At 35.3% G+C, this 70,493-nt stretch overlaps 1 long non-coding RNA gene across 3 annotated transcripts; it reads left to right on the top strand.

Annotated features, from left to right (window-relative positions):
* The first annotated feature begins 14,044 nt into the window (after window positions 1-14,044).
* On the top strand, window positions 14,045-56,962 carry LOC118145761 (uncharacterized). 3 transcript variants are annotated; one of them, XR_013522875.1, is made up of 5 exons: window positions 14,045-14,115; window positions 22,442-23,519; window positions 24,139-40,119; window positions 50,550-50,646; window positions 56,075-56,962. It is a non-coding gene; the product is annotated as an uncharacterized LOC118145761 (long non-coding RNA). The 3 variants fall into 3 exon arrangements; XR_013522874.1 differs by having other exon boundaries at window positions 22,442-24,300; window positions 24,624-40,119; XR_013522873.1 differs by having other exon boundaries at window positions 22,442-40,119.
* Window positions 56,963-70,493: the final 13,531 nt, after the last annotated feature.

Genomic DNA, 70,493 nt, shown 5'->3' with positions numbered 1-70,493 from the left:
TGTGCCATAATTCCTTAAGGTTCAAATAACCACCATGATCCTGGGTGCAAATCCAAAGTTCCCCAGGTTGAATGAGATGATCATTAGATATGTTTCTCCATCCAAATTTATATTTAATAGGTGGGTCAAGGAGAATGTATTTTCCACTTTACTAATGGATTTGTTGAATTAGTTACCACCTCTTCTTATCACTAATAACACAGCCAATATTTGGTGCAATGAAATGCCAACAAAGAGAGACCCTTTTGATGCAAGGTATGTTTCCAGATACAATTGGCCCTCCATATCTATAGGTACTACATCTTTGGATTCAACCCACTGTGGATTAAAAATATTTTTAAGAATTTTGTCTCCGTATGTGCATGAACATATTCAGACTATTTTTGGACATTATTCCCTAAATAATACAGAAGAACTATTGATGTAGCATTTACATTTTATTAAGTATTATAAGCCATCTAGTGTGATTCAGATTCTAAGTATATGATTTAAGGAGGATGAGCATAGCTTCTATGCAAATGCTACACCATTTTATATGAAGGACGTGAACATTCATGGATTTTGGCATCTGTGGGAGGTCTTGAAAGCAATCGTCCATGAATATCAAAGAGCAACTACATAGTCCATCTCTCTGCAAGGTCTTTAATTTGTTCTAAGAACAAGATTGCTGAACCAATAAGCGAAAGATATTCATAATATAGACGCACTTGCCTAACAGGGAATTTTTCAATTATTTGAACTAAAGGAGTGGCCCAGAGAAAAAGTTTACTCAAACATTTGAAGAAGAGGCACTTGTCTCTTCTGGCTGCGAGGTTTCAAGTATCATTAGCACCAGCTCTTTTGCATTTGGACCATATCTGTTTAGTATTTTGACATTTGATATCTCTACCTTACTTGGGTTAGAATAGAATATGGGTTACTTTTTGGTAGATCAGCAGTATACAAGAGAACTCTCTGTGAGAGAAGAACTGTGCTGTTTTATATAATAGTCTCTACACACATGTATTTAGCAGACACTTGAATTTTGGCTTCGATAAGTGCTTGAGGGTCTGAATTTAAAGTTAAATTGAAATAGTTATATGCAGCTACAATATTGGACAACACGGTGCTAGACTCATTTAGTCTCTCTTTGCAGAAGTTTAAGCAAGCAGCTTATTCTTTATATTTGAGATTATATACTGATGAGGTCTGAAACTCCAGGAAGACATTCCAAAACATATTTTTTGATTGAATATGCTTTCCTGACAAGAATGAAAACTCAAAAATAGATACGTATTTCAGTCATTGGTAACTCTTAATCATTAACTCTTGTTTAAAGATCTGTATCGTTTGCCTGTTTCTCATATAGGTAGAAACTAGATATTGTCTACCATTTCCCTCTCAAACAAGAGAGTTTTAAGTAGAACTGTGAATAGAATTCCTGCCAAGTCTAAGTCAGAATTACATAAAAGAAGGCATCTAGGTGACTGAAAAGGCAAGACAGGGGTGAGATCTATGTATGGTCTCATCTCAGCTGAGACCACATGGAAAGCATAGGTGGAGACAATGCCAAAATAAATAATGCAAAGGCCAGGATTGCGATGCATAGAGAGGAACAGGAGTACCACTACTGAGATAAAAATAATGCTAATGGTAGCAAATGTTTATTTGCAGAAATTACAGTGGCAGGGCCCTGTGCTAAGTACTTAACATACATAATTATCGTTCATGTCTCTCTCTCTTTTTCACACACACACACACACACACACACACGCACACACACACTCGAAGCAAATGCCAACAAAATCACCATTCTATGGAGATTAAATGTTCTCTACCAAGGTTCCCCAACCCCTGGTCAGTGTCCTTTTATGAACTGGACCACACAGCAGGAGGTGAACAGGAGGCAAGTGGGCATTACCACTGGAGCTCTACCTCCTGTCAGATCAGCAGTAGCATTAGATTCCCATAGGAGCACAAACACTATTGTGAACTGTGCATGGGAGAGCTCTAGATTGACTCCTCCTTGTGAGAATCTAACTAATACCTGATAATCTTAGGTGGAGCAATTTTATTCTGAAGTGGAACAGTTTTATCCCAAAGCCATCTTCCTTACCCACCTGGCTCCCTGTGCTAAAAAGGTTGGGGACTTCTGTACTACACTATTGAATGAATAGACAAAAAACAGACTGCGAAGAGGTAAGATTAAGGGAGTTAGAGCAATGAATGAACAGTGTGTAAAAATCTACCAGCAAATGAGCACAGAGAGATTTGAAGTAAAAATCAGAGTAGGCGTAGCAAAGGAATGTCTTATCGGGTGAAGTCATAATTTGCAGAGTGTACCAGCAACTCCACCTCAACAAGACATCCAATGAGAAAGACAGTTCTTCTGGTACTGCCCAATCCACAAGGAGGTACTCTGACTGTCAATATATACAACTCTAAAACTTCCTTTTATACAAAGAAGACAGTCTTGACTTACCAAGACTTTATATGAAGTACTACTGTCTGTTTAAACCAGCTACTCAGTTAGTTCAGAAAAATAGTGGAAAAGCTGTCATTTGAATTATTAGAAAGTTGCCTTGAGATGATCTAATATTTAGGTTTTTAAAAACTAATATATGTTCAAAGATTTAATGCCAGTTAAATTAGTTCTCATTCTTTTTCTACTAACTCTGTCCTTAATATATTATATGTTATATAACAATCAGATATTGTATTAACTTCAAATGGGAGAATTGGAAACAAATATTTTAAGAGAAAACTCACCAAAGCAAGTTTTGATTGACAGTTATATAATCTGAAGCAGTGATTATTAAACTGCATTGGGTCTGACAGAGCAAGACAGAGGAGACATTACTTCCCTCCTATCTCCCCAACATACGTGCACAGATTCTGTTACACCTTCCCTTGAGTACCCTGAGTTAAGAATTGCCAGAGAACCACTAACAGGGTTCTTCATACTATTGGAAATTCCAAAGATTTGAATTCCTCCATTCTTCAGTCTACAGGAATGTGTATTCTGTAATATCTCCAATCACTGGTATGTCAAAGAACACTGATTTCAGTGCTTATTTTAAAAATAAAATTTTTTAAAATCCTTCTAGTTCAGATTCAGAACTCTTGAAAACAGGTTATTTTGGAAGAGAATTCCGTGGGTGGCTCAAAGTTCTTATTTTTGCACTCAGAACACATCTGTTACTTGTAACAAAATTAAAGAGAGTGAAGTCCTGCTGTAGTTGGCTATTTAGTTCACAGACAGGAGGCAGCTTTCCACAGTGAATTCCCCAGTTACTTATCTAATCTACTTTAAAATGACTGAAATGATAAAACCAGAGCACTTCTACTAAGAAGCTATTAAATAGCCTAAGATAACTTAACTGTTCCAATAATATCACCAGATTAATCATCTAGTGCAAGGAGTAAAAGAAAATATATTTAGTTCATAAATGTACTCTAAAAAGCATATAGTACCTTGATAATCCCAAGAGTCAACACAGAAATTATCACTGTAGGTGAAATAGAACTAATTTGGGTATTTAGAATTTGAAACTTAAAAAAAATGCTTAAGAAAGAAAATGCTTTGAAAATCATAAGATGCATTTCTTATCAGAGGAAGAATTACTGGTTGTCTAATTCCAGCCTTCATATTTGTTTAATGCCAGTCTTCACAGTCTTCATAAACTAGATATAAATTAGCAAGGCTGACCCCATACAAAATTCCTAAGCAGATGAACGTATTCTCTACAGAACTTCTTTAATTTTCTCTTCTTTATCCTCTTCCTTCCATTGCGCAATGATGTCTTCTACAGCTATGCCACATACAACAACACACTTTTAAACTCTGCCGCACTTCAGAATCCCTTGGATTCTAGAAATTTATTGCTTTCTCTTCTCTAGCTCCTTTCCCTGATTCTTTAAATTTCAGCTCTCCCTTTTGTCACTCCATCAGATATTTGCTCCGTATCAAGTGACTAATGAGTAATCTCAGAAACAAATTAATGTTTTAGATACAATTAGTCTCACATACATATTTCTTCACTTTTATAAGATACCCACAATTTGACAAACTCTTTATGATAAAAAGGAGTGGCTGTACAATGTCAAGTCAGCAGATCGCAACAGGCAAATGTATGATATTACAGTAATTCACTTGAAAATAAAAGGTGTAAAACAAAATACTTTACTCATGACAGGTGACCAGTTTGCCTATATAAGCCTAATTAACCTACATTACTTTTGTGTATCCTTATACTGTATTCCTTTGTTGCCAAGAGAAAACATTTTTACTTTCAAATGAAATTCCATGGCTACTGAAGGGAGCAAGTGAGTCATTTTCTCAGCTTACGCTCTAGTCTTGAGAGGAGAACCTGTCTTATGCAAGCAAAACTTTCATGACCTCTCCACATTTGTGGTTATAATATTAAGAGGAGTAGTAAGTGAATTTTACTCTCAAGTGAGATAAAATGGATCTGGGTAGAAGGTAGTGAAAAGGTATTGTAGTTGAGAGAATGAAGAAATAGAGTTCTAATGAATATAAATAATACAATAATAATCATGAGATTTCTGTTTATATAGTGTTTGAAAATTTCATGGTGTCCATTCTGTCCACCTGAAGAATGGAAATCTAAATTTATCCTCATCTAAAATATTTTCTGCGTGTTTCAACTTCAGATAGTTGCCCAGGTGCTACTTATATATCAAATAGGTTAACAGTTTCCATAGGCACTCTGCTTTTACAAATACCATGAAGACTAAAATATCTTTCTCTCTCCCTCATCCTCTCTCTTTCTACCTTTCTTCTCTCTCTCTCTTTTTCCCCCCACAATCAGCTTTATTTGGCTTATTCTGCACACAAGCCGGCTGATATAATTTGAAGTTATAAAATTTGAAGAATATTTTAAATGAAACATAAATGTTTTAGTAAGTGATAAAATATACTTTATAAAGTTATGATTACAGATTTTTAAACAATCCCATGCTTCCTAAGGACAAATTTCTTTCTCTTATATTTCATTTATATTTTGTCTTTGTTTGTATGTTATAAATGTAGAAAAATGTCAGTTTTGGTTAGCAATATGTGGAATATGCTTTTTTATATGTATTTTCTTTGGATTGGCTTATTGAAACATTAAAATAAAAAATTTGTAGATGAAATGAAGTTGAAAATGGATATTCTAAATAGTTTAGGGTGGTCCTTCAATGCTTATGGTGGTTATTGTCAGTAAAAAGACTCTTCTATTGTTAAAACTTTGTGAATTATTGATGCTTTTATTAATTAAAAAGTTCTAATTGGCTACATACAAAGTAAATAACATTGTCCTAGTGGATGTCTCAGTGTAGAGATAGATTAGCATCTCAGAATGTATCTCAGATCAGCATCTGAGAGATGCTTATCTATAGTAAAAGTTATCAAGAGTGACTTGGGAGCCCTTTATTTAACATGATATAAGGTAACATACATCAAATTAAGATGAAAATTACTTTCTTTAACTAAATGATTAGTCAATAATAATTACAGGCTATGAAACCTATAACAATATTTTCAGTTAGCAACACATTGGTAGAGATTTTGATTTATACAATTCAGAAGTCTCATTTATAGTAGAATCCAATATGCTACACATTCCCTGCTTAGCTTATTTTATATATGGCTTTTCCAACTCATTACAGGCAGACAATATAAAAGAAATAAGGGCATCATTTAATTTTTAAATGATTTCTTCTTAACAGTGCTTTAGCTGTTTCCTAAAGATTCTGGTACATTATATATTTGTTCTCATTAGTTTAAAAGAACTTCTTGATTTTTGCCTTAATTTCATTATTTACCCAAAAGTCATTCAGAAGTAGATTGTTCAGTTTCCATGCAGTTGAATGATTTTGAGTAAATTTCTTAGTCTTGAGTTCTAATTTCACTGTGTAGTGGTCCAAGAGATTGTCATGATTTCATTTCTTTTGCATTTACTGAGGAGTGTTTGACTTCCAATTATGTGATGAATTTTAGAATAAGTGCCATGTGGTAATGAGAAGAATGTATATATTGTTGTTTTGGGTGGAGAGTTCAGTAGATAACTATCAGGTCCACTTGATCCACAGCTGAGTTCAGGTCCTGAATATCTTTGTGAATTTTCTGTCTTGATGATCTGTGTAATATCATTAATGGGGAACATACCTCAAAATAGTAAGAGCCATATTTGACAAACCGACAGCCAATATCATACTGACTGGGCAAAAGCTGGAAGCATTGCTCTTGAAAACCAGCATAAGACAAGGTTGCCCTCAATCACCAAACCTATTCAATATAGTATTAGAAGTTCTGGCAAGGGCAATCAAGCAAGAGAAGAAATAAAAGGTATTCAAATAGGAAGAGAGGTAGTCAAAATATCTTTGCTTGAGGATAACATGATCCTATATCTAGAAAACCCATTGTCTCAGCCTGAAAGCTTCTTAAGCTGATAAGCAACTTCAGTAACACCTCATGATACAAAATCAATCTGCAAAATAAATCATCAGGAGGCAAGCCAAGAAACAAATGAGGAACACAATCCCATTCACAATTGTCACAAAAAGAATGAAATACCTAGGAATACAGCTAACAAGAAATGTGAAAAACCTCTTCAAGGAGAACTACAAACCACAGCTCAAAGAAATGAGAAATGACACACACAAATGGAAAAACATTCCATGCTCATGGATAGGCAGAATCAACTTCATTAAAATTGTCATGCTGTTGAAAGCAATTTATAGATGCAATGCAATCCCCATTTAACTACCATTGAAATTCTTGACAGAATTTTTAAAAACTATTATAAAATTCATTAAGAACCAATAAAAGAGCCCCATTAGCCAAGGAAATCCTAAGCAAAAAGAAGAAATCTGTAGGCATCATGCTACCCAACTTCAAACTATACTGCAAGACTACAGTAACTGAAACAGCAAGGTGCTTGTACAAAACTAGACACATAGACCAATGAAACCGAATAGAAAACCCAGATAAATAAGACCACACAACAACCATTTGATGTTTGACAAATGTGGCAAAAGAACAAGTAATGGGGAAAGTATGCCCTGTTTAATAAATGGTGCTGGGAGAACTGGCTATTCATATGCAGAAAATTGAAAATGTACCCCTTCCTTATACTATATACAAAAATAAACTAAAAATGGATTAAAGACTTAAATGTAAGACCCAAAACTATAAAAACATTAGAAGAAAACTTAGGCAATAACATTCAGGACATAGACACAGGCAAATATTTCATGACAAAGACACCAAAAGCAATTGCAACAAAAGCAGATTGACAAATGGGATCTAATTAAACTAAAGAGCTTCTGCACAGCAAAAGAAACTATCAACAGAATATACAGCCAACCTACAGAATAGGAGAAAATTTTTATAATCTATGCATCTAGCAAAGATATAATATCCATCATCTACAAGGAACTTAAACACATTTACAAGGAAAAAAAGAACAACTTCATTAAAATGTGGGGAAAGGACATGAACAGACACTTCTCAAAAAAGAACATACATGCAGCCAACAAACAGTAAAAATAAACCTCAACATCACTGATTTTTAGAGAGATGCAAATAAAAGCCATATGAGATACTGTCTCACACCAGTCAGAATGGCGATTACTAAAAAGTAAAAAAACAAACAGATACTGGTGAGGTTGGGGAGAAAAAGGAGTAGGTTTATACCATTGGAGGGAGTGTAAATTAGTTTAACCATTGTGGAAGACAGTGTGGTGATTCCTTAAAGACCTAGAAATAGCAATTGACCCAGCAATTCCATTATTGGGTATGTACCCAAAAGAATATAAATTATTCTATTATAAAGACACAAGCATACATATGTTCATTGCAACACTACTCACAATAGCAAAGACATGGAATCAGTCTAAATGCCTATCAATGATAGACTGGATAAAGAAAATATGGTACATATTCAGCATGGAATACTATGCATCCATAACAAGGAATGAGATCATATCCTTTGCAGGGACATGGATAGAGCTGAAGGCCATCATCCTTAGCAAACTAATGCAGGAGCAGAAAACCAAAGACCTCATCCTCTCACTTAAAGTTCCCTCACATAGAGGGAAACAACACACTCTGGGCCCTGTTCGAGGGCAGAGGGAGGGAAGGGAAACAGGAAGAATAGCTAGTGGATGCTGGAGACTTAATACCTAGGTGATGGGATGATCTGTTCAGCAAACCACCATGACACATGTTTACCTATGCGATAAACTTGCACATTCTTCACATGTACCCTGGAATGTAAAATAAAAGTTGAAAAATAAAAACAAAATGATTTATTAAATAGTTATTGTTGCCACTTTAAATGGTCTCTTTGATCTTCCATTTTGTTTACTTATATATTTATTTTGTTAAATAAAGTTCCGGTAGTGAAATGAGTTTGCATACTTTCTCTGCAGCATAAGACAGTAAAAGGTTTTGTCGCTGGCAGTCACTAAGTGAAGACAAGCAGTGAAGGGGCCAGGCAGAGATCTCTACTTCTCTCTTCTTGTATTAGTGCAATGTGCATTTGTAATGAAGTTTTTGCTTCACATTTTAATTTCTAACACTTGCAAAGAAAGCAAAAATGGTAAGTTTCTGAGCGTGTGGAGTTAAGCTGACTCTATTAAAAGGTTCATTTGTCTATAAACACCCAAGGGAAACCCTGTGTTACATAAAATCTTTGCTTTTTTTCTTTTTTCTTTCTTTCTTTTTTTTTTTTTTTGAGACAAAGTCTCACTCTATCACTCAGGCTGGAGTGCAGTGGCATGTTCTTGGCTCACTGTAACCTCGACCTCCTGGGTTTAAGCAATTCTCGTGCCTCAGCCTCCTGGAGTACAGGCACCTACCACCATGCCTTGCTAATTTTTGTATATTCAATCAAGACTGGGTTTCACCATGTTGGCAAGGCTGGTGTCAAACTCCTGATCTCACGTGATCCACCCACCCTGGACTCCCAAAGTGCTGGGATTACAGGCTTGAGTCACTGCGCCTGGCCAAAATCTTTGCATTCTAACAAATCTATAAGCAGTTGAATATCTTTCAGCAGCATTTTCTTTTATACCTCAGGCAATGTTACCTATGAAGGTATTATCTAGCAGCCATAAATTTAGATGAACAAAAATAAAATGTAAAACAGGAAAAATAGAAAAGGAAGAAACTAATATAAAGATTACTAAAATTTAAGAAAACTGATTTTCTAGTACTTGCTCTGCTCCTAAATGTGTGACAATGGGCAAGTTAGGAAACTCCATTATTTTAACATGATGAACTAAATTATGAGATGTAGTGAAATAATATATGAAATTCTTTAAGCATAATATAAAAATGCTGAATAGGTTTATTGAGGGCAGAGCAAAGTAACATAGGTAAATTGTTCCCTTGATAATAGCCAAATATTTTTAACCAGCATATTATGCACCTTCTTTAAAAGTTAAAAACTTAAATATTTAGAAATACTCCTCATCAGTTAATTTCTTTTCAAAGCTCTAATGACTCCCATATGATTCAAGACACTTTGCTAAAGCCTCTAAGTCCCACATTGTCTGACTCCTGAAGTCTTGGACACCTGTGTGCTAGCCACATTTCCATGATTTCGTGTATTCCCTTCAGATTTCTGATCAAGTATCTTGTCACAGGGAGAACTTTTCAAATCACTTTATATAAAAGAGCACACCCTCCATCTCTCTAAATCCCCCTTAACCTCTCTTTATTCGTCATTAAAATCTAGAACCAGTATCCTTGGACTGGAAGATTTGCCACTTAATAGCTGCCACTAAGTGGATTTGCCACTTAATAGTTACCAACTTGATCAAGTTACTTAATCTTTCAGTGCCTCATTTTTGTTATCTCTAAAATGAAAATACTAACAGTACCTTTCTTAAAGATGAATTAAAAATAATAGTGTTTTTAAAAACATTAACTATATTTGGCATATAGTACTATATGAATACATGAGTGTTTATTACTATTACTATCATTTTTATTACTATAATTGTTGATCATAGCATTTACTATAAACTGACATATATATGAGTATATATATATATATATATATATATATATATATATATATATAGTTGCTTGTATATTTCACCCATTAGAAATATAAATCCATGGGAATACTTGGATATGCTCGCTGAACAGCTCCCTGTGTCTCTAATAGGATCTGGCATTTAGTGGGCACTCAATATCTCTTGGATAAAAGGGCAAATGAAGGTGACTGTATTGGGATAAACTGCTTCATTTATAGGTTAGTCCCAGAACTAGTCTTATACTTGATAAAAGTAAGTTTTCTGCTTGAGTATAACAAGGACCACAAAAAGTTATGCTTTTAGAACTTTTACTATTCACCAGGAAAATTCTATAAAGTACACTGGAAGCAAATACACAAAAACTGTGAATGCAGCAAGTCTTTCTGACTTCTCACGCTTTCAAAAAACTGTACAGAAGGTTCTGATGTGAAATGTAGCATTTTGAATGGTTGACTGTAAATAATCTTCTCCAAGATTCAATGTTACCCTCAAAGTTCCAGGGCAGAGGTGACTTTGAGCTTTCTATCTATAGGGATTCCCTGAGTTACAGGCCAACCTGGAAGTACAGAAGGATTCCCATCATAAAAATAAGCTTGCTAGTGTTCAATGGATTTCTTATGATATTTTTCTGAATCTGTTATGGACTAAAGGAAGTGAAGGAATGTCGAAGCTAGCAAGGTCCAGGCTACAGCAGCAAATAATTGATTATATAGCTCTATTCTTCCTTCATTCAACTTCTTCTTCCCTGAGGTAGATATATGACACAGCCTAGTCCATCACTCCTGGTGTTCGCACACAGTAGTCACTTTGTTTTTCTATGTCAAGACAGGCAAAGGGGTATTTTAGTTCATTTGTCTTTATTATCGCCAGACTACAAAGTTATATAAGTTTTCTGAATATGTTAAGTCACTGTCCTGCTGTCATTATCACAATCTCCCTCTGCCTCAAAGGCGTTTATAACTATACTGTATCTTCCCAGCCCTTTTCCTGTGACCTATTTTCTTGTTCACTGTTCACACTAGCTGATAGTTTTAAATAATAATTTTAACCTCCTGCCAATTTGAGCACAATATTAGTACTGATGAAGGTGAAGTCAACTGCACATATTAGGATGTCTGCATCCCAGGAGGACCAGGGACTCAAAACCATCTATGCACCCTTGTGTAACTAGGCACAGATTCCAGTAGATAATGCCCCAGTGTGAGAAACTCTCATTTTATCTGGGTTTCTCCATCTTACTGAATTTGTTTTCTCACCATAATCATTGGAAAAAGAGGAGAAGTAATTAAATTTCAGTTGGATTCTCTCTTATGCAAGCTTCTGCACCCGTCTCAAAAGTCAAAGAACTGATTTTCATGTACTATTTCTAGTTTTGAATACAGAATAATCATGCCCTATGGAATGGTACCATCCTGTAAAATGCAATGGCATCGAAGACCCCATGAATTAATGAAGACAAGCTAGAAATAAAATTACTGTTTATTGTGTTTTCCCTTTCCCAAAGGGAACTTTAATGATTTCCACCTGTATCTCTGAAAAGGCTTAACATTTAATTTGTAGCTCTGCAAATTACAATTAAAGTTATATGGATATCTTTTATTTTCTAAAATGATATTGGATATTTAGAAAAGTATGTGAGTCTCAGGGGCCTGTAGTCTCCACGAAGGTAACCCACAATTTACCTTCTTTCTACTAGGAAGTAGGTTTTACTTGATCTCTGAAGAAGCTGAACGTTACCAGAAAAAAATAAAGAACTTTCTCTGTAAATCAGAAGCATTCAAAAATGGTAGAAAATAAACACAGAGAATCCTGTTACCTTCAGAATATTTGTAGAAATCTACCCCAAACATGTCACCTATCATGAAGTCAAAAGTCACTTTCTAAATGCCCTAAATCATTTGGTCTTCTTATTATAAAAAAAAGGTAAATTAGGAAAGAATCTTTTGGAGTACTTTGAAAACCTTTATTAATGAAGCTTACAAAAATTTAAAATTTGGGCTATGTAGGCAGGGATTGGTACATATAGCTTTTCATTCATTTTTTTACAATAATAATTCAAACACTATATTCTTAAGTTTCACCTGATATAAACACAGATGTGGCATATTTTTAACAAAAATAGCACTGCTATTTACTAATGTAACCATGAGCAAACACTTTAAGGCATCCTGTCCTTATCCTCAATTTATAGGTGAGAAAACTGAGACTCATAAAGTTTAAATAATTTGTACAAGGTTAAATAAACTAGATAGCAAAGGCTGAGGCTGGCTTTAAAGACAGTGTGGTAATTCCTTAAAGACCTAAAGAGAGAACTACCATTTGACCCAGAAATCTGATTACTGGGTATACATCCAAAGGAATATAAATTGTTCTATTATAAAGACACATGCATCCATATGTTCTCTGAAGCACTATTCACAATAGGAAAGACATGGCATCACCCTAAATGCCCATCAATGATAGACTGGATAAAGAAAATATGGGTACATATAAACAACGAAATACTATGCAGTCATAAAAATGGATGAGATCATGTCTTGTGCAGGGAGATGGATGGAACTGGACACCATTATTCTTAGCAAACTAATACAGGAATAGAAAACCAAATAATGCATGCTCTCACTTGTAAATATGAGCCTAATGATGGACAAATGGACATGTAGAAAGGAATAACACACATTGGAGCCTTTTGGAAAGTGGAAGTTGGGAGGAGGGAGAGGATCAGGAAAAATAATAAGTACTACATTTAATACTGGGGTGATAAAATAATCTGTACAACAAACTCCTATGACACAATTAACTATGAAAGAAACCTGCACAAACACCTCTAAACTTCAAAGTTAAAAAAGTCATACAATTTCGGAACTTAGTTCTCCCATAAATTACAGTACTTCTCTCTATAAAATACAATTATGAAAATATACATGTAGAGATAATTTTTTTCATTAAAACAGGACAGTATCAATTTATTACATTGGACTCATTGTTTGGAAAATGTTTTAACATCAAGACTGTGATTGACATAATGCTGTGATTCATATTAAGTCACAAGCTTAAGAAAATGATTTCTAAGAAAAGATAAATTAGGCACAATATAAATAAAAGTCTAAAGTTAAATATATTTCAAATTATTAAGGAATATAAAATATACATATATAAATAAATATATGTGTATATACACATATTTATACACATGTATAAATATATATACATACATGTACATAGGTTAATTTAATAGTTAAATGTGTTTAACATTTAAATATATGTATATACATGTATACATAGGTTAGTTTACTTATGTGACAAACCTGCACAAATATATATACATCTTTATTGACATACATGTATCTTTATATTATGTATACATATATTTATATGCTTTATATGTGCATACATACATATATTTATACATATATGTAAGTAAATGTATATGTATATTTTTATTATATATTCCCTAATATATATTTTAAACATGTATTTATATATTATGTATTTTATCTAAATAATTGTATATTTTATATATAATAATTACATACTTTTAACATTTATTCTTAAGCAACTATAGATTCACATGTAGTTATAAGAATAATACAGTGAAATCTTATTCACTCTTTACCTAGTTTTCCCCAACAGTACATCTTCCAGCACTTCCAAAACAGTCAAGATACGGAATATTCCCATCCCTCCCAGGATCCTTCTATAATTCTGTTCTATAGCTGCTTTAAAAAAATTACCACAACTTAATGGCTTAAAATACAAATTACTATCCGACGGTTCTAGTAGTCCGTTATCTGAGATGGGTCTCATTGGGCTAAAATAAAAGTGTTAGTGAGGTTGTGTATTATTCTGGCACCTCTAGAGAAGAATCCATATTCTTAATTTTTCTAGCTTCTCCAAGCTGCCTGCATTCCTTAGCTCTTGGGCACCTCCCATATTCAAAGCCAGCCGTGTCCTGTAGAATCTTTCTCACACTCTATCGCTGTGACGCTGCTTGTTCAGCATTCGTCTTCCACACTCTTTAAAAGCCCCTCGTGACTACATTGGACCCACTCAGACGATACCAGATCATCTGTTTCATTTAAGGTCAGTTAATTAGCAACTTTAATTTTATTTGCAATATTAATTATTCCTTACGAAGTAACATAATATATTCACAATTTTAGAAGATTAGAACGTGGATATCTTGGTGGAGAGTTGGGGGAGGCATTACTCTGCCTTCACGCCTATTGCCCTATGATAGCCGCACCCCTTCCTTATATCCTCTATACTCACTTGTTCTCATTTCTAACCTTTGGAAAACAGTAATCTTGTATTTAATTCTATAACTTTGTCATTTCAAGAATGTAATATAAATGGAATGGTACAGTAGGTAAACTTTGGGATTGGCTTTTTCACCCAGTGTAATTCTCAAGATATTCATTCAAGTTGTTTGGTATACAAATAATTCATGTCTTTATATTGTAAGTAGTATTTTGTGACACAAGTGTACCACAGTGTTTTAACCATTCACTTCAGAAAGGAAATCTAGTTGTTTCTCATTTTTGACTATTTCAAATAAAGCTGCAGTGAACATGAATATATAGGTTTTTATGTGAACAAAAATGTTAATTTCTCTGAGATAAATGCCTAGTAGAACAATTACTGGGCTGTATGTTAGATCTATGTTTTAGTTAGCATAAGAAAAACTCAAACCATTTATCCAGAGTTTTAATCCCAGCAGCACCTAATGAGTGATGTGTATTGTTGCCAACATTTGGTGTTGTCACTATTTTTAACTCAGCCATTTTGATATGTACGTGATGATATCTCACTGTCATTTTCATTTGTACTCTCTGGCTCAGGGTACTAAACATCTGTTTATGTGCTTATTTGTTATGTGTATATCATCTTTGGTGAAATAACTGTCCACAACTTTGAACATTTTCTAACTGGATTTATTATTATAACTAATATTATTAATGTTTACTCTTGAGATTTGAGAGTCCTTTATAAATTCTATAAAATAGTTCATTGTAAGACGTAGTGTGCAAATATTTTCTCCCAATCTGTGGCTTTTTGAATCCTCTTTACAAGGTCTTTTTTCAGTATCCAAGTCTTTCTGTTTTATTTGATCAGTCTAGTGTATTTGATTCTTTTTCTTTGATTGATCATACATTTGGTGTCAAGTTTAGAACTCTTCGCCTAGTTCTAGATTCTGAAGAGTTTTGTCTATATTTTTTAAAATTATAGCTTTTCAATTTACATGTAAATCTGAGTTTCAGTGAGAGTTAATTTTTGTATGAGATGGGAAACTTAGGTTGAGTTCTTCTCCCCGCTCCCTGCCCACACCTCCAAAGGATATCTAATTGCTTCAACACTACTGGCTGAAAAGGCTATTCTTTCTCCATTGAATTGCTTCTGCAGCTTTATCCAAGACTAGTTTTGGGCAATTTTTGTGGTTCCTTTTCTAGGTTCGTTATTTTGTTCCATTGATTACTGTTTCTGTTCTTCCACCAATAACATACAGTCTTAATTCATCAAATTTATATCGGTATAGTTGTGCATAGTATTTATTATTCTTTCAAATTCTTCAGCATTTGTAGTGATAGCCCCTGTTTCATGTCTGATATCAGTAGTTTGTATCTTCTATCTTCTTTTCTTTGTCAGTCTTAGTGGAATTTTGTAAATTTTATTGATTTTTTTTCAAAAAAACAATCTCTGTGTTTCATTGATTTTCTATTAAAATTTTCTCTGTTTTTAATTTCATTGGTTTCTGCCTTTACACTTATTATTTTCTTATTTCTGCTGCTTTGTGTTTTTTCTCTTCTCTTTTTCTAGATTCTAGGTAAATATCATAATTAGAAAATTAATAATATCCTAAAATTAAACACCCATATTATCAGCCTCTTTAAGTTGCAATGAACGTAAGTTTATTCCTCTTACAAGATAGCCTTGTTCCACTGACGGATGGTACAAATTTGGACATCACAACTCAACTTATGAAAACTCAAAAGGGCTTTGCTAGTTCCAGAGCTCCCCATGGGGTTAGCCAAGGCTGTCATTGCCCCTGAATTGAAACTAACTCTTTGTTGTGTCCAGTCCTGTTTCTTCTTTCCCTTCTAGTATTCTTGTCCCCAAGGACTGCCCATAATAAAAATCCTTCATGACAAACTCAATATCAGTGTTTCTTCTTGGTGAAACTTACCTTCCATGGATTTTGATCATTGATACCTTTTAACTAGAGTGGCTAGTTTGATTTTTACTTTTTAATACTGACATATGTTGAATTCTTTTTACTACTTTAGTTTTAACTTCTAATTTATTCATTTTTTCCATTTTTGTTTTGTCTTATTTTGCCATCTTTTGTATGATAAATTTTTTTTCTTATTCTTGGGCAGACAGGCAGCCTTTTTATAATTTTTTACCTATTTACAATGTTAAATTTATATAATCACATTATTTTTCTATTTAATTGTTAGTTATACTAGATGTTTCATTTTGTATAATTAAAAATTCTAAAGGTATTTAAATTTCTTTACTTTTATGCAATTTGTTATATGGAAATGAGTACATTTTTACTCTGATCTCTACATTACTAAAAATTATCCAGTATTTTAACTTTCTCATTAAATCTTAAAAAATTATTATTATTATTATTTTATTCAGGCAGTATTTATTTATATTTACTCATACATTTATCAGTTTTTGTTGTTGTTTCTTAGCAATAATTTAGCTTCTAAGAATGTCTGACTTTGGTCCTCATCCTTTTGGATGAATACGTTTATTAGACAATTTCCTTAGTGACAATTGGTTGATTATAAACACTCAGCTCTTTACTACTTGAAGATGTCTTTATTTTATGCAACTTCCTAAAAGTTAGCTTTGCTGTTATACAATTTTAAGTTTTTATTTATTTTTAAGTTAATTATTATTTAAAATAATAATTTTAAATGTTATACATTTACTTTTAGTACCATGAAAATATTATTTCTCTCTTTTTAGTTTTCATTGTTACCTTTGAGAATTTAGCTAGTTAAATTATCTTTTTTATGTTTTTAAGTCCTTAACTGTTTTTTTTTTGTTATGCTACAGTTTAATGCACAAACATAAAAACACATACACACACACATACATACACTCTATCAATTATAGACTTGAATTTGTTAGGTTATTTGATTTTCATTATTAATGCTTTATGATTTCCAGCAAACTATCACCCTTTACTTTTTAAATTATCGTGTATCTTCCTCTCTCTTTTATTCCAGTTGGATCTCTAATTGAATATATATAGAGCCTTTGTACTCTTTTCCCCATGTCTCCTACTTCTACTTTTATTTTGGAACAATTTTAAACACTTCATTTTTCTGTGATATATCCTAAGAAATTTATTATGCTACATTTTGTAGATAAATATTTCATCCTTCACAGAAATCAAATTGGTTTTTAAACTGTCCAAATCATTTTAAATTTTATTTGTTTACTTTATTTTACTTTGGAAATTATTTTTGAATCTTCTCAGTCATTTTAGTACTTTCTTGGGTCATATTTATGTCTTTTATTACTTTTACATTTATCTAGACATGTTAAACTGTATTAGTCAAGGTTCTCTAGAGGGACAGAACTAATAGGATATATGTATATATAGAGGGGAGTTTATTAAGGAGTATTGACTCACATGATCACAGGGTGAGGTCCCACAATGGGCCATTTGCAAGCTGAGGAGCAAGGGAGCCAGTCTGAGTTCCAAAGGTGAAGATCTTGGTGTCCAACGTTTGAGGGCAGGAATCATCCAGCACAGAAGGAAGATGTAAGCTGAGAGGTTAAGTCAGTCTTGTCTTTTCAGGTTCTTCTGCCTACTTTTATTCTGTCAGTGCTAGCAGCTGATTGGATTGTGGTCATCCAGGTTGAGGGTGAGTCTACCATTCTCAGTCCACTGACTCAAACGTTAATCTGCTTTGGCAACTCCCTCACAGACACACCCAGGAATAATACTTTACATCTGCAATCTAATCAAGTTGACACTTAACGTTAACAATCACAAGTTCACCCCTTGTCAATTTGGAACCATATACATCTCCTGTAATCATACATAATATTCAAATAAAGATAATAATGTCATAATTACACTTAACTGAATACAACTATCCTTTGTACAACCAGAAGCACACCAATCCCCAACCCAAATGCTATTACATAAAGTTAATGGCACTTAAATGCTGATATGAAGTCAATAAATCTATGTCACATGATAAAGGTAAAAGGAAATAAAGTGACCTTTGGTTTTTAGTATAAGTATATACATGCTCAAATATGTTCTTCACTAAATGAGAAAACACTCATGAAAATAACAATCCTTATTTTTACAACTGGTCATGAGCTGCAACATTAAACTCAGAATCTTTTTTTGAGTCTAAATCAATAAATTCAGCCTGATCCAACTCTATGTTCCTTCCTTCTACCATTATCTCACACCCTTAGTATTCATCCCGCCCCTGTTCTCCACATTTCTGCTTATATAAATTAGAAAACACAAGCAGTTCTTTTGAAGTGTAGCATACCTTCTTGTGGGTCAGACTCTGAACCTTACCTCTAGTGGCCTGCCAGGACTTTATTTTAGTTATAGGTCTATAAGCAAACAGGGGGTGGATCTTGAAGAGAATCAAGATCATCTTGCCTGGCAACTGACTCAGGGGAGCCCATCACAGTTGTCTCAGGCAGTGCAGGGTTTATCTCCTCAGACAAATGTGGAAAGGCTGATGGCAGCATGTGTCAGGGAGGGGATGTTGCCATCACTGGGGTTGGGGAAGCTGTTTCTTCTGGCAAAAAAAAAAAAGTTTCATCAGAGTTTATAAGCTCAGTGTCTCCAGCTTTATCAGGGTCATCCCATTCACCCTTATGCTAACTTGCAGAGTCCTATTCTTTTCCAATCAATGCCCTCACTTTAACAGTAGATGCTTGGCAAGGCTGTGCATGCACCTTTCATTGAAGTCAGCCACTTGTGTGAGAAGAGCTTGTGTCTGGTTTTCCACAATTTTAGCTCTTTTTCTATAATATATAAGACTCTCACTCAGGGTAATCTTAGAAAATTTGAGGCTATCTGCAAGCTGAGAAGGAAGAAAGCCTGTCCAAATCCCAAAGCTGAAGAACTTGGAGTTCAATGTTCAAGGGCAGGAAACATCCAGGACAGAAGAAAGATGTAGGCTGAAAGGCTAAGCCAGTCTAGTCATTTCACTTTCTTCTGTCTGCTTTTATTCTGTCAGGGCAGGCAGCTGATTGGATTGTGCCCACTCAGATTGAGGGTGAGTCTGCCTTTCCCATTTTGGAACTCAAATGTTAATTTGCTTTGTTAACATCCTCACAGACACACCCAGGAACAATAATTTTCTTTTTTTTTTTTTTTTTCTTTCTTTTTTTTTTTTTTTTTTTAATTTTTTATTGGATTATAGGTTTTGGGGTACATGAGCAGAGCATGCAAGACAGTTGCGTAGGTACACACATGGCAGTGTGCTTTGCTTTTCTTCTCCCCTTCACCCACATTTTCATCCTTCAATCCAGTCAACACTCAATGTTAACCATCACAAAACATACCTGTTTTTATCTTTTATCTGATCATTTCAGCATCCAAAATATTCATGTCCCATATTCTGTGTCTGCTGATTCTATTTTTTACTTGTGGTACTCTTCTTCTTCATGTTTTGGATTGTGAGCTCATATTACTTTGAGGTATCTATGTCATTTTTGATAGATTGTTTTTTTACTTATTATTATTATTGCTTTGCTAGTCTATTAGAACAGTCATTTTAAAATAATTTGTCTTTTTAGGTGTTCTTTTACTCTTATAGGTATTGCAAATTTCAGGTAAGAACTTAAATGAGGACTAGTTTCATATCATAGCTTCCAATTGGAGCTTACTGCTTCTCATTATATCCAGCACCAAGGTTGAGAGAGCTTCAGCAGCTTGATGTGGGAGTATCTTACTGAATATCTGTTTGATATATAGTTTGAAAATATGTAACAAATTATAGTCAGAAGAGACAGAGAATGCTACAGAATTGTGGCAATCAACAACAATAATAACAACAAAAAGTTCTTATTCCAGTGAGTTGAAATTCTGCTGACACAATTAGATAGTGGAAGTTAGAAAAGCTAAGATTACTAAGGAAAGCTAAATGTTTGACCCTTGCTAAATGTTTGACCCTTGCAAGAAGGCTATCAATGCTTGAAAGATACTCAGAAAAAGGAATCTATAAATAACTTCTATCTGATAAATGTACAACTTTCCTCTGGTGAGGAAACATAGTTTCTGTGGTTCACCCAAGGAGATAGAACAATTTTCTATTTCAAAGAAATCTTTCTCTGATTCCTCTAAATTTCAAAATGTTTTATATAGGTCACATAGGTTTTAAAGAATTTAACTTTTGTACTTTACAAAGACATTCAAAGACATCAAAGCAATTGCATACCTAATTTGTAACACTTTACTTCAAATGTATGGACATGGATTTAGAAAGGAAGAAAAGAGGAAAATAATCATTTTATGTCTGAAATGTGTATATGAAGGGGAATTTATTAAGAAGTATTGACTCACATGATCACAAGGTAAGGTTTTCACAATAGTTCTTTTTGTAAGTAAAAAGAACTCTAACACTTGACATTATTGGTAATGACTTGATATATAATATCATAATTATAAATGTCTCCATGATCTTTTATCATCTGATTTTTACTGTAATGAGCCTTATAATGAGCTTCATTGACTTGCATGAGAAATAACTGTTTTCCCCAAATTTATAAAAGTACAGGGAAGCTTAATAAAACTTTAGGGTTATAAAGAGCTTTCAATATATTCAAAATTTTGTTAAAGTTCCATACACGTCATTTGCCTTATATCTTACTGAGCTGTTATATGCTTGGACTTTGAAAGATGTATCCACCTAACAAATTAGGTTAGCAGAATAAATAATTTTAAAATTATATTTTACATAAAAGCAAAACAAAAGAAACAAAAAACAGTGATTATTCCTTCCCAGTATCATACAAAGATAAATCTGTTAATGAAATGGTAGCCTCTTAACCTGCTGAGAGCTATTTTTCTCTGTGTTAAACTTCCTTTGATAAATTAAAAGATTTTCAATAAAATTAAAAACAAAGATGACCTTGTTTTTCAGCTAATTTTAGAGAAATTTTATCCTTGAATGATCTTTCATGCTCCAATTTAATGAGTAAAATATTTGGAGTTTATATGATAAGTTTAAATTTATAAATGTATGCAGAAATATCTACTACTATAAAAAGCTGAAAATCAAGAAAGGTTATTGCCAACCGGTTCTGGGTCTTTAAGAAATAAAATTCCTTTTAAGTATTTTCTATAAAAATATCCAGTCACCTCTGGGGCTTCTCAAAAATCTAGTTTGAGAAATACTAACTAAGATTTGTAAGCTTATTTAGTGCTAAAATGGGACTTTAAAATCACTTATTCAAGTCCTCTAGTATCAAGATATTCTAATATAGCCCATGTAAAGCAGTTATGCTATTCTGAGTTATTAAAATTAAAATTAAAACCAAGGCAATATAAGTACATGTATTACATTCCCACAAGAAGACTCCAATTGAGGTCAGAGTTTTTACTCTAACTGTGTCTACTCTGAATATTGATACAACTGTGTAAATGATTTCATAGTCATTATGAAACTGCATGTTCAGTTTGATTTCCATACTGTAGGACCATAGGAACAAGTAGGAGGAAGAAACAGAAGTCTGATGCATCTCTTCTTCATTGATATGGTTTGGTTGATCTCAGATAGAAAGTTACTTACCAACTTGCTATTGTTACATATGCATATTACAGACATTCAAATTCTCTGTCCCTCATTCAATATATTGTCCACAAAACTTTACAGCTGCTAGTTGGAACTTCATCACTTAATCTTTGAGAAGGTAAATCCTTTTTTTTTATTTTTAAGGCCCAAATTGTTTTATTTGTTTCCCTGCCAGCTTTCATGAGGCCATCAGTCATTCCCCACACAGATAACATTTCTTATGTACATTGACAGAATAAATTACATGGTTCTCATCCGGCAAATCAACATTACAGGGGAACATTATCTTTTGCAAAACGCTGCCTGGGCACATCATAAATCCTAACCAGGTTTATTACATCTGTCTTGTCATAGGTTCATTTTATTGAGAAGTCGGTTTTTTTTTCCAGATTAATAATCACATTAATAGATGAGATTCTTTTTAGAGGATTCTTTTCTTGGAGAAACCAAAGGAAGAATTTACAGCTGCAGAGCATGGCCACACTGGTGCCTGGTGCTGTGAGACTGTCCTTGTCATGCTGACAGTCTCCTCCAGGACTGGAAACTGGGAGCCCCTCACTTACTGGGGACTTTGGGCCAGCTCATGATCCCTTCTTTGCCTCTTATTTCAGAGCCTTTTCCCAAGAATATATCCAGAAGCTTCCAAGATGGTATGAAAGATGTATTGTGATATTAAACCAATCAAATGAATATTTAATGAGTAACTAGCACGTGTGCAACTGACAGACCAATGGAGGAAAAAACATGAAACCCATTTGGGACAAGAAGAGAATAATTCAGGACAGAATCCTCAGAGTTGGGCTCCCTTCCTGTCTGCCTACTCAAACACCCAAGGTGGGTGACCTGCTAGCTCTGAGATTCTTTCTCCTCTTTTTGTTGAGTGAGAAGATTGGTCTAGATTAGGGGCTGGAAAACTATGGCCCATGGGCCAAAACAAGCCCATCACCTGTTTAAGTAAACGAGGCTTTACTGGAACATAGCCTCTCCCATTTGTATATTGTCTATGGCTGATTTTGCATAAAGGCAGAGCTGAGTAGCTGCAACAGAGACCTTCTAGCCTATACAGCCTGAAATATTTACTCTCTGGCTCCCTACAGAAGAAGTTTGCTGGCCTTTGGTCTAAATAAACTTCAGGTGGACAATTTGCAGCCAAGTGGTGGGATCTGTGCCGAAGTGCTCATAACATTGATTTGAGTCCATTGTGCTAAATGCTTTCTTTCATTATCTTATTTAATTCTGGTTCTATTCTACATATGAGAAAACTGAAGCTTCAAGTGATCCAGGGACTCTTCTAAAATCACCAAGAGGCAGAGGAAGGTGGAGTCAAGCTAGGAACTCAGGCCTGTCCGGCCAAAATCTTTCTTACCTTTCCAGGAAATGGCCTGGTATCATGAAGAGGTTAACTAGTGGGGTGGGGAGACTTGTGGAAACTTCTCAGGGGACCTCAAATTTGGCACTTAAGATATAGAAGGGTGGAGAGAAAAGGGGAGGAACTCCCGGCAGTGAGAGCTCAGGAGAAGAGGAGGGGACTGCTATGCATTACAGGGCTGGGCCCTGGTGTATCGGTGAGAGAATGACTTCCACCTACAGCTGCCATAATGGGCATGGCCTCATTTAAGCCTTACAGATGAACTCCAAGGCGGGTACTTCTATAGTCTCCACTCAACAGATGGAGGAAAGCCCAGAGAGGTAGGTGCCAGCCCAAAGTCACACAGCAGGTGAGTAGTATTTCCTCTTCACTCATGTGGTTTTGGTAAACCCTTTTTAAAAGTGTAAGTGAGGGCGACTATGGAGAAATAGTCACAAATGAAATAAATCAAGATTAAATATATAAAGAAGTCTTTTAATATCTTCCTTTACCCTTATATAGCAAATATTTCTTTTTCACAGATGTTAAATTATTTGAATTTTGCTGCTATCTCTGCATTTGCCCTGCATTACTATTAGCTATTTGGTGTTTCTCTTTCCTGAAAGATAGTAAATTTTTTAAAAACGATGATTTTGTCTTATTAAGTGTTATATCCTCACCTTTTCTACAGTACAGATCATAAAAATATATACAAATAATTAATTTTACAGAAGCTCTTGTAAACATTAGTAGAGAAAAGATAATTTGCAAGATAATTTTCTACACATATAGGTCATAAAAGTTAAGACAAAAAAGATGCTACTTGTCCTCAAGATATTTAAAGTACATTAGCTTTCTCTTCTTTCACTAAGGTATGCTTTTGTCTCTACTAATAACATGTTTCATATGCAACTTTTAATTTATATATTTACATATCTGTTGCCATGTTTTATTCACAAGCCACAGAAATCCATATACTATGGCAAAAGAAGGCAGCATTGACTGTGAAGAACTTAAGAGACATCTCAAATTACTCAAGAAGAGAAGAGGGAAAATGCTAGGCTGTGTAAGAATCGAAGCTAAAGTGAGGTTCTGTATTCAAGACCACTCTATGATCTTTAGGTAAAATAGTTTCCAGAATTTAACTCCTATGTTCTGGAATTAATGTAGTTTAGTTTCAACTCTCATGTCTCATTTCCTTCTGTTATGCTACCAAATCACTTCTTTCCTCACAGATTCTATACCTCTAAAAATTTGTATTTCATGTCATTGGAATATTATAGGCTTTTCATATAACCATAGTCGATTCCTATATTATTTTAAGTTTTAGATGGACAGAAGTTGTCTTTTATCTAATAAATTATCTAAGTTAGAGCAAGAAAATAGATATGATTAGCCAAAAGTGTGCTTCAGAACCCACTTCGAGCATCTCCTTCTCTCTGAAGGTTTCTTCAATGCTGACTTCTTGTCCTTTGGCCTATGGAAAAGAAGAACTGCTCTGAGTTTCCACTTTGTATGCGTTCACCTATACACTACACTGAAGTGATTTTTTTATGTGACCATTTCTCCATTAAACAATAAGCTTCTTAATGACATTTACTTCTTTTTAATTTTTATGTTAAATATCAAGAAGTTTATAAAAGTAAGTGCTTAGTAAGTGTTTGTAAAGGAGGAGATGGATACCACAACTAAAGGCGTGGAGGTGGAGAATAGTAGAAATCAAACACCCCTTCAGGGATAAAGGAGTGTTTCAGATAAACTTTGGGAGCTAAACAAGTAGGAGGAGATGAAATTGAAGATGACCCCTCTAATGAGCAGAAAACATATAAAGGAAGGCATATTCTTGGGCATGCCTAAAACCTGATTCTTATGGCAAGCATATGGTTCTGAATTTTTCATTTATAGAGGTAGCCATTTTTGAAAAGATAAAACTCAATTAGGTAGAAATAGAAGACCTTTCATTTTTTTCCCACAATTAATTTCATAAACAGTCCTTTGAATAGCCCTTCCTTACTGTTGAATAGTCCTTCCCTACACTGACTATAGCTCACGTAGTGCTCATTGCTTTCTTGTCTCTTTTAATCGTAACAACAGTCTCATTTTCCTTATGGAAAGCCATTTATAGATATTAAAACTCTATTTCAACTCAAATCAAAACTTCAGTTTTAAGTCAATAGTGCCCACCCTCTTATGTAGGTAGTATCAAGGTGGTGTAAACCTAGTCATTGTTTTTTTAAATTTCTTCCTAAAACACACACACACACACACACACACACACGATACATGTGCAGAAAATGCAGATTTGTAACATAGGTATATATGTGCCATTGCGGTTTGCTGTACCTATTGACCTCTGAGTTTTCTACTCTCAACTCCCAGCCCCACAGGCCCTAGTATGTGTTGTTCTCCTCTCTGTGCCCATGTATTCTCAATGTTCAACTCCTACTTGTGAGTGACAACATGCAGTGTTTGGTTTTCTGTCCCTGAGTTAGTTTGCTGAGGATGATGGCTTCCAGCTTCATCCATGTCCCTGAAAAGGACATGATCTCCTTTCTTTTTAAGGCTGCATAGTATTCTGCCGTGTATATGCACCACATTTTCTTTATCCTTGATGAGCATTTGTGTTGGCTCTATGTCTTTGCTATTGTAAATTCTGCTGTAATAAATATATGTGTGCATGTGTCTTTGTAGTAGAATTAATATATTCTTTTGGGTACATACTCAGTAATGGGATTGCTGAATCAAATGGTATTTCTGATTTTAGATCCTTAAGGATTCCTCTAGATACATTTTCTTCTATATCCTTGAGGGATTGGCATACTATCTTCCACAACGATTGAACTAATTTACATTCCTACCAACAGTGTAAAAGCATTCCTATTTCTCCACAGCCTTTCCAACATCTATTGTTTTCTGACTTTTTAATAATTGCCATTCTGACAGGCATGAGGTGGGATCTCATTGTTGTTTTGATTTGCATTTCTTTGACGATCAGTGATGTTGAACTTTCTTTTGTATGTTTTTCTTGGCCATGTAAATGTCTTCTTTTGAGAAGTGTCTAGTATCCACATAGTAAAAATTCATGTGCCATTGTCAGGACAAATACTAGAATTTCCCACCAGCTTCTTCTTTCAAAATCCTTTAGGAAGAAAATAGATTCCAGCTTTTATGTTAATGTATGCCCCTCAGACTGCAGAGGACACATGTTGCGCTCACTTGGAAAAGCACTAAGTTCTGCTCTAGACACTTAATGAGGAACATTGTAAAAATTGGGTAAGTAGGCATCTAGGAAGGGAGTGTATTGCCTAACTCTTCTTTTTTTAAAGTAATTATGACCTCTCTTATGGATTTTCACTTGCTTTGAAGAGTCTTTCTCTACTTAGGAGATGGTGAAGAAAACTTACAAAGCACATTCCCCTAGGCTAACAATTCATTACTTCAATCAATAATTGTGCATTTCTAGTCTTTTGGTTTTGTAAGAAGGAAGAGACTGTCAAAGGACCATTAGCCACATCTCTGTGAGTTATGTGAGGATACGTGTTTCATTCCCTTTGTAGGAGTCCTTAGAGACAAATGTCTTCAGTAGAAATTCTAACAAGGTAACAATGCTATGCCACTGTTTGTTTCAAGAGACTTTTCTTTTGTAGCTAAATCAGAACTCAAATATCATCCTTTCTGCAACAGCTTCACATAATATCTATTTCAGGAAATAAACTGCCACAAAAATAAGAGTGCTTACAAGACATTGTGAAACCAAGTAGTGATCTGTATGAACCATGGAGTCAGAATTGATGTTAAGAGATGGAATGGTCAGTATGAGAAGGGGTAATGAGAGAACACTTCTGGAGGAGGCAGGGTTTGAACACTTGGTATCCATCTTTCCCTTCTTCCTCACTAACAAACTTTCACTTTTGTGGAAGAGAGCAATGAGCTGTGTTTTAAGCACAATGATAACAACAATAAAAAGTTACATTTCCTAGTTTCTCTGTCATGTGAGTGTGACCATTATGGCTCAGTAGGCCAAATTCAGTAATATTAATAATTATTATTATATCAATTTGTCATTGAAAGGCTCTTTGACATTATTAAATGTAAATAGCATTTTATTATTTGGATAATTAATTTTCAATTTATCAAATACAAGTAAGGTGCCAAAAAGTTCAATAAATATTAATTATAAGTGTTCATTTCTATGTACTTCTATCATTTCTATGAATATAAATTACCTATGGCATTGATTGTGCCTTATTAATTTATATAACATGTTAGGACTCAGTCATTATCAATTTTGCTATCAAAGCAATATTGATTGAGTAGCTACTTAATTTTGCATCTGGCACAATTTCTTGCTCTAGAGATAGCAATATAGTAGACAACTCATTAAAAACTTTCTACTTTCAGTAAGCCTATTGTAAGATGATAGATGCAATGATTAAGCAAAATATATAGCATATTAGATAATCTTATATTTATTGATTAATAAGGTAAAGGAGCTACAATCCTGATAAAGAATAGTTTTTTTAACATTGAATATATATTTTATTTTGGTATTGAATACCAAATGTCTAGTTTCCCAAATAATTAAGTAAATAAAATAAATGGACTTGAAATAATTAGAGAGGATGAGGCATTTTGAAAACTGGAAGCAAAATGTGTCCTATCACATAAAGTTAAAATATTTAAATTAGATATTAGAAGTAATATATTGAATTTCAGCCAAAAAAATGGAATATGTCAAGAAGGGGAGTCAGAGAAACATCAGAACACAAACATTGATAGTCCCAATGGATAAGACAGTCAGGCCTTACTATTCTGCGAAATAAACTGGATGACTCAAATTGTTCTTATGTTTATGATATTTACTTTCTTATGCACTTGGTGAAATTGTGGTCACCACAGAAACACTTTTGAATGATCAACCTAAAAGGTAAAATCAGAATTGTTGAGATCAGGAGAAAGGTGCAACTGTTTCACTTTTTCACAGGAATACCTCTGTAAAAAAATGTATTGCCATAAAAAATGAGAGAAAATGTATGGAGTAAAATATGTCTTTAATTTTATCTGAATTGGTTATGGACTTCACATCTTTTAGAAAAGAAGCAAAATCAGCAGTGGTATTAGGTTTGAACAGAAAGATGGTTTCTTCTAGTTTTTAGTAGAACAATGTCAAATAGGAGTAGGCGAAGATTTCTGCCTAATGATTTATTCTTTTCTCTGGGAGGTAGACAACTTTGTTGTCTACCAGAGAAAATATATAAGTTGTGTACCAGAGAAAGTACACAAAGTTGTGTACCAGAGAAAATATATAAGTAGGTCCCCTGGCTGATACAGAGATTTTGCTTTAACTTTGGCTCTTCCTTTTCTATAGGAGGCCAGGAAAATATGTGAAGCTAAAAACCTCTGCAAATGCTCTCATAACTTCCTAATATCCATCAGTTCCTACAATAGAGTCAGATAGTCCAAGGCATCTGATGAATTATCTGTGGCTCTCTTACTCTGTAAAACATTGTCCTGGACTCCTTGATATGACTTCTATTTTCTCAGCATCTCCAAAGATTTCCCATTTATATAGACATGCCTGCTGTCTCTTCCCCATACTCCCATCTCTATCTCTTTTTTCTCTCTCTCTCTCTCTGATACACACACACACACACACACACATACACACACACACACATACACACACAACCCAACATAATGATTTTTTTAATGTATATATATATTTAACTTATAGGCTCAGGGTGCACGTGCAGATTTGTTACATGGGTAAATTGCATGTTGTGGAGATTTGGTGTACAGATTATTTTGTCACCCAGATAATAAGCATAGTGTCCAATAGGTAGTTTTTCTATCCTCACCCTCCTCCCGACGTGTTGTTAGGCCCCAGTGTCTGTTGTTCCATTCTTTGCAGCAACGTGGATGGAATAGGAGGCCATTATCCTAAGAAAAACACAGGAACAGAAAAGCAAATACCACATATTCTTGCTTAGAAGTAGGGGCTGAACATCAAGTACATATGGACAGAAAGAATGATATTTACTTATCATTTCTATGTTGAAGAAATTGAGGGGAAATGGAAAGTGAAAGAGAAGGTTAATAGTTAACAAAAGAATGCCCCTATGCTGTATAGAAACAGATGTTATAGACTAATTAGAGTGGCCACATAGAATAATAACTTAGAGATAAGCATTGACATGATCAAGTTTTGGTCTTCCATTTTACTGGCTATGAGATTCTTTTGTTTTCAACTCTCTAAAGACTTTTCTTAAATTTCCAAAATGTATAAAGGAGTTATATATATATATAACTCTACTTTCTACAGGAGATATATAGATATATATGTGTGTGTGTGTGTGTATATGTGTATGTGTACATATATACATAATTATTTAGGTTTACAATATATTTACAGTATATTTAGTGTGATTAAACCTCTATCTGCAAAATAATAATTATTCTACTTTGTAATTACAGATACAGATAGAGATAGAGTCTAGGAAATGGCACAAAACAATTTTTTTTTGCTGTTCCTGTTTAATAATCTCAGAAATTTATCTGTTTCTTTTTCTTGTCACCCTTTCTTTTCTCCATTTTTTCTATTTTTTTTTCCTGTCTTTTATTACCTTTATTCTCTCCCTGAATCCTGCATCTTGCCTGGAGAAGCAGCATAAGACTTCATAGTTCTGTGTCTCACTCCTACAACTTTTCTGTAAACAGATGCAAATCTTAGAAGCCATTTTAGTTTCTTTAGCACCTTCAGGGAAAAATATCTATAAGACATAACTAAGCAAAAATAACAAAGAAAAAATCATTCCTTTGCAGACTTTGAACAAACCACTGCATTATTTTCTTTGTACTAGTATGCCTTTAAAATGTATTTCTCTTCTTAATGCTTTTTCCCTTGATTTGTTACTTCAGAAGGAAGGTATAAAGAAAGTATGGGGTAAGGGAAAAAGGAAATCCAGTGTTTGCATAATATATATTATTTATGATCAGATGTTAGATAGAATCTTAACACAAAATTCATAATTAAGGTGCAGAAAGCACCACCAGGGACTAGACTGAAGCTCCTGTGGTACTAAGGTGTTTAGGACAATGGATGCAGAAAGAATTGGGAAAAGAGCATCTCTGTTATACCCTCGAAAGCTGGAAAGGATCCTTTGAATATGAGTGCCTCTTCTACTTCTCTGCAGCATAAGGTTGAATAAAAACTGAAAGATGAATTTTTCAGGGGACATGAAGGGCTGAAATACCTGAGGGTAGTTGGCAAAGAGAATGACCTAGCTGTGCAAGGGTGGTGTCCTTGTGAGAGAAGATCCTACTGGCAGGAGTAAAACAAAACAGTTCATTACACTTTATATAATGTGCTCCACTCAAAGAAAGCATTGCTAATCTTGAGGGAGATATTTCTTACAATTATCTTTATGTGATGGTGAACAAATCTATTAACTACAGTTCTCTATTGGGTGAAACACCTTTCTCTACTTCAATTATGTCCATGGTCCTATTCCATGTGAAACGTAATATCAATGCACTTAAGAGGATGGACTTGGATATCAGAAAAATTCGAGCTCGAATCTTCATGACTTCCTAGCTGAACATCAATGGACAACCTGCCTGAGCTTCAATTTTATTACTTGTGAAATGGAGATGCAGACAATTATTTGAAAAATTAATCAGATATATGTAAAAACAATAGGGCAGTGCATAGGAAGACAGGTTTGTATATAACGGTATTTTTAAATTTGTAATATAATGGTGAGTTTTAGTCAAGAGAACTAATATGATTCAGTTGATGAAAAAGAACTTCAGAGTCTTTCCTTCTATAGAAGAGGCTAAACTGTAGGTTTTGGCACTCCGTCTTCCTTTAATTCTCTCTGAAATTACAAATGAATAACCATACTGATGTCTTCAAAACTTCTATGCAGCTTCTGGCACGATTAAAATGTAATGAGAGCTTTTAATGAATGGGCATATCACAGCTTGTTCTTGTTTGGCTGTGAGAAATTAAAAGGTGGGCTGCTGTTTTTCTGTAGATCAAGGCTTTCATGTTTAATGTGTTAAAATATCTAAGCATGGACAGAGGATTGTGGAAAAACTGCTGCTTCCCACTGATCAGCACATTTTCTCTGCAGTTACAGGGCAGTGATTCACATGGACTATTCTGTGTATGGCCCTAATTTTCTTGCACTGATGTGGTGGATGGGATAGGAAGATGTAATAGTTACATAATCTGCTTAAGCCAGAAGAGAGAAGAGCTATAACATTCTAGTCTAATGCAAGATAATGAACCCTGACCTAGTTATCAGGAAGCCCAGGGTGTTCATTCATACTGTTTATGTGGACACAACTAAGTGGCTTAAATTCTAACCCTAATTTTTCTCAACCATAAATTGTGTTTGTGTGCCCTATATGTATCTGTATGGGTGAGGAAGAAGATAAAGAAATTTCCAAGTTTACCTCAAGGAATTATGGTTAGTGTTCAATGAGACATTTGTTAAGCAAAGCTGGTGTAAGTTACCTTACAAATGTGGAAGCTTATTTTAGTATCATTGCCCTACTTCGGACACAGAAAAGCCACATATCCAGCAACATCTGTCCTAAATCCTGTCATTTCACTGTCTCATATTTCTCTTGACAGTAATTGCACATGAAGCTCTGTGAAAATAGAATAATGCTGTATAAATTATTTGTATCAAATAATAATTGGAAGAAGTACTCCTTTTGTTACAATTCAGAGGTTAGCCTCTGAATCAAAGTTAGATTTGAGAACTGTTTGAGGGGGGAAGAGATGTTATAAGGCAAAAAAGGGATGGCTTAAAAGTGGAAAATCTTTTGAAGGAAAAGGGAATGTCAAGAAAACATAATATTCTAGATTATCATATTTACTTCTATTTAACCTTGAAATTAAGAGCTTATTTTTTAAGACAAAGAACATGCTAAATTTGTTTTCATTCATCTATTCTATAAATATGAATTAATCTTCCACTGTGTTCAAGGTACTGTGTTAACTTCTAGAGATACAAGTGTGAGTTAGACAAGTAGACTGCCAGGAAGAAGTTCACAATCTCATTAAAAGACAAATGCTTTGACGAGGATAAGCAGAGGTTGCCAGAAGAACGCATAGAAGACATCTTATATCAGAAAAGGCTTCCTAGAAAATGTTGACATGCAGGTTGAGGCCTGAGAATGGGACAAATATTAACTTGTTGAAGAAGTACCATTGAAGAGGTAGTACCACTGAATACAGAGAACGTGGCATGTAAAGGGTAATGAAAGTTCTTCATTTAGCTTCCTCTTCCTTCATATTATTGCTAAAATTTTACTAATTGCATGCTGAAATTCATAGCATGAAAATTATTCTTTACTAGACCAACCACCTTTGCTAGACAGTCTGGTTAATTTCTGAAAGTACCTGTTTCATAAGACTAAGAAATGACAGCATTTTCTATAGTTTTTGGGCACCTCCAAAGGGTAGAAAATGGGTGTGCTGGGCATTAACAGTTGATGTGCAGGCATAACAAAATATGCAGTATTTAGAGTAATAAGTGAAATATTAATGTGGAGAAGTAATCAGGGGACATTCCATAAAATGATTTGAATGCTAGGGCAAAGAATTTGAATTTCATCCCCAAAATTGGATAACCATGTAAATGTTTTAAGCAAATAAATGATATAATCATAATGGTGTTTTAGAAATGTCACTCTAGCTCTGGATGTGTTATTTAAATATTTCTGATCACATATCTCTATTAATACATTATTTTGACCACAGTCCCTGCATTTATAGTATGTTTGTATGTAGGTATGATTAAATTACATTTGTTTTACTCTATTTTGTAATCTAGATGATAAAGAGCCCACAAGGAGTAAGAAGGATACTCACATGGATGTTTCCTTGATGTGTTTCTACTTACTTCATTAATCCAACAGTGGCTCTGAGGAAAAACACTTTTTAAGCTATCTGTTCAATTTAGATTAATCTTTTTTGGGAGGATAAAACCAGGTAATGCAATCTTTATAACAACTTAATAGAACACATGTATACTGTATTGTTTGCAATGCAACCAAAGGGACGTAAGAACATGGACACTGGGTTTCACGGTGACCCTCTATGCTGTTGTACATCTAATCCTCTCTGCAGGGTATTTGTTTAATGGGAAACCTGGTAAACAAAGTGAGAGAACCAGGGTCTGTGTCAGTATGGATATAAAATAGTGATAACTAATGTAAATTTTCTTCTGTGTTTATAAAACTTTAAGTCAAATGGGTAATATTTTCATACACTTGTGGATCCTCTTGGGCATTAAACTTGAAGGTACCTATTCATTTAAAGGTCCAGTGGTGTAAAAAATAGATCATATTTGATAAATCAGAAGCAGGAAGATCATTGACGACTGTGCTGGTACAACCCTGGTGAAAGATAGATGATGATATTTAGGACTGCTCTTTGGACATAGGGTTAAAAAAAACATATACAGCTACAGCAGATTTTTTAAAATGCAGACTCTGTTAGGGCTTGTGTTTGTAGATATGGGAACACTTTAGGCAGAAGTTTGAGGGTCAGACCAGGTCAAAACTGAAGACATTGAACCGAATCTGCCATCATCAGCCTGTGACAAAATAGCAAAATAGGGCCCTTGCCTCTGATAGCACTCCATCCACATCCCAGCATTGTGTACTCTTTTTTTTTTTTTCAAAGTAATTGTTGTGCCCTATCCTTTCTGGACCTTTGTAATCAAATAGCCTAGGGCTTCCTCCAGTGGGACCCACTTGGACTTTCCAGCCCAACTAAGATAATTTTTCAAGCAAGTAAAATATCACAAGGCCCAGTCCTTGACACAGAAAACCACTGGAGTTCTTACTCTGAAGCTGTAGGTCACAGACTTGGATTTCTTGAATCATATTCATTTCTTTACTTACACTTTCATGACTCAGAATGTCCACTTTTCTCAGGAAACACGTGTTCATCACAGCAGATACCATATGAAGACAATGCCTTGACTCAGAAGAAGTTATTTCTGAATAGGAAAGTAAGAACAATCAGAGGAAAGGTTAGGAAGCATTAGGTGTGTGTGTGTGGGGGGGGTGGCTTCAGAAGTAGCATTCAAATCTGTGTGTATGAAAAATATTTTAAAAGTTGGTGATATTTTTAAAGTCAAAACTTGAAAGTATCCCCTCTGGATTATTCTTTAACTACTTATTTTTTTTGAAATGAGAGAACCAATAATATGGTAGGGTAAAATCTAAAATTATCAGTCATAAAAAGGCAAATGCATATTTTACTTATGTAATTTGTTATTGAAGATGAAATAACTAGTAATATTGATATTTTATATCTAGGGACAAATTAATCATGCTGAGGTTGTGATACATGAAGCACTAAAAGTGCTTAAGTAAGGCACAATGATTTACAAAGAGAAAATAAAGAAAACTAAAGATGAGTAATTAGCATACGTGTTATATTACCTTATCCTAAAATAGTTACAAAATAGTTGTTACAAGTAAACCAAAAACTCAAAATTGATTCATGGATTAAAATTAATTATACATTAAATATACAGCAACCTAAAATCAATCTAGAGTACCTCATCCCCACAATTGGACAGGAGATTATTTCTAGACCTCATCTGTCACTTATTTATACTCCCATATAGTGAAGTCATCTAACGTGTACATTTCTTTATTTTTTAAAAATAAGTTTACTTGACTAGAAAATTTTCAAAATTGCTTTTAACTCTAACAATTTTGTATTCTTTTGCTCTCTGACCAATTTAGAATCTCTTCAGTGTTCTTATTGCTTAAATAGTGTTAAAATAGTGAAAACATCCCAGCCATGTTAGCTATGTTTTATTATTAAAGTAATTAAAAATGTTCAGTTTTCAAGTGCTGGAATTTCACTTGCCACTAACTCTTCACAGCGTTTTTTATTGACGTAGGCACTCCATCTGGAACTTATTCCAGTCTAGACTCCTCCCTGCCACATCTGCTCATGTGCTTAAATTAAAATTAAAGACCTTGCCCTTAGTTAAAATTTTTGTTTTATTTGTCATCAATTTTTTTAAGTCCCAGTTTAATGGCATGGAATATTTGAACATATTTTGGAGGAACCATGTTTCTAAATCAATTTAGACAGAAAGATGCTTAATGTCATACACTTCATGGTCCCTTTTTCTGAGTTACAGAGTTCAAAAATTTATTAATGTTTTTGCTGTGTGGAGTACAATGCCATTAAAAATATTTTTCAGTTCAGACTATTCAGTTGGGTGAAGTCACTCTTTTCTATCCGTGTTATATTTACAAATAACTAAATCAATTTCATATTAAGTGATAAATAGGCTATGTTCCAATATATTCTATTCTCAAGTGATGCTTACAGATGCTACAGGGAACTACTATGGTGTTAAGAAAATAGGAGATCTATATTTAAATCTGGGCTTAAATCAGGAGGTTGGTTTACTCCCCCCCGAAAAAAACTAAAAAACCCTCTTTTTATATTTGTAAAGGTGATAATTCCAATAACAAATATTAAGGCTAACAAACATTGAACACATAAAAATACAGATTCCAAAAAGTGAGTGTAGCTGGTTGGTGAATTATATTCATAGAACCCTCTGATTAATGAGGCAGAAAACTACAGCTCATAACAAAGAAAAAACCTATTGCTGTTCAGCAAAATAATTCTGATGCTGAGAAGATTGTAGGGGATTCAAGCAACATTGGTCCCGTCAGAATGGGTCCCTTTTTAGACTTCTTAGAGCTTGTTCTTTTAAGCATCCTGGTTCAAGTACCATTAGGAAAAAAAGAACTGAAAACTTTGAAGCTGAATAAAAACACCTAACTGCATAAAATGGCTATGGTAGATGATATATTAAAATACTATGGTATATACAATGCTTTTCTTGTGATTTCCAACAATGTATCTGTGTTGTCTTTAAAAAGTGTTGAATTAAAGAGTGATCTAGGTATGTTACATAAAACATTTGTGAAGAGCTGAGTCTACCCAATTATTAGAATAAAGATTCTTTTTTTACAGTAAGCAAAGTCTGGAAAGCCACCAGCATTCATCCCGACACCTACCTGATATGGTTTGCTCTGTGTCCCCAAACAAATCTCATCTTGTAGCTCCCATAATTCCCATTTGTTATGAGGTATCTGGTGGGGATTACTGAATAATGGGGATGGATCTTTCCCATGCTGTTCTCCTATTAGTGAATAGGTCTTATGAAATCTGATGGTTTTAAAAATGGGAGTTTTCCTGAACCAGCCTTTCTCTCTTTCTACCATATAAGAAACACTTTTGCCTTCCACCATAATTGTGTGGCCTCCCCAGCCAAGTGGAAATCTGAGTCCAATATACTTCTTTTTTTGTGTAAATTGCCCAGCCTTGGGTATGTCTTTATCAGCAGCCTAAAAGCAGATTAATACAATAAATTGGTACCAGGAGAGTGGGGTGTTGCTGGAAGCCTGAAAATGTGGCAGTGACTTTGGAACTAGGTAACAGGCAGAGGTTGGAACAGTTTGGAGGTCTCAGAAGAAGACAGTAAAATATGGGAAAGTTTGGAATTCCTGAAGATTTGTTGAATAGCTTTGCCCAAAATGCTAATAGTGATACGAACAATAAAGTTCAGGCTGAGGTGGTCTTCGATGGAGATGAGGAACTTGTTGGGAACTGGAGCAAAGGTGACTCTTGTTATGTTTCAGTGAAGAAACTGGGTGGCATTTTGCCCCTGCCCTAGAGATTTGTGGAACTTTGAACTTGAGTGAGATGATTTAGGATATCTGGTAGAATAAATTTCTAAGCAGCAAAGAATTCAAGGGGAGACTTGGGTGCTATTAAAAACACTCAGTTTTATAAGGGAAGCAGAGCATAAAAGTTCAAAAAATTTGCAGCCTGACAATGTGATAGAAAAGAAAATACAATGTTCTGAGGAGAAATTCAAGCTGGCTGCAGGGATTTGCATAAGTAATGAGGAGCTGAATGTTAATCGCCAATACAATGGGTAAAATGTCTCCAGGGCCTGTCAGTGGTCTGCACAGCCACCCCTCACATCAAAGGCCTGGAGGCCTAGGAGGAAAAAGTGGTTTCCTGGGCTAGGCCCAGGGACTCTGTGCTGTTTGAAGCCTAGGGACTTGGTGCCCTACATCACAGCCACTCTAACCATCACTGAGAGGGGCCAATGTAGAGCTTGGGCCATGGCTTTAGTGGGTGCAAACCTCAAGTCTTGGCAGCTTCCACATGGTATTGAGTCTGAAAGTGCATAGAAGTTAAGAATTGGGGTTTGGGAACCTTCACATATATTTCAGAGGATGTATGAAAATACCTGGATGTCCAGGCAGAAGTCTGCTGCAGGGGTCAGGGTTTCATAGACAACCTCTGCTAGGGCAGTGCAGAAAGGATATGGGAGGTCAGAGCCCCTGCACAAAGTCCCTACTAGGGCACCACCTAGTGCAGCTGTGAGAAGAGGACCACCATCCTCCAGACCTCAAAATGGTAGATCCACTGACAGCTTACACCATGCACCTGGAAAAGCCACAGACACTAATGCCAGCCTGTGAAAACAGACAGGATGAAGGCTGTACCCTGCAAAGCCACAGAGGCAGAGCTGCTCAAGATAATGAGAACCTACCTTTTGCATCTGGGTGACCTGGATGTGAGACATGGAGTCAAGGGGGATCATTTTAGGGCATTAAGATTTGACTGCCTTGCTGGATTTTAGACTTGCATGGGGCCTGTAACCCCTTTGTTTTGGCCAATTTATCCCATTTGGAATGGCTGTATTTACCCAATGCCTATACCCCCATTGCCTAGGAAGTAACTAACTTACTTTTGATTTTATAGGCTCATGGGAAGAAGTGACTTGCCTTGTCTGGGATGGGAGTTTGAACTGTGGATTTTTGAGTTAATGCTGAAATTAGTTAAGACTTTGGGGTACTGTTGGAAAGGTGTGATTGGTTTTGAAATGTTTAGATATGAGATTGGGATGGGGCAGGGGTGGAATGGTATGGTTTGACTCTGTATCTCCACACAAATCTCATCCCATAATTCCCACATGTGTGTGAAGGACCCAGTGGGAGATGATTGAATTATGGGAGTGGGTCTTTCCCATGCTGTTCTCATGATAGGGATTGGGTCTCAGAAGACATGATGGTTTTAAAAAATTGGAGTTTCTCTGCACCAGCTCCTATCTCTTGCCACCACCATGTAAGAAGTGCATTTTGCCTTCCACTATGATTGTGAAGCCTGGCCAGCCACATGGAACTGTGAGTTCAATAAAATTCTTTTGTAAATTGCCCAGTCTTGCTTGGGTATGTCTTTATCAGCATTGAAAACAGACTAATATACCCCCTACTCATCATTACCACATATATTTGGCTAATATAATTCTGATTGTGATTGTGTTCTACATGTAAATCCTATTTTTGTAACTTGTAAATGCTTCTAATTTATTATGTGTTAACTGTGAAATAGAAGTACTCTTTCCTTGGTTTATATTCAGGTGGTATTGGATGAAAATACCTTGAACTTTATTACTATCAGGAAAGTGTCCAATGCTACTTATTATTTCAACTGTGAAAATACACATTTCTGATATTTGAAATCTATTTAAATGCTAGTATTGACTATGTCATTGGCCAAATGGGCTATCAGTCAAGAAATTCACATTTGGACCACAAGTAGAATCAATTTCAAAGAACTGATGAAATAAGAAATCAGTAATGCTGTCCTCAAAAGTTAATAGGCTAAATTAAAACTGGGAGAAAATGAACCCACAGCAATTCTACATGATGTCTTTTCATTTACAGCTGTTATGAACAAGTTTCTCATTATGAAATATTGCCTACAGCAAATTAAACATATTGGCTTTAAAGTATTTGAAAATAGATAAGAATCAGATGCCCATTCAGTGAATTACACCCTGGATGTCTAACTGGGCATCAAAAGGCCAATAGAATAGGGATAGAAGGCAACAAAGGAAAAGATACATTTTAAAGGCTTGGCAATGACACTTTTCAGAAGGCAACAAACAGATAGGAGGAAGGTTATCAAAGGAGAAATACTAAGCTGTCAATTGAATAGACACCAGTTGCTTAATAAAATTATGAGAAATGGCAATTGATAGTCTTGGAGGATAAAGTGAAAATCAGGTATTCTCTCCATTGTGATTCTAACCTGTACTTCAAGGTTGTGTTGGAAGAAGTTAGAAATTTGTGTTTGGAAAAGGGCAGATCTGGTTTCAAATCCCAACCGTAGTATTAACTGCATAATTTATTCAAATTATCTCTCTGGCTTCCATTTTTTTTAATGCAAAATGAGGATAATCATTTTTACTTCTTATAATTGAGGTAAGGATGTGACATCATATATATGTAAATATTTCTTACAACATATGGAATGTGGTATGCACACATACCTTCTTCCCATGTAAGGAAGAAGCATCTCTCTAGACTGTTTTCTATCTCAGTGATTTACATCGTCATGAATTAAATATCACACTGGAATAAATATCAGAAAACTGAATATCCTATATTAGCTTCACCAGTATCTAGCAAATAACATATCTGGCATGATGTATTTTTTGTTTGTACAGTTGTGTTACAAAAAGAACATGAACAGCTACTGTTTGTAGTCAAGAAACAAAAAAACTTATGGCAAGATAGTAGTATCTGTTGAATTAACTGAATTTGTCAAGTAAAAATGGAAAAACACATAGTTCACAAAAATTAGTAAAAGAATCAATAAATAGCTTGTGGAGGCTACGTTGAGTCAATTCCACAAAGTTCATGTAGCATATACTATGAATAAGATGGTTTACATATGATGCAAAAATGAATTCAATTTTTTTTACCTTCAAGGAACTTAATATCTGCTAAGGAAGAAAAGAATTGCACATAGATGCATGTATTACATGGTCAAGTAGAATACAACGTATATTAAAGGTAGGAAGTGAAGCTCTGGGAAAATGTGTTACTGTGACAGACTGATTAGTATCCATGTCTGTTACTAATCATTACTGATTTATATTCACGTATGTTTAGTTTATCAATAAAGTTTACCAAATGCCTTCTTTGTGCAAATAAAACCACATGTTCTCACTCATAGGCAGGTGTTAAACAATGAGAACACATGGACACAGGGAGGGGAGCACTACACACTGGGGTCTGTTGGGGAGAAAAAGGGTAGCGACAGCATGGGGTGGGGAGTTGCTGAGAGACAGCATGGGGAGAAATGCCAGATATAGGTGAAGAGGAGAAAGGCAGCAAATCACACTGCCACATGTGTATCTATGCAACAATCTTGCATGTTCTTCACATGTACCCCAAAACCTAAAATGCAATAAAAAAAATAATGGTTTAAGGACATTATACTTTTTATCATCAGTGCCGTGGCTAGGCCTGCTTCCCAACACAGAGCTAAACTGCTTATTTGCAATGGAATTTTTCTTAACTAGCACAAGACGGTGCTTTCACCTATTTAGATTTTTCTTTTTTTCTCTGAAGCCTTCACCTAATTCTTCAAAAGCAAATACAAAAGGAAATGATGGGTTAATCATTGGCTCTGAAAGAGACAGGAATTGAGAGTAATTTGAATTATACATGATATTTAATTTGTGCTACCTCAAATTCTAAAATATGATGGAAAACTATTTAAACGATCACTTAAAGTCAGTTGAAGCATGTTATAGTCATATAATTCATAATACATACTGTATGTATCTCAAATAGAAAGTTAAAAATGAATGTTTTTGGTACTAAGGCCATAGAGAGCCTCTTGTCAGTCAGTGCCTAATATTCTACAGTATTTAGAGAAGCCCAGCACCAGTAATAATGCTAATTCGTAATAACACCATGACAGAGGCGAAAGAGGGGACTGATTGTTATTAGGGTACTTAATAATTTCCAGGCACTTATATATGCATTACATTATTTAGTTTTTATAACAACCATGTGAATAAAGCACTTTTATTAATATTTTAAATAATAAAACTGAGGCAAAGAAAACATGATCAGGACCACATTTCTAGTTGTTAACTCAGCCACATTTCCATATTGTCTACACCAATGCTTCCAAAAATTGCCTGATTACAACAAATCCTCTTGGATACAACTTAAAACAAAATTATCAGGATTCTCCTTTTGAAATTTTGATTGAATATTTCTGGAGTGAGGCCAGGAAGCTGAGATTTTAACAACAGTTATTTTAGATCTTTTTATCACTAGGCAAGATTTGGAACAGCATGTCATGATTTGGAGATGGTTCCAGATATTTTTAATGTGGACCTTTTATTTAACATGTGGACCTCTTTTCTCTACTGTTTTTGGCATATTCCTGTAGGTCTCTCATTACATGAAAACCTACTCTTTGGAAAACAATATATATGTTTTAATCACTCATTGATGCCTCAGTATGAATTAATTTTAGTGTTTTCTCTCCTGGGGAGTTTTTATCTTTAGCTTTTGTTTAGGATGTGGGAGAAAAGATTTTACCTTATGGCTAGTTTTATGAATAAAATATTCTGAAAACTGGCAGGTGAGAAATGTGGGAAGAATGAGTAAGAAGCTATTTTTAAGGCTCTTGAAATCACAGACAAGGAAAGGAAGCTTTCTAGCCCTATGTTTTAAAATGTCTTAATTTACCTGAGAATGCAAATAATGATTATAATATTTTTTTTTGAAGTTCAAGAGTTCACTTGCAATTTATATTTTAAAATACTTTAGAATTATGATTAAGAGTATAATGGAATAAGAGGGAAGTTATGATGCTGGTAGGAAAAAGCACAGAGATTTCCCAACATTGCTTACACCTTAGCTGCCAGAAACACACCTATTCTTGGTATTTCTGGTATAGTGCAAAACTACCAGTCGAAATGACAAATGGTTTTGTTGGTTTATGATTGAAGCATTTAAGCAGCTTAAGAGATTTTGTTTTCCCATGTTGTAAGTAACACTATTCCCTGCATTTTGCCAATCAATAAATTGTTACTTTTGTTTCCTGAACCCTATAGAGTAATGCTCAATTCACTTATAAAAACAAAACCCTAATGACATAGATTTATGCAGATGTAGTATTTATGTACATTTGTGCAAATATAGCATACCTGGAATATATTGTGGATTTGGTTCCAGACCACTTCAATGAAGTGAATATTGCAATGAGAGTTACACAATTTTTTGACTTCCCAGTGCATATAAAAGTTATATTTACACTTACTATAGGCTAATAGTGTACAGTAGCATTTTGTCTAAAAATTGTATATACCTTTACTTAAAAATACTTCAGTGCTAATAATCTTTTTTGAGTTTTGCCTTCATGTTGATGACTGCTGATGGATTAGACTGGTGGTTGTTGAAGTTTGGAGTGACTGTGGTAATTTCTTAAAATAAGAGAAGAGGAAAGTTTTCTGCATCCATTTACTTATTTTCAGGAAAGATTTCTCTGCAGCATGAGATGCTGTTTGATACTATTTTACCCAGAGTAAAACTTATTTCAAAATTGGAATCAATTTTCTCAAACCTTGCTTCTGCTTTATCAACCAGATTTATGCGATAATCTAACTCCTTTGTTGTCATTTCAACAATGAAGAAGCAGATTCTCATCCATTGACATTTTATTATGAGATTGTACCAGTTCAGTCATGTTTTTAGGCACCACTTCTAATTCTAGGTCTTTTGCTTTTCCATGACATTTGCAGTCACTTTCTTTGTGAAAGTCTTAAACCCCTCAAAGTCCTCCATGAGGATTGGAATCAAATTCTTCTAAACTCATGTTAATGTTGATATCTTGACCTCATCACCTGAATCACAAATCTTCTTAATAGCATCTAGAATGATGAATCTTTTCCAGAAGGTTTTCAATTCACTTTACTTACATCCATTGGAAGAATCACGATGGCAGCTATATTCATACAAAATGTATTTCTTAAATAATAAGACTGGAAAGTAAAAATTACTACTTCCTCTATGGGCTGCTCAATGAATGTTGCTAGAGTGACAAAAGTAACATTTATCTCCTTGTACATCTCTTAGCTCTTGGGTAACCAAGTGCCTTGCCAATAAGCAGTAATATTTTGAAATAAATCTTTTTTTTTAGCAGTATGGCTAAATGGTGGGTTTAAAATATTCAGTAAACCATATTGCAGACAGATGTGCTGCCATCAAAGCTTTATTGTTCCATATATAGAACATCCAGTCAGTGGAGTAAACACAACACACACAACATTGTAAGTTTGCTATTTTACATGGGTGCAGTTCATGGCACCCAAAACCAATTATAATAATAACATCAAAGATGACATATCACCATAACAGAGGTAATAATAAAGTTCAAAATATTGTGAGAAATATCAAAATGTGGAATAGAAACAAAGTAAGCACTGATTATTGTGAAAATGGTGCCAAGACATTTGCTTGACAAAGAGTCAACACAGATCCCTCAATTTGTAAAAAATGAAGTATCTGTGGAGCACAATAAAGTAAAACACAATAAAATGGGGAATGCTTATATAAGTTGAAGTACTATATTGAGTAGAAAGTTTCCATTGATGCCAAACAATAAATTGTAAGTGCCTTATCAAGCCATAAAAATAGATATTTTATTGCACATATCATAATTTATGTTGAAGTAATTTATGTTAGTAGCTCTTTTCTTTCTTTTCTTTTTTTCCTTCTTTTTGCTATATTATACTACTGGTGGGTAATACGTGGTAAAAAAAAAAAAAAAGCCATAACAGCAAACATGCTGTGTGATTAAAAATAGAGTTATGAGTTGTTGGTGTATGTTGATGCAGCTAATCCTATGATCATAAACAAATACAATTAGTAATTTATTTCTAAAGGTAATAATATGATTGATATATCAATAAGACTTTGGTTTAATAGAATAAAAATTATTTAAGAGGTTAATTAGGCTCTGCAGCGAGACTGCTTGTAATAAAATAGATTTTGCATGTGCTAACTTAGTGCCCTGGAAGTAACTATTCAACCTTTGTGTGTGTCATTTTCTATTTCTGTTAAGTGCAAATTAAGAGGTCTATATTGTGTTGTATATACACATCTGCTTATACACACACATGTACATTGCATGTATGCAAGTGTATATATATAATGTGCCACATAACAATGTTTCCATCAATGACAAAATACATATTTGACAGTGGCACCATAAGTGGTATTACAATACCATATTTTTACTGTACTTTTTATGTGGTTAGATATGTTTATATACACACATACTTACCGTCATGTTACAATTGCCTATGATTTTAATATAGTAAGGTGCTGTACATGTTTATAGCTTAGAATCAATAATCTACACCATATAGTGTAGGGAAGTAGCAGGGTATGCCACTTAGATTTGTATAAGTATACCCGATGGTGTTCACACAATGACAAAACAGCCTAATAACACAGTTTTCAGACTGTATTCAGTTGTTAAGTGAGGTATGACTGTATGACTCTTAGCAGGAGTCCCACACTCAAATTGGAGTAATTCAAGATGAGATTACCATCAAAGAAGTTAACAGCACAGTGGCGGGTAGCATTCAGAGATACTGGAAGGGAGCACAGGACTGTGAACAAATAACAACAGAGCTGCTACCATGCTAAGACCCAAAGGGACAAGAAAAAGAAAAGGTCTCTGGAACCTGAAAATTCAGACAGTTATGTTAGGACAGCCAGAGAGGAGGAGTGGGTTCCTGTCAAAGAGTAGTGAGCCTAAGGACATTTAAATGCTTTTGGAAAGAAAGCTAGTGGCTACTGAGCAACCATTATGTTTCAAAAAGCTAACATTTATTCTAGTTGCTAAGATCAGTGGTTTTCAATCTTTGGGTTTCTAGGGCTGTTATATGGTCTTAAAAATACTGAGAATGCCAAAGAATATATCTGGTTATATCACTTGAAATTTGCCATCTTGGAATTTATATCAGATAATTTTAAAACTTTTCTTGATTTATTTTAAAATAATAATAAATAACTCTGGAAACCACACACTTTTTCTGTGAATGGCCATATAATAAGTACTTTAGGCTTTTTGAGCAATTTTTTTTTGTTATTATTCAATTCTACTGCTGTAGAACAAAAATAATCAAGGACAATTTATAAAACAATGAATGTGACTGTGTTTAAAATATATTTATTAACGAAAATAGGCAAGAAGCTAGATCAGACCTTTAGGCCGGGTTTGTTCTATGAACTGTAGTTTGCTAACTCTTGATAAAACTGTTTATGTAAGCCTGTTAACCTGTTAATGTAAATAACGCATTTTGATAATAAATATTTTCCAATATAGTATGGTGAGAAAAGAGACACACTTTCTCATTTTTGTTAATCACTAATGTCTGGCTTTATAAGAAAGAGGAATACTTGTATCCACTTTGCCATTAAATTTATCAGAATGTAGATTTGATTGACATATGTGAAGACATCTGGTCTCATCCAAGTATACAGTTTGAAATGTGAGATTTTTAAATAGCATTTTGAGATATATATAAATATTATTTTAAATATTATACCAAAACTCAACTAGTGTTTAATTTCAAAGTATAATTGGAAAGCATATCAATATATATTTGATATTTTTTTCATCAAAAAACATTTGTTTTTCTCATGTAAATGATTGTGTAACATGCATAGATAATGTAAATAATATTATTTGGTGTAGTGATGCAGAGCTTCCAAATATTACCCAGTTTATTATACAATGTTTCATAATTAATATTGCTGTTTATCTACCATGAAAAGTCTTTATTGAAAAGATGTCAAGATCATGGTAGCAAGTACAGCTTTTCCAACATTCTAATTTTTGCTTGAAAACGTTAATTTAATGTAGCAAATATTTTAACATAAAATAAAAAATGTATAATGTAAAATACAAAATTTCTAGGAACAAATATGGTTAACTGTTTTTCTTGTGGTAATGGTTTTACTTTGTTGATTTTCGAGACAATATCTATCAAAATTCACAGTTTGAATAACTATAGTTTGTCTGTCTGTTCTTTCAAGTAAAAATTGTGTTCCCTGAATAAAGCAGCTAGTTTAGCTTGCACAGTAGGACGTGCCAATTGCTTCTCCTTAAGAGAGTCCTCAGACTTCGGTGTAAAACAAAAGGGTTTTATGTGTACTTACCATTTCATCATGCAGAATATTAAAATAAATTATGTATGTAAGAGTCCAGATTTAAAAGCTGAGTACTTCTTATTACTTCACCAAGAACATGATGGTGAAAACCACAACTACAAGTATGGTTGGGTGCCATTTCCTTGACTTGTACCAATATCCTTACTCATCATTGTTTCTGCATCATCAGCATAAATGCTAACAAAATTTTTAAAAAGTACCAATATCCTTACTCATCATTGTTTCTGCATCAGTACAAATGCTAACAAAATTTTTAAAGAGCAAATAATATTTTAGTACTATTCTAAAAATGCTTCAAATCTCACATGCCCTTTGAAAGGTTTTGATATCTTCAAGTGTCCACTTGGAGAACCATTACCCTACATTTTATCAATGAGAAAGCGTGAGGGTCTGGGCAAGACAAAAATAATAGTTTGGTGTCAAAATGTCAAATTATAGAACAACCATGACAAGAATATGCCTTTACTAACTTAAAATTGAAAGGTCTCTCCTGAATGCTCTGCTACTTCATTTGTATACTAAAAACATACACATTTGTCTTATTTACCTTGAAAATTATGAAGCCCTACTCATTTTCAAGGTACTAATACTTATACTCACCACTGTATTGGATTCAGAAACACTAGTTTACCACAATGGAAAGCAGATGTACTATGGTTGTATCAAGCATGGCCACAGAAGGACCAAGCAGCAAAACGATTCACTTAATACAAAAAAACAGGTGATTCATTTGATGTAAATGGCCAAGATTATATTTTTGTTTTGTTTGTTTCCTTATGACATAGACACTGCTCTTTCAACTGCGAAACATAATAATGATTTCACATTTTGCATTTCTTTTACTTCTCAAAATTAACTTAAAATTATTGAAAAATAGTAACTAAAGAAAATTGTTTCCATTAAGTGATTAAGTTCAAACATAGGCGTTATTATGTCAATTAAAGCAAGCCTTGTTTCCTTCCTAGATTTAGGTGGGAATTAACATAAAAATAAATATTTCCCCAAGACTTCTATTTAACTAATGGCATTAATTTTGCATTGTAACTACTCATATTGCCAATAAACAGAGTTGAACGTCAATGGTTAATTATATCTACAACTATAAAAAGTTCTTACCTCTAAATATTTTCTGTAACTTTAAATCAACATATAAGTGCTAGTATTTTCATGAACCACCACATGCACATTTCTTTCTTTATTTTATTTTTAAATTAAGATTATCAGATCATTAACTGGAGCACCAATTTAGTGTTAGTGGAGTTAGGTCCTGTAATCTTGAGGTGATTGGACTATTATAATCCTCTTGATCCCTCAATCTGAATTTATGTAGTGATCTGCCTACCATACATGACTTTCATGTAAGTTTCTGTCTGTTCATGCACAGTATAAGTTCTCCTTATTTCCTCTAACATTAAATGTAGCCTATTTTACTCAGTTATCAGACTCAGTTCTTGAATTGGTCTCTTTCAGGCTTCGTCCCACAAAATTATAGTTTAGAAGAGGAAATAAAGATGGTGAATTATGGGTTAAGGTTATAACATACACTGCTATGGAAGCTGTCAAATTCTTACTAAAATAATTTTAGTGGTGCACAAAAATCTCTGGGTCATTCCTTCTGACACTACTCAGCAGTATGCAATGGAATGCTTACACTCAGCAGGCAGGAGCAAGAGGAGTCAGAATGCACGTAGAATCTGACTGTCAACAAGGGAGCAAAATTCTGTTCCTACGTACAGTTGCTAACTTTTGCTCCAAATCAATAATTTTATGAACAATGGTCAAATAATAGTCAAAGCCATTGGTCTCAAATATAATAGGTACATAATGGTCGTAATCAAAGGTTTAAAAGCCTAGATTCTGATTGTGATGATTAGCTATTTGGGCCCATTTAACTGGGCCACAGGGTGCCAAGATATTTTCTCATATCTTATTTTGGGTATGTCTGACAGGGTGCTTTGGATGAGGTTAACATTTAAATTAGTAGACTGAGTAAAGCAGATTACCCTCCCTTTTGAAGGTCTAAATCCAACAAAAAGGCTAAATAACAGAGAATGGCACTGATTTAATGGTTGAGCTGGGACTTTTATTTTCTCTTGTCCTCAGACTGAAACTTATGCCATCAGCTATTGATATGGTTTGGCTGTGTCCTCACCCAAATCTCATCTTGAATTGTAGTTTCCATAATCCCCACATGTAATAGGAGGGGCCCAGTGGGAGATAATTGAAACATTATGGGTGGTTATCTCCATGCTGTTCTTGTGATAGTGAGTTCTCACAAGATTTAACAGTTTTAAAAGGAGTTTCCTCCTCTTTTGCTTGGCACTTCTCCTTTCTTCTACCATGTGAAGAAGGACATGTTTATTTTTGCATGATCATAATTATAACTTTCCTGAGGCCTCCCAAACCATGCAGAATTGTGAGTCAATTAAACTTTTTTCCTTTATAAATCACCCAGTCTCAGGTGTTTTTTCATAGCAGTGTATAAGTATGGACTAATACACTAAATTGGTACTACAGAGAGAGAGAGAGGTGTTGCCTTAAGGATACCAGAAAATATGGAAGTGACTTTGGAGCTGGGTAAGAGGCAGAGATTAGAACAGTTTGGAGGGCTCAGAAGAAGACAGGAATGTGTGGGAAAGTTTGGAATTTCCTAGAGTCTAGTTAAATGGCTTCGACCAAAATGCTGGTAATTACATGGACAATGAATTCCAGGCTGAGGTGGCATCAGATGAAGATGAATAAGCTTTTGGGAACTGGAATAAACATGATGTTTGTTATGCTTTAGCAAAGAGACTGGCAGCATTTTCCCCCTGCTCTAGAAATCTGTGGAATTCTGAACTTCAGCGAGAAAATTTAGGGCATCTGGCCAAAGAAATTTCTAAACAGCAAAGTATTCAATAAGAAGCAGAACATTAATGTGTGGCAAATTTGCAGGCTAATAATGCAATAGAAAATAAAACCCCATTTTCTAAGGAGAAATTCAAGCCCAGTGCATAAATTTGCATAAGTAACAAAGAGCCCAATATTAATGACAGAAACAATGGGGAAAATATCTACAAGGCATATTAGAGATCTTTTTGGCAGCCCCACCCATCACAGGCCTGAAGGCCAATGAGGAAAAATGGTTTCATGATCCAGACCAAGGACCCCTCTGCTGTGTGCAGCATTGGGACCTGGTGCTCTTTTTCCCAGCTGCTCCAGCTGTGGCTAAAAGGGGCTGAGGTACAGCTCAGGCCATGGCTTTGGAGGGTGCAAGCCCCAAGTGTTGGCAGCTTCTATGTGGTGTTGAGCCTCTGGGTGCACGGAATTTAAGAATTGAGTTTTGGGAATCTCTGCCTAGATTTCAGAGGATGTATGAAAATGCCTGGATGTCCAGGCAGAAGTTTGCTGCAGAGGCAGAGCCCTTATGCAGAATCTCTGTTAGGGCAGCGCAGAAGGGAAAGTGGAGTTGGCATGGCCACACAGAGTCCTCACTGGGGCACTGCCTAGTGGAGCTGTGAGAAGAGGGCCACCATCCTCCAGACCCCAGATCTGTAGATCCACTGATAGCTTGCACCACACCTGGAAAAACCACAGACACACAATGCCTGCCCATGAAAGCAGCCAAGAGGGCGCTGTACCTTGCTGTCACGGGAGTGGAGGTGTCCAAAGCTATGAGAACCCACCTCTTGCATCAGGGTAACCTGGCTGTGAGAAAGTGAGTCAAAGGAGATTATTTCAAAGCTTTAAAATTTATTTACTGCCTCACTGGATTTCAGATGTGCATGGGGCTGTAGCCCCTATATTTTGGCCAACTTCTCCCATTGGGATTGAGTGTATTTACCCAATGTCTGTACTGTCATTGTATCTAGGAAGTAACTAACTTGCTTATGATTTTACTGGTTCATATACAGAAGGGACTTGCCTCATCTCAGATGAGACTTTGGACTTGGACTTTTTGGTTAATGCTGGAATTAATTAAGATGTTGGGAGACTGTTGGTAAGACATTAATTGTGTTTTGAAATACAAAGACATAAGGTTTTGGAGGGACCAGAAGTAAAATGATATGGTTTGGCTGTGTTCCCATCCAAATCTCATCTTGAATTATAGTTCCCATAATCTCCACTTGTGGGAGGGACCCAGTGGGAGGTAACTGAATCATGAGGGCAGTTACCTTCACGCTAGTTTCATGATAGTGAGTGGGTTCTCAGGAGATCCAATGATTTTATAAGAGGCTTTTCTCTCATTTACTCAGCACTTCTCCTTCTTGCCACCACGTGAAGAAGGATGTGTTTGCTTCACCTTCTACCATGATTGTAAGATTCCTGAGGCCTTCCCAACCATGAAGAACTGTGAGTCAATTAATCATTAATAAATTCTCCAGTCTCAGGTATTTCTTCAAAGCAGTGTGAGAATGTACTAATGCACCTCTCCTGATCCTTAAGCAATAGGACTTGAATGAGAACTTATACTCTCAGTTCTCTTGGGTCATTAGCTTGGCAGGTGCAGATCTTGGGACTTCCCAGCCTCCATAGTCATGGGAGTCAATTCTTTAAAAGACGTATCTCTGTCTCTGTCTCTCTCTCTCCTCCCACTCCTCTCTTTCTCTATATAGATATAGATATATAGAGATATAGATCTATATAGATCCATATAGATATAGATATATAGAAATATAGATCTATATAGATCCATATAGATATAGATATATAGAGAAAGAGAGGAGTGGGAGGAGAGAGAGAGATATCTATATAGATATCTGTGTATCTGTATATCTGTGTATATCTATACAGATATATATAGATAGATATAGAAAGAAAGAGAGAGAGATATATATATGTAGATTTATATATACAAAGAGAGAGGAGAATGGGAGGGGAGAGAGAGACAACACACACATATGTATGTATGGGTATATGTGTGTGTATATATATGTATATATATATGTCCATATCTATTGGTTCCATTGGACACACACCCCCACACATATATATATATACACACACACATATATAGACATATATATACACATGTGTATGTCTATATATGTGTGTGTGTATATATATACACACATATGTATATGTATATGTGTGTGTGTTTGTGTATGTATATACATGTGTGTGTGTGCGTGTGTGTGTGTGTGTGTGTGTGTGAGGGTGTAGGTGTCCATATCTATTGGTTCTATATATCTATAGAATACTGACTAAATATTCTAATATTGCATAATTAACCAGAGTAAAGACTGAGCAAGGGGAGCTGAACAGGCTGAGAGCTGTTTTTATTGTGCCTTCAGGCTTTTTACATATTTCTATTTTTAGGAAACAGAGATAGAAATTATAGTATCAGAGGTTATTAATAAGAATTTAGGGAGATTATAAAAAAACAAATAATTAAGTAAAATTTAGCATATATATGTTTATTATATGTTGTATGTACATTTTATATAGACATATATATATAATAGTCATATTTTATTATATATCTGTGTAAGTGTGTCTAATGTGGACACACACACAAACACACACAGAGTAACTTTCTATTTCTGTATCCCTGATACCATTCCCTAAATGTAGTGCATCTGTGGGGTAAATTGGTATGTAGTGGCTGAATTTCAATTAGAGTGCTCTGATGTATCTCAAGATTGTTATTTAATTTGAGTTTAATAATGGGGCATATTACATTTATTTATGTTGCCAGCACAATTAATAGTGATTTTTTTTCTTTCCTTGAATATACATTACTGAAACTCTTGGGAACCCTATGCAGTCATTAGGCCACAGTTAGAAGCAATCCAAAATTTATTTACATAGGTCAAGAATAAATATTACTGGTTTCCAAAATAAGCCTCATGGTGTAATGACTAAAATGTTCTGCTGCTGAGACTGGAGCATATTTGCATTATATCATAGCAATATTCTGATGACCTGGGGTTCTCTACAATATAAACAGAAGTGTTAGTTGCAATCTCTAAAATACACTTGAGAAATTTATTCAGGAGAAAAAGCTAATGTAGAATCAGGTATTGGAATAAGGAGACCACCTATAAATTTAAACTCTTCAAGCCATTTATAAATTGGCCTGCACTTAAGGTCAATTTAGTAAAACCATTATTTTACTTCCTGAACTCTTTAGCTATTGTGTTTTTTTGTGAAAAGATTTAGTGTTTTGAAAAGTAAATTGGTTCATATTTCACAGTAAGACTGCATTACTATTACTTTAACATTTGTTTTTCTAAATATAAAAGTAATATTCCACCACAAATATTCCAAAATAAGGAAAGGCATGAAAAACTACCCATACATCCACCATTTAAATATGTATTAATAAAATATGAGTGTTTTCTTCCAAATTTTTTTCTCAGGCAATTTCTCTACAGTGGTAACAGAGCACATGATGATATTTCATTAATTAGAATATCTTAAGCACATGTTATGCTGCTGCATAGGTATACTAACCATAAGTTTAAATAGCTATATAATAGTTCACTGGATAAATTCAGTATAATTTCTAACTTATAATTTTCAAAGAGGAGATTTGTCTCTTTGAAAAATTTTATTGAAAAAAATGAGAACAGAAGAGTAGAAGTTACAAAATAGGTTAAATATTAGTTTATTTGAATTTTTAATATGGGTATGAACATATGTAAGACATATGTAAATAATTAACATTGGTCAGAGAGAAATAAACATTTCTCTTTGTGCAAAAAGATGTAAATAACCAACACAATTCAGAGAGAAGTGAACATTTTTGTTTGTTGAAAATATAGCCATAGGGATTGAGATGAATGGCCACATCTTATGTTTATATCCAATTTGATATAAACACAGGATGTCATCTTCATGTCTGTGTGACAAACATATATTTAGTACCAAATAAATTTAAAATAAGACATTGAACTCTCTGTCACTGAATGTATCTTCCACATGGAAGAAACAGAGAATTAGACAAATCTTGCCCTTGCAGTCAGATATGCTATATAAGACACGTACACATGGACATACCTACACCACGCCAATGGAAAACTAGAATTTAACTTAAACAGTAGGCTGTTATTGGTATATTATATATCACATAAATTATAATCATGGTTTTCAGAAGAATGATTAAAATTTTTTCAGTCTATGTGTGACATTTGGGCAAATGTGAGGAATTATAAGTAAATGTTTTTTTCTACATATTTGAAGTCTTGCAGAATTTGAACATGTGGAAATAGAACATAGAAGAAAGGTAACTTCAGACAGAAAAAAAATTAATGAAATCAGAAAATAAAAATTCACAGGAGATATCAGCAGAACCATAAATTCACAGAGGTTTCAGAGAAAAGCAATGTTGTATTAGTATGAAAAAAACATGCTTATCAGAACCTCTTTGAGAAAAGACAATGAATAAATGAATGAGAATATGAAAATATTCCTTAGGGGAGAATAGAATAAGATTGTTTATTTAGGAATTCTGTAGAAGCAAGTTAAGAGGTGAGGGAGATGCTATCTCTAATCCAATGCATATTGGTAATAAATCCTTGACTTTTTCATCAGACTCTAAAATGTTTAGCAGTTTAGAGTTAGCAGGATGATGGTCTGTTTTTTAATGTTGTATCTCTCATTTAGCAAAGTGTTTGGCACATAATAAATATTTAGTAGTTGTTGAATGAGAATGATACTTAATAAATGATTTATGAAAATGACATCTTTGATACCCATCAGATTAGAAATAAGAAGAAACAGCAGTAAAACTATAATGAAGAAACACACGCCAGGGAAAAGCAATTATTAATATATAGCAGTGCCATGTAATAAGTTTAGAAAAAGTCTTCCAAAAATAAACCACCCAGTTAATATCTTTGTATTTACTGAGAAAATTGTCTTTATTTATTAATAGGCTACAGCTTTTAAGAATGATAATGAATAAAAATCAGCAATATATGGCAAGTAAACATTTCATATAAGAAAATATTGTATACATAATGTGAACACACTTAATGTTATGGAATTTCTGGTTGGAAGTAGAATACTGGGTGATGATCCTGCTGGATTATGGACAGTGGAAGGGCTGCTTTTAAATTGGAGGTTATAATGCTGATCACAGGGTATATATCATAATATTTAAAGATTCTTTTGATGGCAAGACACAACACAATGACACTTGGATAGATTAAGGGCAGAATTCTTTGTTAGTTACAGCACCAAGGGAAAGAAAGCTTCCAGGCAGGGCCACACAGGAGTTTCTACCTGAGGATGGGATAATAGCATGTCGGAACAGTAGGAGGTAGCTATGTATGGCACATGGGGTAAGAGTTAGCTAGGTTTTTCAGGCACCCTGTAGACTGGCTAATTTCAATACTTCCTCTGGCTTTTGGGCATAAGGGTTGTCTCTGGTTGTCTGGCGGGTAGACCTAAGAAGATTCGATCTCGTACATAGTAGCCTGGATTGTGAGAAGGAAGTGGTTGGGGTGTGGTCTTTTGTGTGTGTGTGTGTGTGTGTATTCAGAACAAGTGGGTTTATTTATTTATTTCCTTATTTTTTTATTGCATTTTAGGTTTTGGGGTACATGTGCAGAGCATGCAATACAGTTGCATAGGTACACACATGGCAGTGTGTTCTGTTTGCTTTCACCCCTTCACCCACATTTGGCGTTTCTCCCCAGGCTATCCCTCCCCACCTCCCCCTCCCACTGGCCTTCCCCTTTTCCCCCCAATAGACCCCAGTGTTTAGCACTCCCCTTTCTGTGTCCATGTGTTCTCATTTTTCATCACCCACCTATGAGTGAGAATATGCGGTGTTTCATTTTCTGTTCTTGTGTCAGTTTGCTGAGAATGATGTTCTCCAGATTCATCCATGTCCCCACAAACGACACGAACTCATCATTTCTGATTGCTGCATAATATTCCATGGTGTGGTCTTAATCAGCTCCTCAGAAAGAGTACTGACCAGCCACTAAGGAGGGCCTCAACACTGGGTCAACACAAGAACAAAAGCAACAAACACAACAACAACAAACACAGGGGCTGTCCATGAATCACAGATTGTACTGAGATGAGTTGAATAGAATTATCTTATGTCTTGTGGTTTAGAGAGGGAAGGTCTGTACATTAGTTCTGAATTATATATGAAAGGAGATGTTTGTGAGCTATAGTTTATGAATGAGAGAGCCAAGTTATGCCCTTGAACTGAGGCTAGAAAAGGAGATGGCTAAAGATTTCTGAGAAGAATCTCTCTTTGACAGTGCATTTGTTTAAAGGTGGAGGAATGGCAGTCTTTAGTTAAATCTTCTTCACACTGGATATAACCAAAATGTTAAGAAGGTACGTCACCAAGGAATGGCCAGACATGGCTTTATGATGACTGCTCTGAGAACAATAGGGAACCCAGCTCAGCTTAAGCAGTTTGAGAAGCATTTAGGTCACTTTTCAAGGTCTCTGCTCTTGAGGAGTTTACAACTTGGTGTCATATTGTCATAAAACTCTTCATGGTAATTGTCGTGGTGGAAGATTTTCTCCAAGCTCTATAAAATCTACTTTATAGTTCCCTGAAGCTTCTACATGTAATATTAATTATTAGCCTATAATTTTCTTTTCCTTTCTTAACAACTCTTCCCAGCTAAAGCAATTTTAATGGTATAATTTTCTGACAAGTCTTATGGGTATTTTATGGAAGTTAATATTGGTTTCCCAAATATTACCTAAAACTATTCAGAAATAAATAAAAGAACACCTTCTTGCTTGAAATTCTATAGCTCTTCTTAATAAGAGCAAATCATTGCTTCTTCATGTGTATTTCCAGGAAAGCACCTACTTACTTGTCCTGATGGAGCTGCATTAGAATGGTAACTTCAAAAATTACAAATTTATCCTGAAGGCATTGTGACTTTGAGGACACCTACGACTTAGAGTTCAGCAAGAAAAAAACCCTATGCCATATTAACTATTCAAATGGATTGGTTGTTTCCTTATAATGGCTTTTAAATAAAGATTTGCCCTCTGTTCCTTTTCATTATTTATTTGAGTAAAGGAAATATAACATTGCATCATGGAAACTATAAGACATGGCCTTATGCCTGAAGAATGCATATATGATTTATATAATGGGTCAATAGTTTTGTAAGAACACAATAAATGGCTACTCTATTTAGGATGGACTGATAAATTGCATTGGTGGAAGTAAATTATATGAGAGTACTTATCTTTATTCATGAATGACAGGGCAGATCTTTCCTGAACTTACTGGAGAGGGACACATATGGCTGAAACCCCCAGTGAAGAGATGTGCCAGGCAGCTTGAGAGACATCTGAGCTTGGAAGCAAAGCTAAGAATTTGTCAGATTGCATGAATATAGCATCTTTCCTGGTATTTATACCACCCACTGTCTGTCATAATGAATCAAGCTCAGATTAAATTCTGTTAACTTTCAGATATAAATGTTATAGTTTACTCTTTTTTACTTTTCAAAGTAAAACAGCAGAAGAGGGAGAAATTGCTTTTATAGATTGTTGCTAGGGAAATCATTCAGCTGGGCTTTTTCTTTATGGCCTGTCTGCCTTATTCTTCTGTAGGTACTCCACAAAGAGTTACCCTGTGGTTTACTCTCAAGTTCAAATTGGGAATTATACTATGGGTTTTAAAATTATTTTTAGAAAGTGAATATATTATCTGATTTCATTTACAACATCACAGCACTTATTCATTGTTGAGCTAGTTATTTATTTATAGGAATCTACTGGCCCAGATTCTTAAAAAGGTGAAAAAACTTGTAAACCTCTGAGGCTTTCTTCCTTAACAGGTTTGTTAATCTCATCAATTCAGAGCTTTTGTTTAAAAAAAAATGGCTTGTTTTTCTTTTTCATAAGCCTTCACAAACATTATTCTCCATTTGCTCTTCAATTTAGCCTGAATCAGTACTATATCCAGCACCTTAGGAAACTGCAGGCCTCTATTACTTGTCACTCAACAAACATGGTAATAATACAAACTATTCAAATATGGTAATAATACAAACTACTCATATGGTAACAATACAAATGATTCATAAAACTTTACAGAATTTTATTATATACATGATCTGATGTAAAGGTCACAAAAGTATTATTACCATTATCTCAAAGATAAGAAACTGAGTAAATGAACTCATCGTAAACCATAGAGCGAATAAGTAACCTAATCACTATTTAATTTATTATTTTCATTTCCTTATGGTAAAAAATATTTGAAGAATTATCATGAAATGCATGCATCTTGTGATTAAGTGTGTTTATTTTGTATTTAAGTGGACCACCTGAGATACCTGCCACAGATAAGTCAACCAGAAACGCCTCAGCTGTGCACACTACATAAACACATTTTCCTATCTTCTGACATTGAAAAGTGAGATTTACAGAAATAGAAACCCTCATAAATAAGAGAGTGGATATTTTTTATTTAATGGAGCTTTTCCTCCATGTGAACAGAGGAGAGTAGGAAGCATTGAGAAGCAGGTTTCCCTAAGCTAAGACATTTCCCAAGTCACATCTCTTTTTGGAAGGACAGAAAATACCCTTATAAAAATAGTTGTGTTACGGTACTCACTTCTGGAACCTGGAGCAGGGCAAGACCCTATCAATGATGACAGGTGACTCATTTCTGGATGGTGACTTCAGAATCAACTTTTCCTGACACAAGCATTATGCATGTTATGCTAGGAGGTAGCTTTATCAGCAGCAAAAAATTCTAAGAGAAATATGGCAACAGCAAAAAGGCAGGGTTAATGACAAATATGAGAGGAGATATTAGATACATGCAGAAACATTAACATATAATCAGATAGGACAGAGAGTAAGGGTATGACTACATTAACAAAAAACACTGACAGCTGAGATAAGAGTGTTTGTGAACAAATACTCCCATCAAGGCCACTCTGCTGGGGAACAACATTGGCTGGAATGGAAAAATCTCAAATACTAGCAATTACACAGGTAGGGACTAACTCAGCATTTGTGGATTTTGTTGTTATTGTAGAAACTTAATTTTTTCTCCAATTATTCACTGGAATAGTGCTCATTATGTTTCTGATTGCAGTTAAACTAGCAGTCCATTATTCCACCTCTTAAATTATTTGATGGGTGAATGTGGAAGGGGACCAAATTTTTTTTTTTTTTTTGAGATGGAGTCTCACTCTGTCACCCAGGCTAGAGTACATGGTACAATCTCAGCTCACTGCAACCTTCACCTCCCAGGTTCAAGTGATTATCCTGCCTCAGCCTCCTGAGTAGCTGGGATTACAGGCAAACGCCAAAATGCCTGGGTAATTTTTAAATTTTTAATAGAGACGGAGTTTCACCATGTTGGTCAGACTGGTCTTGAAGTCCTGACCTTATGATCTGCCCACATTGGCCTCCCAAAATGCTGGGATTATATATGTGAGCCACCATGCCTGACCCCAAATTATTTTTAATACACATTGTGCTATAAATTATATACATAGCATAAGTTGAATTCCCTTGGAAACAGACTCCCTGCAGTGGAGGCTAAGGCCACTATTGTCCATTCAGGGCAGTTAAACCTTTCCTCTTTCTAATCCTGCTCCCTTCATCTTTTAAGCTTTTGTTCCTACGGATTCTCTCAGAACTTTTTGCCTACAGGGACTTCTAAAACTGTATATCCTCACAAGGACCAGTCATTAGATGACAGCTACAATCTCAGCAAAGCAGCTTCCTTTAGCTAAGGGAAATTTCTGGGCACAGCTTTGAACACTTAGTAGCTAGTAATCCTCAGACTTAAATGGAATAAGGGTGGCTATGATACATTTTTTGGTGTGTCAACTTGGCTTATTTACAGTCCTCAGTCACTCAATCAAACACTACTCTAGGTGGCCCTTTGTAGATACTTTTAGATGTAATTAAAGTTCACATGTTTATTTTAAGTTAAAAGAGTTTGCCCTGAATAATGTGGGTAGTCCTAATTCAATTAATTGAAAGGCATTAAAAGCACAGCTGAAGCTTCCATAAAGAAGAAACTCTATTTGTAGATAGCAGCGTAAACCATGCTTAAGAGTTCCCATCTACTCTTCCTGACAATGTGCCTTATAAATGTATGCTTTCCTAGGCAGCCTCACAGTCATACAGGCCAATTCCTTGCAACAGATTTCCCTAGGTATATCTCCTACTGGTTCTACTCCTCAAGCTGAACACCTCCTGATACAGTGACAAACCACATCCATTCATAATACCAGTGCTGGCTTTTCAATGTAATTAGAGCCAATTTTCCCTGCTGGCATGGTAACTCTTGTCATTTCTATCCCTGTAAGTCCCTGCTACAAGGAGTCTCCAGTGACTATATTTGTTCCATAGATTACAGATTAATGGGACTCTGTCTGTCCCAGATGGAAGTACTCCATTACATTTACAGAGCCTAGGATTGTGGAGGGGTAAGTATAGATTTTCCCAAGTGGATGGCTCAGAGTGATGTTGATATAATAGAATAATATTTCTATTATTCTCTACATAGAATCTACATAATGGGGAATACAGCACCAAATAATAATTGTTAATTTAAGATATATGATGCATCCTGACAGATGGCGCTAATCATTCAGATATCATTTTCAAGATAATACCTCAATTATACCTGTAAAAGATTGCTTAGTGGATGCCATAGTAGTTGTAGATAGAACTGGTAAATAACCAGTTTATTTTATTTATTTGCCCACTATTGCAGTTTTTGCTAATGTAGATATATTGGTCTGATATGAGGTAATATGGTATGGATCTGTGTCCCCACACAAATCTCATGTTGAATTGTAATCCCCAAGGCCGAAAGTGAAGCCTGGTGGAAGGTCATGTATCATGATAGTGGTCTAGAAAATACAGCACCAAGTGGGGATGGTGCTATAGTGGTCTTACATGAATGCTTTAGCACCATCCCCACTTGGTGCTGTATTTTGAGTTAGTCATTGTGAGATCTGGTTATTTGTAAAGTGTGTGGCAACTACTGCCTCTCTCTCATGGTCTTGCTCCAGCCACATATGATATGTCCACTTCCCTAATGCCTTCTGCCACGATTCTAAGTTTTCTGAGGCCTCTGCAGGCCAGAATCATGCTTGCTGTACAGCATGTGGAATTATGAGACAACTAAACCTCTTTTCTTTATAAATTACTCAGTCTTAGATATTTTTTATAGCAATGCAAGAATGGACTAATACATGAGGTTATGTATTATCATGTACTTATGGATCAAACATGTTTTAAGTTATCTGAGAGTGATGCTGATTGAGATATGCGAAGCAGGAAAAGCAGAAACAAACTGGTGCTAAATATATGCAAGATGAGTTACACTTCAGCACAAAATGGTTTAATCATCTTCCCACAACATGGCTGGTTGGTTTTCTGAACTAACTCATTTTATGACACCAAGATCATCCTCATACCATAACCTGGTAGATACTCAACTAAAAAAGAAAATTTCATGCTAATATCCATGATGAACATTAATGCAAAAATCTTCAGTAAAATACTGGCAAACCAAATTCAACAGCACATCGGAAAGTGTATTCATCATAATCGAGTTAGCTTCATCTCATGAATGCATGTCTGGTTCAACATCCACAAATGTATAAACATAATCTATCACATAAACAGAACCAAAGACAAAAACCACATGATTATCTCCATAGATGCAGAGAAGGCCTTCAACAAAATTCAACAGCCCTTTATGCTGCAACCTCTCAATAAACTAGGTATCTATGGAATGTATCTCAAAATAATAAGATCTGTTTATGACAAACCCACAGCCAATGTCATACCAAATGGGAAAAAACTGGAAGCATTCCTATTGAAAACTGGCACAAGACAAGGATGCCCTCTCTTACCACTCCTATTCAATATAGTACTGGAAGTTAGGGCAATCAGGCAAGAAAGAAATGAAGAGTATTTGAGTAGGAAGAGAGGAAGTCAAATTGTCCCTGTTTTCAGGTGACATGATCGTATATTTAGAAAAACTCATTGTCTCAGCCCAAAATCTCCTTAAGCTGATAAGCAACTTCAGCAGTCTCAGAATACAAAATCAATGTGCAAAAATCGCAAGCATTCTTACACACCAATAACAGACAAACAGAGAGCCAAATCATGAGTGAACTCCCATTCACAATTGCTACAAAGAGAATAAAATACCCAGAAATAAAACTAACAAGGGATGTGAAGGAACTCTTCAAGGAGAACTAGAAAGCACTGCTCAAGGAAGCAAGAGAGGACACAAATGGATGAAAAAATATTCCATGCTCATGGTTAGGAAGAATCAATATCATGAAAATGGCAATATAGCTCAAAGAAATTTATAAACTCAATGCTATCCCCATCAAGCTACCAATGAATTTCTTCACAGAATTGGAAAAAACCACCTTAAACTTCACATGGAACCAAAACAGAGCCCACATAGCTAAAACAATCCTAGACAAAAATAAAACAAGCTGGAGGCATCACACTACCTGACTTCAAACTATATTACAAGACTATTGTAATCAAAGCAGCATGGTACTGGTACCAAAACAGAGATATAGACCAATGAAACATAACAGAGGCCTTAAGAAGAATGCCACACAACTACAACTATCTGATCTTTGACAAACCTGACACAAACAGACAATGGGGGAAAGGATACCCTGATTAATAAATGGTGTTGTGAAAACGGGCTAGCCATATTCAGAAAGCTGAAACTGTATCCCTTCCTTACACTTTATACAAAAATGAACTCCAGATGGATTAAAGATTTAAACATGAGACCTAACACCATTAAAAACTCAAGAAGAAAACCTAGGCAATATCACTCAGGATGTAGGCATAAGCAAGGACTTCACAACTAACCCACTAAAAGCAATGGCAACAAAAGCCAAAATAGACAAAAGGCAATCTAATTAAATGCAAGAGCTTCTGCACAGCAAAGAAACTATCAATACAGTGAACTGGCAACTAACAGAATGGGAAAAAGTTTTGCAAGCTACCCATCTGACAAAGGGCTAATATCCAGAATCTACAGAGAACATAAAAAAATTTACAAGAGGTCGGGCGTGGTGGCTCAAGCCTGTAATCCCAGCACTTTGGGAGGCCGAGGTGGGTGGATCATGAGGTCAAGACATCGAGACCATCCTGGTCAACATGGTGAAACCCCATCTCTACTAAAAATACAAAAAATTAGCTGGGCACGGTGGCGCATGCCTGTAATCCCAGCTACTCAGGAGGCTGAAGCAGGAGAATTGCTTGAACCCATGAGGCAGAGGTTGCTGTGAGCCGAGATCGCACCATTGCACTCCAGCCTGAGTAACAAAAGCGAAACTCCATCTCAAAAAAAAAAAAATTTACAAGAAAATAACATCCCATCAAAAAGTGAGCGAAGTATATGAACAGACACTTCTCAAAAGAAAACATTTATGCAGCCAAAAACATGAAAAAAAGCTCATCATCACTGGTCATTAGAGAAATACAAATCAAAACCACATTGAGATACCATCTCACACCAGTTAGAATGGCGATCATTAAAAAATCAGGAAACGAGAGATGCTGCAGAGGATATGGAGAAATAGGAATGCTTTTACACTATTGGTGGGAGTGTAAATTAGTTCAACCATTGTGATGACAATGTGGTGATTCCTCAATGAACTAGAAATAGAAATACCCAACAATCCCATTACTGGGATTTTGACCCAGCAAACACATTACTGGTTATATACCCAAAGGATTATAAATCATCCTATTGTAAACACATGCACAGGCATGTTTATTGCAGCTCTCTTCACACTAGCAAAGACTTGGAACCAACCCAAATGCCCATCAACGATAGACTGGATAAAGAAACCGTGGCACATATACACCATGGAATTCTATGCAGGCATGAAAAAGGGTAAGTTTGTGTCCTTTGCAGGAACATGGAAGAAACTGGAAACCATCATTCTCAGCAAGCTGACACAAGAACAGAAAACCAAACACTGCATATTCTCACTCATAAGTGGGTGTTGAACAATGAGAACACACAGACACAGGGAGGGAAACATCACACACTGGGGCCTGGGGGGTGGGAGTCTGCAGGAGGAATAGCAGGGGTTGGGGGAATTGGGGAGGGATAGCATTAGGAGAAATACTTAATGTAGATGATGGGGCTATGGATGCAGCAAATCCCCACCATGGCACATGTATACCTATGCAACAAACTTGCATAATCTGCATATGTATTCCAGAACTTAACATATAATAAATAAAATTTTTTAAAGAAAGAAATGGTGGCATTTAAAAGGCTCGGCATTGTTTCTTTTGGCTGGAAGTCTGGATGTTAAGCAGCAGAGTAGTTACAGCAACCGTGGTGAATGAAAGCTCATTCCTGTGGGCTCATGTGTAACCTGTGGTCTTGACATCATTGCTATTTTGTTCATAAGCCTAGTGCACTAGCACTGGGGTGGCAGATGTCAGAGGCTGGCAGGTGTCAACTGGTTGAGACATTTAGATAATTTGGTTGTGAAATTCCTTTTCCGTGGTAGATATTCTCACACGTTGTGCTACTTCCATTAACCTATCTCTATGATCCTTCCCTAAAACTCTTCATCCTTAGCCTTTCATTTTTTTTTTCTTTCTAAGCACTTAAGTGACAAGACAAGCTATTGAGCACTGTCTCTGAACCTAAATATATTTTTACCCCAGATACTTCTTTGTCCAGTCAAATTGGGGACCAGGTTCACTGATAAATACTCTGCCTATTGAGAATATAGTCCTTAAGCAGGTTGTTCAAAGCTATCCCTATGTAAGACTAAAGTGCAGCCACACTCTTTTTTCCAGTTTCTGCTCACACTTTGAGCTGACCCTCTCTAATCTACATCTAAATTTTTTCCTTCTTCATCAACTGCTCATAGAGGAACCCCCTAAGAAGTTGCCATGTGTGTGAACTGCAGGAGAATCACAGATGCATTTATAGTGGATTATATGGGAGTTTGAGTCACACAGTCATGCTACTTATTTATGCTTTTTGGCTGTGTTCAATCTTGGTCCAAGACATGCCACTTTCATCTCATGATGGATGCTGTTGAGCCTGCTCAAATATATGACTTACTGAGTCTGACAGAATCCATTCAATGATGGACAGTCTGGCTTTATAGTCTGTTGATGATCAGTAGCCAGGCACTCCATCTCTACTAGGACTGAGTCGATGCCACAGGCTATATTCTGAAGAGTGTCTAGTAGTCTTCTACCAATGATGTCACCCCACTCCAGAATCCTGCAAGTTTCCACTGTGGTTTTTCTATTGGAGCATGCCAATTGCACAAGACAAGTTTCTCCATAAAAATACCTTTGATAATTCACTAGAGGCCAAATTATATGCCTCATGAAGTAGGGTATCCTACTTCACAGTCTGTAGATGATATGGAGCCCTATTCTATGCTTGATCAAACTCAAACAAGACAGTCTTTTATATTATTCAGTAAATGGATTTGGGTCAGATTTCAGAGTGTGGAATATGGTGCCTCCAGAAAGTGAGGAGGTTCATTAGACATTAGACTCAAATTTGAAGAGAATGTTTTGTAATGTCCCAGACCACTGGATGCCTAAAACATTACCTGATATTACAGGCCTCGGAATCTCCTTGAATGCCATTTCCAGCCCCCAGTCTTGGAGTACATACCTTATCAAGGCCCTCATTTTACTTGCCACACTTTCTGTAATGCATTTCATAGTTTTCTAAGAGTCTGACACCGTGGTTGCCACTCTGACTTTGCCATTTATTTTAGATAATTCTCTAACCCTCCTTCTGTCAATTAAACATCACCACCTGGCTCCTTTTATTTCAAGATCCTACGATCCCCATTGCTGTCAGGGAGCCTAGTCCTATAACAATATCTCCTATTATTAGCCTTCGCCTCCAGAGAACAGTCACCAGTTGATTTCTTAAGAGTGTCCATGCCTCTCTCACTAGTGCACCCCTATAATTTTTGGTAAGTAAAGTGTCATCTGGATCCCTTCATGGACTGTAGTCATTTGATGCATGTAGTAAGTATGCTTGGTATGCCCATTTCTCTGAGTCTTTTGATCATTCTCCCCTTCTGTCATGGAAGTTCTGGAACTTCTATTTCCTTTTGTGCGGGTCTTTGCTTTCTCCTAAGACAGTCACAGCAATGCATGTCACAGAACAGTTATCCCATTTCAAAAAATTCTCCTTTATCCAAATTTATGTTCTGGCACATCTCCCTGTGTCCCAACCATCCTAGAATCCAGTCCCTTAGCCAGTGTATAGTCAGTTTGTGTCATAATGTCAATCTGAATGCTTGACTGTACACATCGTCAAGATTATATGACTCCTGGATAAAGTCCTTTCCTTCTCTTGGCTAAGAATTTCCTTAGGTTGTATTATGAAATTAAATCGATATGGTGGTTTACATTTTTCCTGATTGCAAGGAAAAGTATTCCTCAGTAGGGCATATGCTACCTGGTCTAGTAATACACTGGAGCTGGCTTGTACCAACTCATGTAAGAAAATTGTAAAGCATTTAAGAAATTTTGTGAACCAATTGTTAAACCATTGGTAGCTTGAAATCAACTGATATTTATATATCTGTATTCATTTACATCATGCACAGCAGCAAATGCTACAAGTCAGGGCTTTGCCCATTTATTTGATTTTCTTTCAGATTGTTAAATACTTACCAGAAAACGACTGGGATTAATGACCCTGAAGCCACAAGAAAGGGAGAAACTTCAGCAGTCTTAGAAGGTTCAAAAGATCATGAGGATTTTAGATATTTTAGGGTGCCCACCCAAATGTTCCTACCCAATGTCTCAGAGTCCACTTACTTTGCAATTAGTTATCTGACCTTGGTGTTTCTAATTTTCAGCAGTTGAGAATTCCTTTTCCCAATGGTCATCCAGCTCCAAAGTGTCTCTCTAGGATCTGCCTTCCTGCTCCTACTTTGGACACTAGATGTCAGTTTGGGTTCCCAGGGAAACAGACTCTTAGACTTTGAGACTTGCATGCAGCAGGTGTATTAGAGAGTGTTTAGCGGGTTATCTCTGGAATAAACGTGTAGGAGTGAGGAAAGCAGCACTAGGCAGAGGGAAAGGTTGAACTGCAAGCTTTCCTATCAGTGACCCCAATCATTCCCATGGGGAGCTCTGGAGCTGGCACAGCCCTATTGAATTTTTCTCTATCAATGTAAGGACCTGAGCCTTTGTACTGCCCCATCAATCAGAGATTGGATGATGATGGCTTTCCCAGAAAAAGATTCAAAATTAATGGATCAGCAGCCATTGTCCTTGAAAGGTAAAAAATGGAATTCCTCAGTCTTCAAGTGGTATTTGGGTGGCTCTCTTCGACATCCACTACCAAAAGGTAATCAAAATGTCATTAATTTAGGAATCACTTTTCATAATACTATATCTATCATATTTGTTTATAAGAAGGGTTTGGCACCTTTAAACTAATGAGGCTTTAAAACAATATCTTGTGTTAAGAGCTCAAAGATCTTTACTTTATTGTTTTGAAAAGACAAAGAAAATAGGGTTCACAGAGATCAGCCTCTCAGGAGGTGCTCCAGGGTGTAAATAACAGAGATCTTACAGTTTGTCAGATCTTCTGAATAAAATGAAAAACCAAGAAGCTGCATTATATAAATTCAAATAGACCTTCTTAATTTAGAATGAAGTATTTGGTTATGTGTTAACGATAAAGAGAAATAAAATTCCAAGCTCATAATGGCCAATATACTTCCACTATGTAAATAAGTCAGATTAGCCATGGGAATAGAAACTGTTAGAATGTTAATATAATTAGTCTTTTCATAATGTTAACATAATTAGTCTTTTCGCTACAATTTTAGTGTTTTTGTATCCTTGCAGCAGAACTCATTTGATTTACTTAGTTTATTAACATTTTCACAAACTTTGAGTTATGCTACATTAAAAAAAGCATGCCAGAAGTTTTTGATTACCAAACATTAGAAGTAGACTTACTTATTTTCTTGTGATGAATTACACTGGAAATTCTATGTATTTTTCTCCCAAAATCGAGTAACATTTTTGTTTTTCCTATTTATTTACGGTTAGGCATAGATGAGTATTTAATCAGAAAAAAAGAGTAGTACTACTGTTTAATACACGAGTAGAAAATATATAATTCATACATTTTTATTGTATAATTTTGTATGTGAGTGAGAAATATTTACGTGAGGAAAGTACTATTTATTTTTGTAAAAATTATAAAAATGATACATTTATTTAGTTTGTTTATTTATTTGTTTATGTATTTTTTGAGATCGAGTTTCATTCTGTCATCCAGGCTGGAGTGCAGTGGCACAATCCCAGTAAACTGCAAACTTCACCTCCCCGGTTCAAAAGATTCTCCTGCCTCAGCCTCCAGAGTAGCTGGGATTATAGGTGTCCACCGCCACACCCGGCTAATTTATGTATTTTTGATAGAGACATGGTTTCACCATGTTAGCCATGCTTGTCTCAATCTCCTGACCTCAGGTAATCCACCTGCCTCAGCCACCCAAAATGCTGGGATTATAGATGTTAGCCAGCGCTTGGGGCCTTTTCTTTTTTTCCAACCAAACACTACATAGTCAATCCTCTTTCAAGGACAGAAAATAACTCTTCTTATAAACACATATATATGCTAATATATTTTCATGCGAATAGGTTTAACTCTAAAGGTTTATATGACCTTACTTGTGTGAGTACAATAATAATTCATCCATCCACAAAAAGAAAGTACACAGAGAAAATGATTAAAAGTATGATCTTTTAAAAATCTTTTTCTTATTATGTTGTAGGGATAGGGAAATAGAAGGTGGAAATCAGAACAATATTAAAATTGATGTTTGAGTCTATTAAAACAAAATTTTCAAAACAGTGTCTGAGATATTATGGTTTTGAATTTCTAAGTGGCTGACGTGCCTGATTAAGTTTATAGAGATGCATTGAGAATTGTAATTCCTTAAAGTAATTTATGTGAGTAAATAGAAGGGGCCTTAGGGCTCCCTCTGAGACAGCTAAGAAAATAAGAATTAGGGACCACGCAGGTAAAGGTGTAGGTGGGTCTAGGAGTTGATATGTATGCATGTCACATAATCTCTCTCTCTCCTCTATTAAAAAAAGAAGGCCATTTGACCATTAGAGAGAGATGATGCCAGTAGGATGCAGAGGACTTGAGAAAAATGGTAAACATTTGGAGTAACTGTCGAGAAGAGAGAAAAGTACTGTTCTTTCTAAAAATAATAATTATTATTGTTCAAATTAAAATAATTGGCAACATTGAGGGTACATGATTGGATACCATAAATATACACTGAAAGATTTTCTTCGTGATATGTTTATTTTATGCACAAATGCTTAGGAACCCCAATTTAGAGCAGAAGATATGCCACGTTACATTCATGGTCGGGGGAGGCTTTCTGATCAAGCAAAGAGACTGAAGAAAGAGGTAAAAAGTCATTGAGTCTATGTTAGGTCAGTTTGGAAAAGATCTTAGGTAAGAGATGAGTGACATTCATATGAAGAATGCAAGACACAATAAGATCTGCAAATGGCCCATAAACATTCAAAACAAGATTAATTATTTTCACTCTTGTTTTAGTATGTGTTGAAAATATGCAATCAACTCATAGTATGCATACATTCTAATGACCTATTCACCTAAATATTCAGTCAACCAGAACATTGTATTCCCTGACCAGTCTAGATAAACAGGAGTTTGATTTATACCTCTGCCAAGATACATATTTCACAAACCAGTTTAAGTCCAAATCAAATCTCAAGTTTCTCTCCATTATATAAAGCCACTGAAACTCTTGAGAGTTATAATACTTTACACATACCAGAAAGCAATTAGGAAGAAGGCAAAGTAATTGAAAGGTGAACTACATTTAAATACCAAATACAATTACTTTTGAATTCTGCTTGAATGTATTCCATTAATTTCCAGAGTCACTGTGCTCATTTTTCAAATATTTTATTAATTGAAAGTTATTACTCTCATAAAGGTAAGTTAGATGAGAACTTTTCAGGTCACAGATAAGCCAGTTTTTTATGGTGGTGGTTAGTGTTTTGTTTTTCTTTTTGAGACGGAGTTTCGCTCTTTTCACCCAGGCTGGAGTGCAATGGCACGATCTCGGCTCACCGCAACCTCCGCCTCCTGGGTTCAGCCAATTCTCCTGCCTCAGCCTCCTGAGTAGCTGGGATTACAGGCATGCGCCACCGTGCCCAGGTAATTTTTTGTATTTTTAGTAGAGACAGGGTTTCACCATGTTGACCAGAATGGTCTCAATTTCTTGACTTCGTGATCCACCCGCCTCGGCCTCCCAAAGTTCTGGGATTACAGGCTTGAGCCACCGCACCCGGCCCGGTGGTGGTTAGTTTTACATATTGTTCCCATTTCATATTATTCTCTCCTCTAAAATGATAAACACTAGCATTTATTAAGTAGTTGGTGTGTGCCTGGCATGGTGCCTAGAACTTTGTGAGTATTTTATCTAATTTAAGCATAAATATTATTATTTACACCTTTTTTAATATGAGGACACTAAGTCTAGGAGAAATTAAATAGCTTGTATGTAGCTGATAACCACTATTCTTTAGCTAAACAGATCTTATTGATTCTAGATTCCAAGATTTAAACCTTTGCAATTCTACTGCCCTGTTTCCCCTCCTCAACTGCTTTTTGCCCCCATTGAAATTTACCCTTTAAGCCAGACTAGATCTTTTTCATCTTCATCACCTTTATTCTTTTTTTTTTTGAGATGGAGTGTTACTCTTGTTACCCAGGCTGGAGTGCAATGGCGCAATCTCGGCTCACTGCAACCTCCGCCTCCTGGGTTCAGGCAATTCTCCTGCCTCAGCCTCCCAAGTAGCTGGGATTACAGGCACATGCCACCATGCCCAGCTAATTTTTTGTATTTTTAGTAGAGACGGGGTTTCACCATGTTGACCAGGATGGTCTTGATCTCTTGACCTCGTGAACCACCCGCCTCGGCCTCCCAAAGTGCTGGGATTACAGGCTTGAGCCACCGCGCTCGGCCTCATCACCTTTATTCTTATCTTCCTATTTATACAGTCACGTTTTCCTGGTATGTAAATATTTCCCTAAAATTTTGTATGTTCAAAGACTATGACATTTTTTACTGGTACATATTATTTGTATTTATTTATGGGATACATGTGATAGTTTATTGCATGCATAGAATGTGTAATAATAAAATCAGTGT

The sequence above is a fragment of the Callithrix jacchus genome, chromosome 10, assembly GCF_049354715.1.
Source record: "Callithrix jacchus isolate 240 chromosome 10, calJac240_pri, whole genome shotgun sequence".
NCBI classification, from domain to species: Eukaryota; Metazoa; Chordata; class Mammalia; order Primates; family Cebidae; genus Callithrix; species Callithrix jacchus.
Note: the sequence above shows the minus strand (reverse complement) of the source record. Positions and strands in the feature narration are given on the sequence as shown.